The 61,733-nt window shown below is 44.3% G+C and overlaps 1 protein-coding gene, 1 non-coding gene and 1 pseudogene across 6 annotated transcripts; 1 reads left to right on the top strand and 2 right to left on the bottom strand.

Moving 5' to 3' along the window:
- Positions 1-24,310: 24,310 nt before the first annotated feature.
- Positions 24,311-25,392, bottom strand: LOC100278680 (uncharacterized; annotated as a pseudogene). The gene is given in 2 exon segments (NR_147977.1): positions 24,311-24,666; positions 24,782-25,392. The product of NR_147977.1 is annotated as an uncharacterized protein (transcript).
- Positions 25,393-33,168: 7,776 nt separating this feature from the next.
- On the bottom strand, positions 33,169-35,180 carry LOC103636080 (uncharacterized). Of its 4 annotated transcripts, none has more exons than XM_008658437.4 (4): positions 34,966-35,147; positions 34,532-34,697; positions 34,383-34,414; positions 33,206-33,540 (listed from the first exon to the last, which is right to left on the bottom strand). In XM_008658437.4, the coding sequence occupies exons 1-4, from the start codon at positions 34,990-34,992 to the stop codon at positions 33,523-33,525; spliced, it is 243 nt and encodes an 80-aa protein (XP_008656659.1). In that variant the 5' UTR covers positions 34,993-35,147; the 3' UTR covers positions 33,206-33,522. The 4 variants fall into 4 exon arrangements, with proteins under 4 accessions (XP_008656660.1, XP_008656659.1, XP_008656658.1 ...); XM_008658436.4 differs by having other exon boundaries at positions 34,363-34,414; XM_008658438.4 differs by lacking the exon at positions 34,383-34,414 and having other exon boundaries at positions 33,169-33,540; positions 34,966-35,180.
- Positions 35,181-46,827: 11,647 nt separating this feature from the next.
- TRNAP-UGG (transfer RNA proline (anticodon UGG)) lies at positions 46,828-46,901 on the top strand. The gene has a single exon. It is a non-coding gene; the product is annotated as a tRNA-Pro (tRNA).
- The last annotated feature ends 14,832 nt before the right edge of the window (positions 46,902-61,733 follow it).

A 61,733-nucleotide genomic window follows, 5' to 3' on the forward strand; every position in this document is an offset into this window, starting at 1 on the left:
TCGGTTCTCTTAGGCATCTTGCCACATACTAGGATGGTACTGTTTGAGGAAACGCCCATTCAAAGCCTTAGGCAAATCCTTGCCTTGTAATGTTTGTAGCAAATAGGCGTTGCCAGACATCACTTGTTTTACTTTATAAGGACCCTCCCAGCTTGGCGACCATTTCCCGAACTTCCGGTCTTTATTCCTTAGAGGCAGAATAGTCTTCCACACCAGGTCCCCTACTTGAAATGATTTTGCTTTGACCTTCTTGTTGTAGGCCCTGGCTACCATGATCTTGTCCTTTTCTATTGCTCTCAAAGCTATCATCCTCTTGTCGGTCACCTCATCAATATTATCCATCATTGAATTATAATAATCGGTAGCAGTTAGATCATTTTGCCTGGCGAACCTGACAGCATTCAAACTTATTTCCACAGGCAACACTGCTTCCTGCCCATAGACAAGCTCAAAAGGAGATACTGAGAGCACCTAGAGGGGGGGGGGTGAATAGGTGATCCTGTAAAAACTTCAAACTTATAGCCACAAAACTTGATTAGGTGTTAGCACAGTTTATGCCAAGTGGCTAGAGAGGAGTCAAAACACAATAACCACAAGAATCCAATCAAGCACAGAGTGACACAGTGGTTTTATTCCGTGGTTCGGCCAAGACCAACGCTTGCCTACTCCACGTTGTGGCGTCCCAACGGACGAGGGTTGCAATCAACCTCTCTCAAGCGGTCCAAAGACCCACTTGAATACCACGGTGTTTTGTTTTCCTTTCACTATCCCGTTTGCAAGGAATCTCCACAAATTGGAGTCTCTTGCCCTTACAAGTATATGATCACAAATGAAACACAGAGTAAGGGAGGAAGCAACACACACAAATCCACAGCAAAAGCGCACACACACGGCCAAGAATCGAGCTCACAAGACTATCTCAGAGTTCTCACTTAGAACAGAGCTCGAATCACTTAGAAACACAAACGAATGCGCAGAGACTTAGTGTGGATGATCAAGAATGCTCAAAGGTTGCTTGTGTGTCTCCTCCATGCGCCTAGGGGCTCCTTTTATAGCCCCAAGGCAGCTAGGAGCCGTTGAGAGCAAATCCGGAAGGCCATCCTTGCCTTCTGTCGTCGGGGGCACCGGACAGTCCGGTGCACACCGGACACTGTCCGGTGCCCGATTTGTTTCCTTAAACGGCGAAGACGACCGTTGCAGACCGTTGGCAGATCTGGCGCTGTTGGCGCACCGGACATGTCCGGTGCACACCGGACAGTCCGGTGCCGTCTTCTGACCGTTGGCTCGGCCACGTGTCCCGCGCGGATTGCGCGGCCGACCGTTGGCCCTGGCCGACCGTTGGCTCACCGGACAGTCCGGTGCACACCGGACAGTCCGGTGAATTTTAGCCGAAGTCGCCGGAGAAAAACCCGAGAGCGGCTGGTTTGCGCTACGCTGATCTGGCGCACCGGACACTGTCCGGTGCACACCGGACAGTCCGGTGCCCCAGCCCGAAGCAGCCTTTGGCTGTACACAGCCACTCTCCACTTCTTTTCTTTTCTTCTTTCTCCTGTTTCTAACACTTAGACAAGATGTAAGTACACAAAACTAATGTACTAAGGCTTAGAAACATACCTTTACTTGTGATTTACACTTTGTTCATCCATGAGCATATTTTCACATTTAGGCCCTTGTGTTTGCACTCAATCACCAAAATACTTAGAAATGGCCCAAGGGCACATTTCCCTTTCAATCTCCCCCTTTTTGGTGATTTATGCCAACACAATATAAAGCAACTAGAACAAGTGCAAAATCACTTTAAATAAAACTCAAATTGGTTTTATTCAATTTTGGCATATATGGATCATCCTTTGCCACCACTTGGTTTGTTTTTGCAAATCAAACTCAAATCTCTATCTCTAAGTCAAACACACATGTTGAAGTATAAAGAGAGTCATTCCAAAAGAGATTGATCAAAGATTTCAAAAACTCCCCCTTTTTCCCATAATCAACACTTCTCCCCACAAGAAGCCAACTTTTGAAAATAGAGACAATAAGAGACAATAAAAGCTTTTGACAAAACAAAAACTCTATTCTACTATTTTCAAAATCTCTCAAGTGGTTCAAGTGGTAGCTGATCCATTTATCACTTTGGCCTTTATTTTCTCCCCCTTTGGCATCAAGCACCAAAACGGGATCAATCTTGGCCCGTTAACCACATTGCCTCACCAAAGTCTTCAATTAAGAGCAAATGGCAATAAGATTTCATGAGATGAACTTGGAATTAGTTACCCTCTCATCGGAGTGCAGTGGAAGTCTTTCATGGTCCAAGTCCACCTTTTCCCTTTCAATCCTCCTTCGAGACTAAATTACCAAACTCAAGCACATGGTTAGTCTCAAAGGGTCAAGTTGTAACACATCTCCCCCTAAACATGTGCATCACTTTGCAACGGACTTGTGAGGTCCAGGGAGTGTTTGTACAACTTGAGCACCATAATAAGCAACATAATGCAAAAAGGAACATGATCAATAGCATAACTACATGTATGCTACAATTCAATCCAGGTTCCGCGAATCTAAGACATTTAGCTCACTACGCAACCTGCAAAAGGTCTTCTCATCTAGAGGCTTAGTGAAGATATCGGCTAGCTGGTTCTCGGTGCTAACATGAAACACTTCGATATCTCCCTTTTGCTGGTGGTCTCTCAAAAAGTGATGCCGGATGTCTATGTGCTTTGTGCGGCTGTGTTCAACAGGATTTTCCGCCATGCGGATAGCACTCTCATTATCACATAGGAGTGGGACTTTGCTCAGATTGTAGCCAAAGTCCCTGAGGGTTTGCCTCATCCAAAGTAGTTGCGCGCAACACTGTCCTGCGGCAACATACTCGGCCTCAGCGGTGGATAGGGCAACGGAAGTTTGTTTCTTAGAGTTCCATGACACCAGGGACCTTCCTAAGAATTGGCACGTCCCCGATGTACTCTTCCTATCGACCTTACATCCAGCATAGTCGGAGTCTGAGTATCCAACTAAGTCAAAGGTAGACCCCTTTGGATACCAGAGCCCGAAGCAAGGCGTAGCAACCAAATATCTAAGAATTCGCTTCACCGCCACTAAGTGACACTCCTTAGGATCGGATTGAAATCTAGCACACATGCATACGCTAAGCATAATATCCGGTCTACTAGCACATAAGTAAAGCAAAGAACCTATCATTGACCGGTATGCTTTTTGATCAACGGACTTACCTCCTTTGTTGAGGTCGGTGTGTCCGTCGGTCCCCATCGGAGTCTTTGCGGGCTTGGCGTCCTTCATCCCAAACCGCTTTAGCAGATCTTGCGTGTACTTCGTTTGGGAGATGAAGGTGCCGTCCTTGAGTTGCTTCACTTGGAACCCAAGGAAGTAGTTCAACTCGCCCATCATCGACATCTCGAATTTCTGCGTCATCACCCTGCTAAACTCTTCACAAGACTTTTGGTTAGTAGAACCAAATATTATGTCATCAACATAAATTTGGCACACAAACAAATCACCATCACATGTCTTGGTGAAAAGAGTTGGATCGGCCTTCCCAACCTTGAAAGCATTAGCAAGTAAAAAGTCTCTAAGGCATTCATACCATGCTCTTGGGGCTTGCTTAAGTCCATAGAGCGCCTTAGAGAGCTTACACACGTGGTCGGGGTACCGTTCATCCTCGAAGCCAGGGGGTTGCTCCACGTACACCTCCTCCTTGATTGGCCCGTTGAGAAAAGCGCTCTTCACATCCATTTGGTACAACCTGAAAGAATGGTGAGCGGCATATGCTAGCAAGATTCGAATTGACTCTAGCCTAGCCACAGGAGCAAAGGTCTCCTCGAAATCCAAACCTGCGACTTGGGCATAACCTTTTGCCACAAGTCGAGCCTTGTTCCTCGTCACCACCCCGTGCTCGTCCTGTTTGTTACGGAACACCCACTTGGTTCCCACAACATTTTGCTTCGGACGAGGCACCAGTGTCCAAACTTCATTGCGCTTGAAGTTGTTTAACTCCTCTTGCATGGCCAACACCCAGTCCGGATCTAGCAAGGCCTCTTCTACCCTGAAAGGCTCAATAGAAGAGACAAAGGAGTAATGCTCACAAAAATTAACTAATCGAGATCGAGTAGTTACTCCCTTGCTAATGTCACCCAGAATTTGGTCGACGGGATGATCCCTTTGAATCATCGCTCGAACTTGGGTTGGAGGTGCCGGTTGCACTTCTTCCTCCATCACTTGATTATCTTGTGCTCCCCCTTGATCAAGCGCCTCCACTTGAGGTACCTGTTCGTCATCTTTGGTTGGGGGATGCACCATAGTTGAGGAAGAAGGTTGATCTCGTTCATCTTGTTCCTGTGGCCGTACTTCTCCAATCGCCATGGTCCGTATAGCGGCCGTCGGAACATCTTCTTCATCTACATCATCACAATCAACAACTTGCTCTCTTGGAGAGCCATTAGTCTCATCAAATACAACGTCGCTAGAGACTTCAACCAAACCCGATGATTTGTTGAAGACTCTATACGCCTTTGTATTTGAGTCATAACCTAACAAAAACCCTTCTACAGCTTTGGGAGCAAACTTAGAATTTCTACCTTTCTTCACTAGAATGTAGCACTTGCTCCCAAATACACGAAAGTAAGATACATTGGGTTTGTTACCGGTTAGAAGCTCATACGACGTCTTCTTGAGGAGGCGATGAAGGTAGACCCTGTTGATGGCATGGCAAGCAGTGTTCACGGCTTCCGTCCAAAAGCACTCGGGGGTCTTGAATTCTCCTAGCATCGTCCTCGCCATGTCAATGAGCGTCCTGTTCTTCCTCTCTACCACACCATTTTGCTGTGGTGTGTAGGGAGCGGAGAGCTCGTGCTTGATCCCTTCTTCTTCAAGGAACTCCTCCACTTGAAGGTTCTTGAATTCGGACCCGTTGTCGCTCCTTATCTTCTTCACTTTGAGCTCAAACTCATTTTGAGCCCTCCTGAGGAAGCGCTTGAGGGTCCCTTGGGTTTCAGACTTATCCTGCAAAAAGAACACCCAAGTGAAGCGGGAAAAGTCATCAACAATAACTAGACCATACTTACTTCCCCCTATGCTTAGATAGGCGACGGGTCCGAAGAGGTCCATATGCAGCAGCTCCAGGGGTCTTGAAGTGGTCATCACATTCTTGCTGTGATGCGCTCCTCCCACCTGTTTCCCTGCTTGACAAGCTGCACAAGGTCTATCTTTTTCGAATTGAACATTGGTTAGACCTATCACGTGTTCTCCCTTTAGAAGCTTGTGAAGGTTCTTCATCCCCACATGTGCTAAGCGGCGATGCCACAGCCAGCCCATGCAAGTCTTAGCCATTAAGCATGCATCTAGCCCGGCCTCTTCTTTTGCAAAATCAACTAAATAAAGTTTGCCGTCTAATACACCCTTAAAAGCTAGTGAACCATCACTTCTTCTAAAGACAGACACATCTATATTTGTAAACAGACAGTTATATCCCATATTGCACAATTGACTAACAGATAGTAAATTATATCCTAGTGACTCTACTAAAAACACATTAGAGATAGAGTGCTCATTAGAAATTGCAATTTTACCTAACCCTTTTACCTTGCCTTGATTCCCATCACCGAATATGATTGAATCTTGGGAATCCTTATTCTTGACGTAGGAGGTGAACATCTTCTTCTCCCCCGTCATATGGTTTGTGCATCCGCTATCAATAATCCAGCTTGAACCCCCGGATGCATAAACCTGCAAGGCAAATTTAGGCTTGGGTCTTAGGTACCCAACTCATGTTGGGTCCTACAAGGTTAGTGCAAATATCCTTAGGGACCCAAATGCAAGTTTTGTCTCCCTTGCATTTTGCCCCTAACTTCCTAGCAACAATTTTCTTATCCTTTCTACAAATAGCAAAGGAAGCATTTAAAGCATAATAAATTGTAGAAGGTTCATTTGCTATTTTCCTAGGAGCATGAATAACATTCCTTCTAGGCACATGATGAATAGCATTTCTTTTAGGAACAACATTTCTCCTAGTAACATTTCTATCATACACATAAGAGGAACTAGGAGCAAACATGGTATGAGAATCATAAACATATGAATCATAAGCATCATGACTTACATTTCTAGTTTGTCTTCTATCATGATACAAAAATGCATGGTTCCTTTTAGCACTAGTAGCCATAGGGGCCTTCCCTTTCTCCTTGGCGGGAATGGGAGCCTTATGGCTTGTTAAGTTCTTAGCTTCTCTCTTGAAGCCAAGTCCATCCTTAATTGAGGGGTGTCTACCAATTGTGTAGGCATCCCTTGCAAATTTTAGCTTATCGAAATCATTCTTGCTAGTCTTAAGTTGAGCATTAAGACTAGCCAGTTCATCATTAAGCTTGGAAATTGAAACTAGGTGTTCACTACAAGCATTAATGTCAAAGTCTTTACACCTAGTACAAATTTCAACATGTTCTACACAAGAATTGGATTTGTTTGCTACTTCTAATTTAGCATTTAAATCATTGTTGACACCTTTCAAAGTAGAAATGGTTTCATGACAAGTAGATAGTTCAAAAGAAAGCATTTCATTTCTCTTAACTTCTAAAGCATAGTATTTTTGTGCCTCAACAAATTTATCATGCTCTTCATACAACAAATCCTCTTGCTTTTCTAAAAGTATATTCTTTTCATTCAAGGCATCAATTAATTCATTAATTTTGTCTATCTTAGATCTATCTAAGCCCTTGAACAAACATGAATAATCTACTTCATCCTCATCACTAGATTCGTCCTCACTTGAAGAAGCATAGGTAGAGTTGCGAGTACATACCTTCTTCTCTCTTGCCATAAGGCATGTGTGACGCTCGTTGGGGAAGAGGGTTGATTTGTTGAAGGCGGTGGCGGCGAGTCCTTCATTGTCGGAGTCGGACGAGGAGCAATCCGAGTCCCACTCCTTGCCTAGATGCGCCTCGCCCTTTGCCTTCTTGTAATGCTTCTTCTTTTCCCTCTTGTTCCCCTTTTCCTGGTCACTATCATTATCAGGACAGTTAGCAATAAAATGACCAAGCTTACCGCATTTGAAGCATGATCGCTTCCCCTTGGTCTTAGTCTTGCTCGGCTGTCCATTGCGACCCTTTAGCACCGTCTTGAATCTCTTGATAATGAGGGCCATTTCTTCTTCATTAAGACCGGCCGCCTCAATTTGCGCCACCTTGCTGGGTAGCGCCTCCTTGTTCCTTGTGGCTTTGAGAGCAAAAGGTTGCGGCTCGTTGATCGGTCCATTCAAGGCGTCGTCCACATACCTTGCCTCCTTGATCATCATTCGCCCGCTGACGAATTTTCCTAGTACTTCTTCGGGCGACATTTTGGTGTACCTGGGATTCTCACGAATATTATTCACCAAATGAGGATCAAGAACGGTAAAGGACCTGAGCATTAGTCGGACGACGTCGTGGTCCGTCCATCGCGTGCTCCCGTAGCTTCTTATCTTGTTGATAAGGGTCTTGAGCCGATTGTATGTTTGCGTTGGCTCCTCGCCCCTTATCATTGCGAACCGTCCAAGCTCGCCCTCCACCAACTCCATCTTGGTGAGTAAGGTGACGTCGTTCCCCTCATGAGAAATCTTGAGGGTGTCCCAGATTTGCTTGGCGTTATCCAAGCCGCTCACCTTATGGTATTCATTCCTGCACAAGGAAGCTAGAAGAACAGTAGTAGCTTGTGCATTCTTATGAATTTGTTCATTAATGAACATGGGACTATCCGAACTATCAAAATGCATTCCACTCTCTACAATCTCCCATATACTAGGATGGAGAGAGAATAGGTGACTACGCATTTTGTGGCTCCAAAATCCGTAGTCCTCCCCATCAAAGTGTGGGGGCTTGCCGAGTGGAATGGAAAGCAAATGTGAGTTTGAACTATGCGGAATACGAGAGTAGTCAAAAGAAAAGTTAGAATTAACCGGTTTCCTTTGTTTGTCGTAGTCGTCGTCCTTTTGGGAAGAAGAGGACTCATCGCTGTCGTAGTAGACGATCTCCTTGATGCGTCTTGTCTTCTTCTTCTTCCCATCTCTTCGCTTGTGGCCCGAGCCCGAGTCATTGGACTTGTCATCCCTTGGCTCGTTGACGAAGGACTCCTTCTCCTTGTCGTTGATCACAATTCCCTTCCCCTTAGGATCCATCTCTTCGGGCGGTTAGTCCCTTTCTTGAAGAGAACGGCTCTGATACCAATTGAGAGCACCTAGAGGGGGGGGGGGGGGTGAATAGGTGATCCTGTAAAAACTTCAAACTTATAGCCACAAAACTTGATTAGGTGTTAGCACAGTTTATGCCAAGTGGCTAGAGAGGAGTCAAAACACAATAACCACAAGAATCCAATCAAGCACAGAGTGACACAGTGGTTTTATTCCGTGGTTCGGCCAAGACCAACGCTTGCCTACTCCACGTTGTGGCGTCCCAACGGACGAGGGTTGCAATCAACCTCTCTCAAGCGGTCCAAAGACCCACTTGAATACCACGGTGTTTTGTTTTCCTTTCACTATCCCGTTTGCAAGGAATCTCCACAAATTGGAGTCTCTTGCCCTTACAAGTATATGATCACAAATGAAACACAGAGTAAGGGAGGAAGCAACACACACAAATCCACAGCAAAAGCGCACACACACGGCCAAGAATCGAGCTCACAAGACTATCTCAGAGTTCTCACTTAGAACAGAGCTCGAATCACTTAGAAACACAAACGAATGCGCAGAGACTTAGTGTGGATGATCAAGAATGCTCAAAGGTTGCTTGTGTGTCTCCTCCATGCGCCTAGGGGCTCCTTTTATAGCCCCAAGGCAGCTAGGAGCCGCTGAGAGCAAATCCGGAAGGCCATCCTTGCCTTCTGTCGTCGGGGGCACCGGACAGTCCGGTGCACACCGGACACTGTCCGGTGCCCGATTTGTTTCCTTAAACGGCGAAGACGACCGTTGCAGACCGTTGGCAGATCTGGCGCTGTTGGCGCACCGGACATGTCCGGTGCACACCGGACAGTCCGGTGCCGTCTTCTGACCGTTGGCTCGGCCACGTGTCCCGCGCGGATTGCGCGGCCGACCGTTGGCCCTGGCCGACCGTTGGCTCACCGGACAGTCCGGTGCACACCGGACAGTCCGGTGAATTTTAGCCGAAGTCGCCGGAGAAAAACCCGAGAGCGGCTGGTTTGCGCTGCGCTGATCTGGCGCACCGGACACTGTCCGGTGCACACCGGACAGTCCGGTGCCCCAGCCCGAAGCAGCCTTTGGCTGTACACAGCCACTCTCCACTTCTTTTCTTTTCTTCTTTCTCCTGTTTCTAACACTTAGACAAGATGTAAGTACACAAAACTAATGTACTAAGGCTTAGAAACATACCTTTACTTGTGATTTACACTTTGTTCATCCATGAGCATATTTTCACATTTAGGCCCTTGTGTTTGCACTCAATCACCAAAATACTTAGAAATGGCCCAAGGGCACATTTCCCTTTCAGATACTTTAGTAGCCCTATGTTTAGATATTCTATGAGCCCATAAAGCTTCAGACAAAATCTTATGCCAATGTTTAGGATTATCAGGTATTTTCTTTTTTATCAAATTAATCAATGTCCTATTGCTAGACTCGGCCTGTCCATTGGCCTGAGCATAATATGAAGATGAATTGAGCAGCTTAATTCTGTATAATTCAGCAAATTCACGTACCTCCTTCCACATAAAAGAAGTACCTTGATCTGTAGTTAAGGTCTGGGGAATGCCGAATCTATGAATAATATGCTCAGTTATAAACTCAATTACCTCCTTGTGTGTCATGTTCTTTAGAGCAACGGCTTCAGTCCATTTGGTGAAGTAGTCAGTGGCGACTAACAGAAACCCCCATTTGATGATGAAGGATGAATTTCCCCAATAAAGTCTAATCCCCATCCTCTGAACGGCCAAGGCTTGATGATAGGATGTAATTCGGCTGCAGAGACCAACTGTATGTCGCCGAATTTTTGACATACTTGGCAACCCTTGTAGTACTTGAAACAATCAGCTATCATACTAGGCCAATAAAAACCAGACCTTCGCAACGACCACTTCATCTTTGGAGCTGATTGATGAGTACCACAAATCCCTTCATGTACTTCGGCCATGGCTAATATAGCATCATATGGGCCCAAGCACTTAAGCAGTATGTCATTGACTGTTCGGCGGTAAAGTTCATCACTCATCAAAACATACTTGAAAGCTGTTCACCGAATGTTCTTATCTGTTTTGATATTAGGATTTCGTAAATAATTAAGTATAGGTGTCCTCCAATCGCTTGCATCGGCTTCATTGTCAGCCGAATCGATTAAGAGAAACATTTCTGGTAACCCCGGACGGTCCGGCGCCATTACGCGGACGGTCCGCGACCTGGGAATTTGGCTCTGCACTGGTTATCAGATTTTCGGTCTTGTGAAATTTCCCTCACTTTATCCGATAACCTGATGCATCTTGTGCCAAATCGTTAGCTCTATGATTCTCAACTCTAGAGATATGTCGAATACTGAATTCGTCAAAAGAATGAATTATGCTCCAACATTTCTCAAGGTAACTATTTAGAGTACCATCAAAACATTGATATTCTTCTAACACTTGTTGGACAACCAGCTGAGAATCACCAAATACCTTCACATGTTTTACTCCCATACCATTTAAAAGTTCTAAACCGAATAGGAGGGCCTCATATTCAGCTTGATTATTAGTGCAATAAGTTTTCAATCGGCTAGAGAAGTCAAAGGAGACATTACTTGGTGAAACAAGCACAATGTCAATTCCTTGACCTTCATTGCAAACCGATCCATCAAAATATAAAGTCCAAGGAGTAATAGTGAGGTATGACATGTCTAGTTCATGAATATCATTAACCCGATGTTCTACAATGAAATCCGCTATGACTTGGCCTTTCATAGATTTCAATGGTTCATAGGCCAAGTCATATTCTATGAGTGCATAAGCCCACTTACCAATTCTACCACTCATAATTGGGTTATGCAACATGTATTTGATCACATCGGCTTGACCAGAAACTGTGCAATGACTAGACAGTAAATAACATCTACATTTGGTGCATGCATAAAACAAGCATAAGCATAACTTTTCAATAAAAGTGTACCTTGTTTCAGCATCCACCAACCTTCGGCTTAGATATGTCACCACATGCTCCTTTTCCTCAGTTTCTTGTGTCAGAACAGCCCCAATGACCTTATCCTCAGCTGCAATGTATAATCGGAATGATACTCCTGCTTGTGGTGCTTTTAATACGGGAGCCGAAGATAAGTATTTTTTGATGAGATCAAATGCTTCCTGCTACTCTGCCCCCCAAGCGAATTCGGCATCATTCTTAAGCCGAAGAATAGGGGTGAACGCGTCAATCTTCCCGGCTAGGTTAAAAATAAAACTTCGTAAATAATTCACCTTGCCGAGAAACTTATGCACTTCGACCTTACAAGTCGGAGGTCCCACATTCCGAATAGACTTGATTCGGTCAGGGTCGATTTCTATACCATGTTCATGGATGACAAATCCTAAAAACTTACCAGTCGACACTCCAAAAGCACATTTACGTGGGTTCATTTTCAAACCATACCGACGCATTTTATCAAAGGCTTTGCGCAAATCAGCTATATGAGGACTAAACTCAGCCGATTTGGCTACAATATCATCAATGTAGACTTCCACAGTGTTTCCTAACAACTCATGGAAGATCAGATTCATAGCCCTCTAATAAGTAGCACCAGCATTTTTAAGACCGAATGTCATGACAACCCATTCAAATAAACCAATGAAGCCTAGACATATAAAGGCTGTTTTAGACGTATCCTCTTCGGCCATGAAAATCTGGTTATATCCGGCATTACCATCAAGAAAGCTAATAATTCTATTTCCTGATGCATTATTGATTAATGTGTCGGCTATGGGCATGGGATATTCATCTTTAGGAGTTGCTATATTTAAATTGCGAAAATCAATGCATACCCTAAGCTTACCTGACTCCTTCTACACCGGCACAATATTGGAGACCCACTCTGCGTATCTGCAAGGTCTAATAAAATTAGCTTCTAGCAGCCGGTGGATTTCGTCCTTGATTCGTGGGAGAAGATCTGGACGAAATGTTCTAGCTTTTTGCTTGAAAGGTCTGAAACCAGACTTAATAGGCAGCCGATGTTCGACAATCTCTCGGCTTAGTCCAGACATTTCAGTGTAATTCCAAGCAAAACAATCTGAATATTCCTTCAATAGACCGATCATCTCATTTCTAGAATCGGTCTCCAGGGTCTTGTTTACAAAAGTCGGCCTTGGAGTTTTACCATCTCCTATGTCAATCTCCTCCAAAGGATCGGCCGATGTAAACCCCTGTCCTAGTTTATCAAGATCTCTGAATTCCTCTATCATGTCCCTCACAGAGGAATCAGATGATCTTTGTGTGATGGCGGACTTTCCAGTCTCGGGGGCCGGATCATCCGTAATACTGTCTTTTCGCTGTGGTAGATGTTCGGTCTTAAAGTCCGAACAGTTTTGTGAAAGACCGGACCATCCGGCTTTGAGAGCCGAATTGTCCGTGACCAACGACTCATGAACTTTGTGTGTATTCATCATTTAAACTTTATTTAGGATTCACCCGATTCTCCATCGGCTCTAGCATTACAGGAATGAAACCTTTCTTATCTATACTTATGAATTGATAATCAAAAAAATCTACTCATGTGAGACATGTAGCAGTCTCATAAGTCCAGAGTACAGGGGCATCGGCCACAGCGATGCAGGCCGATACATCAGCATGTACTTGTTCTATGTCATCGCCTACCCATTGTATTAGCATTTGATGTAATGTAGAAGGCATACATTGATTGGCGTGAATCCAATCTCTGCCTAGAATTAAACTGTAATTTCCTTCTACATCAGCGACGAAGAATGCAGCAGCAAGGGTCTTAGTCCCGATGGTTAATTCAACGGACGTGACTCCCCTGACTTTGATCGAACTATCAGTTCCAACACCGCTGAGGGTCATGTTGGTCTTGACAAGTTCGTCATCTTGTTTACCTAATTTTCTGTATAATGAATAAGGCATTAGATTTACAGCCGCCCCTCCGTCTACCAACATCTTAGCTATCGGTATCCCATCAATGTGACCGCGCACGAAGAGCGGCTTTAAATGTTTTACCGATTCCTTTGGTTTAGTAAAGGCGGCTTCTTTAGGACCAAAATAAAACTGGGCAACAACAGGTTCATCGTCGCCGATAATAGTACAATCGACGGAAAATGTAATAATATTTACATCCATACCTGGGCGTTCTGGAGAAGTCTCGTAGTCGACCAGGTCTTCTCCTGGCAGGTCGTCCTCCTCCATTGATGTTGTCGTGTCGTTGAAGGCTTCCTGGTGAACGGCGGACAGTCCGCGCGCGCGGGGCCGGACGGTCCGCGCCTGGTGCAGGTTGTCCAGAGGCTTCCTGGTGAACGGCGGACGGTCCGTGCGCGGGGGTCGGACGGTCCGCGCCTGGTGCAGGTTGTCTTTCTATTTTTGTGGCCGTTTGTTTTTTCTCAACGGCCTTCGGTCTCCATTTCTTTTGCGGTGGCGGGTATAGTGGATGTGTGTCATTAAATGTCTTTTCCGCCTCCTTCTCCTGGCTCTACTTTGCTCTTAGGCGCTGTAATTTTCTCTTTTGGGATCGTGTCAATCCTGCTGGGCACCATCGAGGCATGGAGTATTTTGGATCGGCTGTTTTGATGGTAGCCGTATCCTTTTCGGTTGTGTTGGCCGATTCGTCGAAAATCATCGGCCCTTTATTGTCTCCCTGTATGACAACATCTGCAGTGCCTATTTTGATGATATCCTTTTTTGTTGTTCTTTGAGTTGCTATAGGCATATGCCCCCCTATCGGATTGGTCGGCCTAGGAGGTCGAGTAGTCCGGCAATCTTGTTGGGCTTGTGCCTGGTGACCGGATTCAGCAGCGCTCAATCGGTCTTGCACTGGCGGTGCCAGCCTATCAAAAACGGATGTTTGGGGTGCCCCCCAGACGGGGTATTGTGGCATCCCAAATGGATATGGTGGCATGCCCCACATTTGATTTGGGACATATGGTGGAGGTAAGTATGTGTATGGATATGGCATAGATGGATAAGGGGGTGGAGGTGTCCATGTCGGCATGTTAGGTCTCAATTGTACAATAGGACCTTTCATTTCTTCCGATTGGTGAGGTGGTCCAATCGGCCTGACCTGACGTTGCTCATGAATGGGTGAGCAGGGTCGCTTTGTTGGACGGTCGCTGGGGCCGGCCTTCTTTTTCACGTATTTAGACAACAATTGATCGAAAGTCGGGCCAGGCTTGATCAGTCGACCAGCTGCTTTAAATGTATTTGTTTTCCACGTACCTATCTCTGGTCGTCGTGGTTTGAAGGTATGTGGTTGTTGCGAGTCCTGAGCATGGCCGGACCGTCCGCCGGAGCTCTCCGGACCGTCCGCGCCTACGTGCCGGACCGTCCGGGATACGCAGCACAGGTTCCTGCATCTGTCTCCCTGTCTGCGCTTGCCCCCCAGTACTGGAGGCTGTGATGGTCACCTTTAGGGTCTCCCCTCCATCAGGAGTCTTCTCGGCTACCACTTTCCTGCAAGAAATTTTACGATCCCCATCGGCCTCTTTAGCATTGCCGATGATTGTCTCTTTGCCTTTGTCTTTATCGGCTGTGTTTGGCCGAACTAGGACTTTCTTGCCCTCGAAGTCAATCATGTTCATAGGAAAGGGCTCTGTATCCACCTGCATTTCCTGAAATTTCAATCGTCCCTCGTTAATGGCCGATTGAATCTGTCGCCGAAATACATTACAATCATTAGTGGCATGAGAAAATGAGTTATGTCACTTGCAGTATGCACGACGTTTTAGCTCGTCGGCAGATGGAACAGTGTGATTTATTTTAATGTTGCCATTTTTGAGTAATTCATTAAATATTTTATCACACTTGCCAACATTAAACGTAAACTTTACATCCTCCTGCCGTTTCTTTTGAATCGGCTGTAGGGAAGCACAAGCCGAAGATTTGGCCTGCTTTGGCCAAACCATTTCAGCAGCATATATTTCTGTTGACTCGTCCTCTGAGCTACTTTGATCGCACTCTATTATATGTACGTTATGACGAATTGCTTTAGCAGTTTCTTTGCTTCGGCTTTCACAAGCCGAAGCTCTCTGGTGTAATTGTGCTAGTGTAAAAAATAGGATGTCTTCTAATCTTTCTTTTAAATAATATCGTAGACCATTAAAGGCTAATCCTGCTAGCTGTTTCTCTGCTAAATGAATTTGGAAGCATCGGTTTCTTGTATCTCGGAATCTCCGGATGTAATCATTAACCGACTCATCTTTTGCTTGTCGTAATGACACGAAATCTACCAAATCCAACTCATAGTCACCGGAGAAAAAATGATCATGAAACTTTTGTTCTAGATCCCCCCACGATGAAATGGAATTAGGAGGTAAAGTGGCGTACCACGCAAACGCAGTTCCTGTTAAAGATAATGAAAATAAACGTATGCGAAATGCCTCTGTGTCGGCCAACTCTCCTAATTGTGCTAAAAATTGGACTATGTGTTCACGTGTGTTCTTTCCTTGATCACCCGAAAATTTTGCGAATTCGGGTATCCTGGTTCCCTGTGGGTATGGATGGTGATCAAATCGGCTGTCATAAGGTTTCCGATATGATTGCCCCCCAGGGACCATGCTTACTCCGAGCTTATCTCGGAACGCCCCGGCAATTTCTTCCCTTACTATATCAATGGCAGTCGGTGCGAGACCACCGGCTCTCTGGTCAAACATAGGTGGGGTTGGTTGGATATTAGCATATTGTCTTTTCCCCCATTGGTTTGAACTACGTGGTGCATTGCCACTTGCCCTATATGGTTCATATGTTTGATCGTTCCTTTCCGGCCTTCTCGGTGGGGCCGGAAAGTTTTCCTGGGCTCTAGATCTCGAATTAATGGGTTGATGCATTGTATAGTGAGATGGGAAGTGCTGCTCGGACGAGTGAGGATTCAGGTAACAATCCTCCTCAAAAAGGTCATGTGCGGACTGTCCGGACATTGGCCCGGACCGTCCGTGATTATGTGCGGACCGTCCGTCGTTGTACGCGGATGGTCCGACTGGGTAGTTTAGATTATGTGTCGTGTGTGGTGGTTCGGGCGCATATCTAGGTAACTCATTAAAAATCGGCCCGACTGTTGTTGGTCCGGACGGTCCGCGCTCACGTGCGAACGGTCCGGGCATGTGCAGATCGGCTGATTTGCTGCCGATTTGCGGTTGCTCAGGGTATGTGTCCATCGGCATCCCATAAAGGGGTTGTGACTGGTCGTGACAACCTGTAGCCGATGTGTTACGCGTGTTACCTCCTAACTCCACCTCGTGCGAAGGAAAATTTGTGATACTAGATTTATGAAATGCACGTACTAGTCTCTTAAGATCGCTTTGCATACCCCCTATGATGTTCTGCATTTGTTCACGCTGATCTTCTACATAATTTCTAAGAGATTGCAGATCGTTGGTATTACTTACATTGGGGATATCTGGCGTGGGTTGGAGCGAAGCCGGATCCGTCGCCCGATGTCGGACGACCTTGTTCCTGTCCACTTTGAAGTTGGCCAAGAACTTTGCTTTCGCCTCCTGGATCATCCGCTCCTTGTGCTCCTCGAACTGGAGCTGCTCGTCAGCCGGCAAGGTTTCCCAAGTCGGCTATATGATGTTGCTTGGAGAAATATCAGAGCTATCCCTTGAACCGGCCATTGAGGGCCGATTTGATGAGCTTAGATATGTGTGTCCCCAGCGGAGTCGCCAAAAAGTATGTTGACGCTTTTCCGGAGCGTCAAACACTCAACAAGAACCGTGGCGGTGCCCTCTGCACAGGGGCGGACGGTCCGCGCGCAGGGCCGGACGGTCCGCGGCCTGGTGCGAGGCGCGGTGGTACTCTCTGCGCAGGGGTGGACTGTCCGTGGCCTGGGGCCGGACGGTCCGCGGCCTGGTGCGCGGCTAGGGCTTCTCTGCCTGACGGTCGGACGGTCCGCGCCCTGGGGGGCGGACGGTCCGCGCGTACGCAGAGGCGGCAGAAGTCGCCGGCGGCGCCTGGATCTCGCTCCCGGGAGGGACCCCGTCGGGGAGGAGAGATCCTAGGTGGTGTCTAGGCTCGGGCCGGCCGACCTAGACTCCTCTAATCGACGTAGAGCCGAAGAGAGACGAAGAATTTGGGGATTGGATAGCTAAACCTAAACTAGACTAGAACTACTCCTAGGATAAAATGTAAATTGTATTGATTGAAGGTTCGATTCGTTGCTTCAAATCGGCCGTAGACCTCTCTATTTATAGAGGAGGAGGGTTGGACCCGTTACAAACAAATTTCCGAGTGAATCCCGCGAATCTAGCTAACAACCGTAGCACAAAACTCGGAACCCTAAACTGCTCTGCGCACGCGCGGACCGTCCGGCCCCCAGGCGCGGACCGTCCGCCCTGCTCAATATGGGCTCCAACACAATGCAAGCAAATACTCCCTCAATCCCAAATTAAAATTTGTTATAGATAACTAATAGATTCATACAACACTTTGATGTATGCGTTTTATATGTGTCGAGATTCATAGTCACTCATTTGAATATAGACATAAATCAAGAGCTAAAACGAATACTATTTTGGGACGGGGGAAGTACAACAATAACAACAAAGCCTTTTTAGTTCCAAGCAAGTTAGGGTAGACTGGAGTTGAAACCCAACATAAGCCACAAATCAAGGTTTAGGCATGTGCATAGTTGTTTTCCATTCGCTACTATTCAAGGCTAAATCTTTGGCTATATACATACTTTAATCATTTTACTGCTTTTTTCTATGTCAACTTCAGTCTTCCCCTGCCCCTTCCCATTACTATCATAGCTTAGGATAATAGGATTCTTCCCCTGCCCCTTCCTATTACTATCACAGCTTAGGATAATAGGATCCTCTACGCACTTATGCCTCTGAAGGTCTCCATTGAAAATGTCCACATTACCTCGATCAATGTTAAACAAACTTTTCTTCAATTGGTGCTACTGCTACACCTAGCCTACCATGTATATCATCGTTCCGGACTCGATCATTTGTAATTTTGTATGGCCACAAATCCAATGCAAACAAGCAAATAGCAACAAAACACTTTGTGTTGATTAACATCTAGGTTGCCTGTTATAGCAACATAATCCTTTGAAATGATCAGATATTAGATGAGAACCAATTAATCTTTTTGGACCCTGAGTCAAATAAAGCAAGGCTGTGCTTTAACAGGTAATTTTCCACAAAACATAACCCATACCTTGAAAACATAACAAATTCTAGGAATGACCGTGTAGGCAAAACCCAACTTTGCATCACAGACCATGTGTCTCCATCATTAGGCATATGTAACAGAGAATCCAGGTCATGATCAAGGTGTACACCATACATCCTTTGGAAGGCCTCCAAAACAGCTAACCTTTGAAGTACAAGTGCAGATTAGATTAGTTCCAATGTAACAGAACAATGACCATTATGACAATACCACTGAAAAGCATACAACACAAAGCTGATTACATTAGTTAACGTAACAGATCTTGTAGTTCTGTAACAATGGTAAACTGAAATAGGCACTGAAGAACCTGGAGTACAAAAACCTTAAATGACTACTCCCTTCATTCCAAACAGCAACTTGTTTTAGCTTCGCCCAAAGTCAAACTTCTCAAGCTTTGACCAAGTTTATAGAAAAAATACACAAACATACAACATCGAATAAGATTCACCAGAGACACCGTGAAATATATTTCGATAGTGCATCCATTTGATATTGTAGATGTTGATACAGTTTTTCTATAAACTTGTCCAAAGTGAGATAAGTTTAACTTAGGACAAAACTAAAACAACTTAATTATAAGTTATAATTTGAAAGCCCAATGTATAAGAAAAGAACATAAAGTCCTTTAAATGGTCGCTTAGTAATAGTGTGTTTGATTTGAGGAATGAGGTAGTCTATCGTCTTCTCACTCCTCACTTTCTTGTTTGATTTGTGGAATGGAATGAGTTGATCCATCAGTATTTATTTCATCATAGGCTAATAATTAGTAATAATATGAGGAATGAGTTCATTCCACCAAATTTGTGGAATGAACTCATGATGCACCACCTCATCTAGAATGGATTGATTCTTCAAACCAAACACTCTCTAAATGTTTGGTGATTCTTCAAAGAATTGACTATGATGCAACATTAACAACAAGGTGTTTTGTTCCCATGCAAAGTTGGGGTAGTCTAGAAATGAAATCAACAAGGGACTAAAAACAAACAAATAAAAAATTGACACAATTTTCTCATACATTTGCAGAGTTGAAAATTGATTCAACGTATGAAACACATTTATCTGGCTAACCTGCAGTTCCCAGCATTGATCGCATCACAGAAGGACCAAAAATCTTTATATGTGTGGTTTCTTGGATCTTGATCCATCCGAACCCAAAAATAGAAGGAATCTCCATGCTTTTGAGATTGAACAGCTTCTAAGATTGCAAATTCGGCATTGTTTGATAAGTTTGCCTGTTGAGGGAAACAGCTACTCAGTACAAATAAGGTGTTAATTGTTCTGGAAGACAATGTGGATAGTTCTCACGGCATTCAATGCACATGTTTCTTACAAAGGAACACTTTCCTAATCATGTTTTCAATCCGATTCATGAAATCCATGGTACCCAACAAAAAAGATTTTTTTAAAAAAGAAAGGGCTCCATAGCATATATGGGCATGACTGGTTTGTTGGTCTTTGTTCGTTTCTTAGATTGTTTTCAGTGATTAGTGCTGTACTGTTAGTCCCTCTTTAGGGGTCCTCTTCTTATTATAATGATACTCTGCTCTCCTGTGTGTTCGAGGAAAAGAAAAGGAAAACAAACATACTTGGCCATTACCTTTCTTGCTGTACCTCTCCAGGACTGAAACCCTATCCAAGAATTTTTGTGTATTCGGTCAATTCTGTTGGCAAGAGCAAAGAAAGCTCCAAATTCACCAAGAATATCTCTGTAGTAAACATTGTTGAGAAGTGGAAGACGAGAAGAAGCATCAATATCATCTGCTCCTGGTCTTCGACCTTTTGAAGACTAATGAAAAAAGAGAAGTAAATTATCAACATTATCCATCAACATATTTGCAAAGTTACACCATATGTTGTTCTTGTTAGTGCCACATCCATTCCACTAGTAGAGTAATTATGCTCGTTTTAGTCTTAGCAACTATTTTGCCCAAACATAACCAGCTATCAGTAACTATGTCAAATTAAGTAAAGGTAAAATATCTAGCGCAAATCAAATGTTGGATGCTAAATCATGAATTCACCAAGTGGATTCTCGGATGTAGTTTGGATGGATCAAGTTTTGAAAGGGATAGTGGACACCATATAAGAGCGATGGATTCCACCACCAATGATTCAGAAATCAGGTGGCATTCTACCTTCCTGACTGACTAGAAATCTGTACCATTCAAATACTTTTTCCAAATTATAGGTCGTTTTGGCTTTGCTATGTATCTAAACATAGTGTATATCTAGGTGCATAAAGCTATGTGCCTACAAAAGCCAAAACAACCTATAATTTGGGATGGAGGGAGTATCATCCAATGACACACATGGGAGTTTACACATCATCACCTAACATACATCAAAAGAACTTGAATTTACAAAATTATTGCTATATTCATAGATCATTCATCAAAGGCTTATCTAACCAAAAAATATTAAACCAGAATTTGAAGAATCCCTTAGCATTTAGTGGAATGTATTACTCGAAATATTTTAAGGACCAGTTCAAATCTCTAAATTTGCAAAAAGTTTGATATCATATGTGTTTATATAGCTCATATCCTCAATGTTAGAATTATCTGTCAAATGAGTTTACATAATCAGAATTGTCTAAACGCATCTTTGGAACATTCAAGCAGACAACTATTTACTGTGCTTAGTGGTAACAACAGCTTACCAGGCCAACTCCACGATAAAGAGAGCTCTGGTGCAGAAATGGCCAGGTCCCCTCCCCGAAAAAAGGCTCATATATACAAAGTGGCTGACCTGTCCGCTCAAGCTCCTTGTCATCTCTTTCATGCAATTCATTTTTTAACCTATCTACCCTTTTCACATTTCTGTACACCTCCTCCCATGTTCCATGAGGTTGGTCATTCCTGTCCTTCAACTACATAACAACCGACTCTAGTTACTTACTTCAAAGTATTTTTTTTAAAAAAAAGAAAGAGAAACAAATAATGAATGACTATGCAAACTATTGCTGCATATGCAACATTGGCATTTTACCTCGTCTTCCTCCATTTTTCTTTTGATGTCCATAACCTCATTTGCTCTCTGTTCTTCCCAGGCAATTGCAGAGAATGTGTCACTGATCTTTGTTGTACTCAAAGAAGAGTTCTCCATTTGGTTTCTATGCCACTCCTGCTCTAGTTTCTTGAGTATCTTGTAGCTAGACAAACTCGTATTCATATGGTGTAAATGCTTCACATCCTCAAATAGGTGCCATTTCCACTCCTTTTTCAGAGCTAAAGGTATCTCATCAACAGTTAAAGGGTGTAATGCATCAGTGGGGAACTTGACAACATTTTCCAATAGCACAGCATAGCCTTCAATGGTCTCAGAAGCCATAAGATTCTTGGCATGGGCCTTCCCAGCTGAAGCAATTTTTTGCCCTGAAATAGACACTTTACCGTTCGACACTGCTTGAAGAAGAACTTGAGCTAACATGCCAACATTCTTTCTTGGAAAAAGAAGTCCGTTTACTCCATCATCGATCTACACCATATGACAACCATGTTAGTTTAACTAGAATACTATATGCAGTCATCAGTATTTGAACCTAGAGATGAATCACAATCTAATATGAGGTGCAATCATGAACATACATGTTTTCTAATAATTCCAAGGTCTGGAGCTATAACCAGCTTCTCAAGACTCATAGCTTCGACTAGCACACTGGGGAATAATTGCTCCTCAAGACAAGAATAATATATAACAAGGTCAGCTGTACGAAGGAGGATGTCCTTATCTTCAGCAGCAACATGCTCCGCTGCACCTCTTGGGAAGCCAACACTTAGAGCAACAGACTATCATGAACCCGAAAACTAATACAAAGTTAGATACAATTTAAAGCAATCAGACTGTAAATAACAATTCACATGACCAGACAGGGATGAAGACAAAATATATAACCTCAAGGGCCATCCTATGCTTCTCAGTTATGTTCCCAGTGAAGATCTTTACTTTCAATTCAGATTGTGCGCTATTCTCAGAGTGATATCTCCGTAACAAAGGACTTACTGCTTGCAAGACAAGTGCCTCTTCCATCAAATTATCACCATATGAAAACGGAGTACCAACAATAGCAATCAAAAAATCTTTGGGACTCAAGCCCAAACTGATCCTCACATCTTCATGGTAACTAAATGCTTCTGAGGGGGGGCCTGGAATCACGAAATAGTTACCAGAATCAAATGCAGCATACATCACCTGCAGGGAAATATTTAATTATATTTTCAGGTCAAAGGATCTTCATCCATATGACGATAACTCAATTATTGTTGAAATCGCAATCAGATTAGAAGTAAATACCGGTAATATATAGTTTGGGAAAACTATAACATTTGCCCTGCTGAATACATCTTTCCAAGCATTTATGAGCTGAATCATTCCACTTGCATTATATTCTTTAGCACGATGGGCAAGAGAATGTTCATGAACAGTCCAAATTACAGGTATGGATTTGAAAGGCTCGTGCAGAAGACTGTAAGAGGCACAGATACATGGTCCAAATCAAACATCTGACTTTGTGAAAGTATTCTATAAATTTCGAACAGAACAAACTATGGTCGTAAAATTCTAGTTACCTTGAGAATACTGGTCTTGCCTCAATAGAATTAACAAGTATGCCATCATAGCTGCAGAAATAATGCAAATAAACCTGATGAGGAAATAATTAGAAAGTGAGGCTGAGGCCACATATTATAAGTAAAAGCAGGATGGGACACATATAATACAACAAACAAGAAGAAAACAACAGGGGAGATAACTTTTGAAACTTACTCTAACCAATCTACTGAAATAGGTAAGTTTGTGTCCTCAGGTAGTATGCTCACTGGTACTCCAATGGCTCTCCAGATATTTCCACATGGGCCATCCTCAAGTGAGAAAACCTGGATTGACAATTTATAAAGCAAATGCAAGGCAGCAGTTCAGAGGAAGTAATTTGGATGTACGTAATAATTACTAAGAAAACATATATATAGGAAACCTTAACTCAGATACTACATACTAGCATATAGTAATAGTATGGAAAATTAGCAACACTAGCATATCACCAAAAACAAGTACAGATGGTCAAGTTGGAAAGAGCAAAAACAAAAAAGGTGATGCAGCATAAGTTGAGTCATTGGTCAAACTTAGCAGCTTACTGTAAAAGGACAATACTCCAGGTACCATTATCCAAAAACTGTGTGTATATATCAAGAAGTTAATACAAACAAAGCAACATGCCTGCATCTTGGTTAAGTACACTAAATATGTTGAATCTTATTTTGATGGGTCTCATTACATTTCTTGGGAATATGGAAGTCTAGAAATGCTGCTAGTTCAAAACCTCTGGCCTCTGCAGATAAAAACATAAAAAAAGGTGATACTGATACAGCATAAGTTGAGTCATTGGTAAAACTTAGCAGCTTACTGTAAAAGGGCAATACTCCAGGTATCATTATCCAAAAACTGTGTGCGTATATCAAGAAGTTAATACAAACAAAGCAACATGCCTGCATCTTGGTTAAGTACATTAGATATGCTGAATCTTATTTTGATGAGTCTCATTACGTTTCTTCGGAATATGTAGGTCTAGAAATGCTGCTAGTTCACAACCTCTGCAGATAACCTTTTATGCACACGAAAAGTGTAAAAGTACCAGTTCCTTAAACATTTTAATTAGCACAAAAGACTATACACCAAAGAGGCAAATCTGACTAATCTGGATACCAATATGCTTCCAAGTTCTGACAGAAACTTAGTAGTAGAAGAAGCAAATTCAGCGAAAAGGATTGCGTCTCCAATTTAGCCCATGATTTTTCTCCATACCACAGAAACTGCACTGACACAAACCTAGCAAAATACAGTCCGCATTACAGTACTTTCAACACTGAGGACACCAAACTGCAGAGCATTTAACTGCCACGAGTCAACTGAAGTAACCTCGCAGTTAACTTTGTGTATCTTCCTTCTACTCCTTAGAAAGTAGAAACTAGAACATAGAGACCAACAACAAGGCTCATGCATTACTGAATAGGTGCATACATCAGACATGACAAGACAACCCAACTTGCTCCAAAATATTGACGATTAATGACAACAGCCTAGTTTAGCCATGAACAATCTGCTAGAAGCAAAATGTCACAAAACAAACACAAGGGCGCGTGTTCCACTCAAATCAGTACTACCTCCACGAACTTGTCTGACGACCAACAAGTAAACTTCTAGCCTATGGTTCGCGAGACAGCATTTCAGGTTCAGGGACGCACCTTCATTTCGTAGCCCATGGCCTCCAGAACCGAAGCGACGCTGACCATCTGAAGCTGCATTGCGCTGGGATACAGGTCACCAAACACCTGCAGAAAGTTCGAACGCGAGCAGCGAGAAAAATCAGAAAGCACATGGCGAAAAGCCCATCCCCAGCCCATACAAATCCTCCCCAACGCCACGCCAGCAATCCTCAGTACTCACCATGGCAAGCCGCGGCTTCCGTGCCCCGAGCCTCGTTACGGGCGTCCCGAGCTCCGCCAAGCTCTTGGCCTCCTCCCTCCGCTCACTCGCCCATTTCTCCCTCAGCCTGGTCGGCTGGAACTGGGACGCCATGCCCGCCTCCCACATGACGAGGCCGCTGCGGCCCTCAATCCCGCCTCCGCCTCCGACGCGTCCCTCTCCCGCGCGGCGCGAGGGGAGCGTCAGCCTGGGCCGCTCGAAGACGCCCAACTCCGGGAGAAACGCGACGAAGACGATGACGACGAAGAAGAAGGCGGTGGCGCCGACTATCCACTGGAGATAGTCCACCTTCTCGGACAGCAGGAAGCGCGCGAGCCTGGATCTCGCCCGCACCTTCCGCGCGCCGCCGACGAAGCCAGCCCGCAGCGCTGGGCCCGGAACGCGCTTGTACCTCCCCGCCGCCGCCGCCGCTCCTCCCTTGTCGAGGGAGCCCATGGCGAAGCTGAGCCGCGCGGCCGCTCCTAGGGTTCCAAGGCCATCATCGATTGGTCGTGTACTAGGCGAGAGCAATGGATTGGCAGTGATGCGACTGTGCTAAGACTCGTGAGCGTCTAGTATACTAGTCTACAAGTATTTCCGCCGCGAGGCCTTGCGTTTCGTTGAGCTGGGGAGGAGAGAGAGGAAGGGCCAAGGACCAGAGAAGGAGAGAGGGGCCGAGGACGATGGAGGCACGGAGCAGGGCACGCGCGCGCGCGGGGGAGCGTCGGATGGAGGTCGGACGGTCCAAGACGGCGCTCCCACGCGCGGAGCATGGGGCCGCGTGTTTCGAGAAGCGGGTCGGTGGGTGGGGATGGGTTCACGCCGTTTCGGGCTCCGTAATAAGCCGCGTAGGCAAATCCTGTTACTGTCTGCGAATTTTGTCGTGGCAGGTGGGTCCGGAGCATATTGGGACCCAAGAGGCATCCTGCGGGTAAGTCAAGTGCTCGGTGGCGTTGGTTTGTGCATAGAAGGGGAAGGAACCTTTGTTTGGGTATCTCGAGTCAAATGACATGTTTTTTCTCGAGTACTCCACTGTTGTCCCGCAAGCCAAGGACGGGTAAATCCGTAAATGAACATTTGCCCGTGCGCATTTTCTTGTGGACACCAAATTTGCTGCTCGAATATTTTACTACACTCTTTGTTTGTTAGGGACCTTACTTGTAAGACTCCGGTTCGGTTTTTAAAAATATAAGATACAGTTAAGAGATTTATTATATAACTCTAAGTCTATAACTATAAATATAATTAAAATATAGTGTGTTTAGAGAGTCGTGTAGAGACCGATTTTTACAAAAAGTTCACTTAACCTCTTAGAGATTTGTCAAGATACATCATATATTAATTAGGTTGTACATGTATTTATTACGTTGTTATTTTATTTTATTTTTCCTATGAAACAATGCCTAGCCTTAGTGCCTGTTTGTTTCGGCTTTTCGCAGCTTCTGGCCACTAAAAGCTGATGCGGGCCGCCAAACACTCAGTTTTTCAGCCAGCTTCTATAAAATTCGTTTGATTAAAAATCATTCAAAATCAACATAAACATATAATCGGTTAAGTCGTCGTAATAGTAGTAATCTGTCACTCTATAGATCCTGAGCCCCATAGACAACTTTATCTTCCTCCGCACGTAATCCTAATAATACTTAGATTCTCTACACAGACAGATTCTCCCCACAGCTAGATTCTCGGAAAAGCTGGTCAGAAAAAAACTGAACCAAATAGGCCCTTAGTCTTCACGGCTTAAGGCTTAAGAGTATCTCCAACAAACTGGTTCATCAAGCCAAATTTTGTTTATTCAACAGTAAAAAAAACTCTCCAACATACTAGCAATCTAATTCGTAAAGCTATCAGACTCTATAAATTGACTTTCTCACTAACCAAACTTAGCTAGCCACCTGACTGGTCAAACTAGATAGATAGTCTATTGAAGTGAGATGCTACATTTAAAATGTAATCTCTATCAAAAGATAAATAAATAGCTAAATAAAAAACTAAAAATAAAGAGTCTTTTGAAGATTGCTCTAACACTAGCGATGATGATTTACGAGAACACATGAAGTGGTAGTAGGGTTTTGCGGACAGAAGGTGGCTATATAGTATCTCCTGAGTACGCGCGGCAGCTTTGATTGATTCGTACTGGACCAGGTCTGCGGTCCGCCTGTCTCTTTGCTACACGAACGAAAACGTTCCTCTGGCCGGATTATAAAAGTTCCAGCTGCATCTGAAGGTGCGGTGCCGCCGTGCGCCGTGAGCGGCGAAAAGGTAGCTGTAGAATGTAGTAACCTTCCACCATGTCCGTTTAATAATGAATTCCGTAGCCCTACCAGCCAAGATAAGCAGAACGATGGAACCGTACAAAGAGCGTGGTATTTATGTGCTGCTCCATACTTAAAAAAAAGTCCATACAACATGCCCACGAACTATCTGCATGCCGACCTAAAACATGAATATGCCTTTAGGCTTTAGCCTTGCGGAGTTGTGGATCCGTGGATGAGTTTGAGTACTCGTGCACCGAGACTGTCGCCATCCTCCAGATCCGCTCGCGTTTAGATGCTGTCAAGGAAGTTGTGGAGGGTGGGGGAGATCCCGTCACAATCAGGTCGCTTTACGACCAAGCAAGCCAACAGTTCCATCATTAGAGAACGTGCAACCTGCACCAAGTTTCTCTTCCTTCATGGGTCACTGTGTCACATGCAACAATTCTGAATCTCCAAAGCAGGCGACATGTAAAGGTGTCCCATTACCAATTACTGGTCCGTCCTAAAATATTTATCGACCGCTAATTTATTTTTAAACTAAAATGTGATAAATAAAAAGAATGGAGAAAGTATAATAGCAAGGAAATCTATTGTCACCGCGAATACGAATGAACAGCTCAGCTAGTAACCGTGCTATCCCATCCAGTACAGTAGCTCGCTGTCCAACTCAAGACCAAGCCCCACACACACACAGGCCGCGCGAATCAACATCATATGGTCCTAGCACTGCAATCATATTATGATTGATCTAAGACACCACGGAGGTTGACCCACAAAGCTGCCGACGCTCCACTCTCTCCCACCCATCCGCAGGCCTCAATCATAATGCCAAAGAAAACAACAATATTCTTTATATTCTGCCTCAAAAAAGATTTTCTTTTCTATATTTTATTTCTCTCTATCGACATTCTCTATATCTCCTCCTCTACATGTTAAATATTGCTCCAGATACTTAATATGTTGTATAAAGTATAAAAATGGATAGAGAAGAAAAATAACTATCTATATCTAGAGAACGTAGAAGTGTCCTCTATATTTAGAGGACATTTTTAAAAACATAGTTAGAGTGAGGCTTAGACCTCAACTTGTCGGTACAACATAAAACATGAAATGATGAAAAGAACACCAAATTTCATCAATGCTTATGATATGCTGTTCAAATCTCATGGAGACTACGCTTATAATTTATATAGGCATCATAAATTTGGGTTCTACAAACGCTCTAAGGCATCACCAATTATACTACAACAATATTAGATCTAAGGCATCACCAAGTATACAACAACAATATTATATTAGACAAGAGTGATGTGATTTTCACTAGTAATAGTTTTTTTTTGTAAAAATCAGCAGCGACATAAAGGCAATGTGATATCAGTTACCAGTTGATCTGATCAATACATGAATTATTATGGTCGGTGTAAAAATAAGAGTTTCAAAGGAACTTTATATAAATGTAAACGGATAAAGTGGAGTGTGGTGCACTCTATGAAGCACCACACTAGAAGATTCCTACATCGTAACATGGTATCGAGAGCTAGGGTTAGCTCTGGTGAAGACGGTGGCAGTTTTGTCAGTCAAAATAGAAAACCCACGTAAATTAGCTAGTTTCCGTCGGCAGGGAGGTAACCGACGAAAATCACTTAATTTTCGTTGGCCGCATCAGACGGCGATAGAAATCAATAATTTTCATCAGCTACTATTATGCGACTGATGTAATTTAAGTGATTCCAACTATTTCAGCATCGTTTCATTCTTCCTCATCACACGCTCCACTCTCTCGCACTTTGCATGCACCAAAGCTCCTTGCCACCCTGTCGTGTCGTGTCGCATGGACTGTCGACGGCCCTGCCTATGTCGTCGCTTCACATTGTCGATGTTCGTCCACGTCATCTTGCACCATGCCACCCGTCTATATCGACACAACCGCCTTGTATTAAGTAGATCATCGTTCTCGTCTCTTATACGCAGATGCCCTGCATTAAGTAGATCACCATCCCTCTCGTCTCTGTCGAGGAGGAAAGTAAGTTTAATTTTCTTCATCCATCCACAAAATTAAAAATTATTAAGCTTATAAATGTTGATTATTGTATGATTAATTTATTAAAAATTATACATTTTTAGTATATTAGTTTGGTAAACCTAGTTACGATGGAATATTTGTTGGTTAGTTTGTTATGGCTACTAGATTTTATATTTCACTTATCAAGACCTCATAAGTAATGATAAGACTATCACTATTAACCTTAACATGAGTATAGTCTTCTTTTAAAGAGCTAAATCAAGTGTTGAGCTCCCTATGTATCCTATCTAGTTTATTGTTTTTCTTTGATCTATGGAGAGTTGGTCAGTCGGTCCGCTTCGCAGAATCGCTCGACAGAGACTTGGTCGGCGGGTGGGTTGTTTTTTAAGAGGCCATGTGCCTATTTCGAGTACCCAATTCCCGAGTACTCGACAAAACTAAATGCTTTAAATGAATTTCTCAAATGTAAATGCGTAAGTAAATAATTAGAAAACACCTCAATGTTTGCTGAGGTATAAGAGAGTCGACTCTTTTCACTAGTCCTCATTGGAGTACTCGTGCAAGGGTGTTGAAAGGGAATTAGGCTTACACCTATTTCCTAAATAATTTTGGTGGTTGAATTGCCCAACACAAATAATTGGACTAACTAGTTTGCTCTAGTCTATAAGTTATACAGGTGCCAAAGGTTCACAAAAATCCAATAAAAAGACAAAGAAAAGGGTTCAACAAAAAGAGCAAGGGATAACCGAAGTATGCCCTGGTCTGGCGCACCGGACTGTCCGGTATGCCACCGGACAGTGTCTGGTGCACCAGGGGACTCCAAGTTGAACACTTCACCTTCGGGAATTCGTAGAGGCGCTTCGCTATAATTCACCGGACTGTCCGGTGTACCACCGGACTGTGTCCGGTGCCCCAAGGGAGAGCAACTCTGAACTCGCCAGCTTCGGATTTTCGCTCCGCTAAAATTCACCGGACATGTCCGGTGCACACCGGACTGTCCGGTGAGCCAGCGGAGCAACGACTACTTCGCGCGCAACGGTCGACTGCAACACATTAAATGTGCGCCTGCGCGTGCAGAGGGGCAGTGCACGCGCGGGTGGCACACTGGACAGTCTACAGGACTTGTCCGGTGCGCCACCGGACAGCCAGGCGGGCCCACAAGACAGAGCTCCAACGGTCGAACCCTAACGGCCGGGTGACGTGGCTGGCGCACCGTACACTGTCCGGTGGCGCACCGGACTGTCCGGTGTGCCATGCGATAGCATCCTCCACCAAACGGCTAGTTTGGTGGTGTAGCATCCCAAAAATTCAAATCTTGAAAATTTCTCAAACTCCCTCTAAATTCAAAATGGATTCAAATTTCGTTTCAAAATGTTTGTTTGTAAGTTGATATCAACAAATAAATTGTAGTGGTCTATACTCTCTCCAAAATCCTCCCCAAAATATCCTACAAATATTTCCCCAGTGATCCCCCTCAAATTCTTTCCAGAAATACTGCCCAGATATTTCCCGAGTAATCCCCTTGAAGTTCTTTCGAGAAATATTGCCTAAATATTCCACCAATATATCTCCAAGTATTTTCCTCTTGAGAAATACCTTCAGAATCATTTTTCAAGTCCCTATAAATATTTTCTCCATAACTTTCCTCATGCTCATACGTATATGTATGCCTCCAGTGTCATACGGTGAGCTCTACAAGCTAATCTCACTTATACAAGACAAATACATGCTAATCTCCCACTAATCCTCCCACTAATCCTCTCATCCCTCCCCCTAATCCCCCACCATGGCTATAAATATAGGGGCAAGGGCCTCCTCTCATCCCACCCCAAGCCATTTCATGGCAACTCTCTCCCCCCCACACACACCCACTCTATGTTCCACACAAGCACACACTAGCACAAGGATCGTTCGATCGTTCTTCGATCGTTCGTCCCCTGTTCTTAGTTTGTTCGTTCGTTAGTCCGATCGTTCGATCGTTCGTCCGATCGTTCGATCGTTCGTCCGATCATTCATGGTTCGTTCGTCCGTTCGTCCGATCGTTCGATCGTTCGTTCGTTCGTTCGTCCAAATAATCTTTTTCCTACCGTTATGCTGCCGAAATTCCGATCGTTCGTTCGTTCGATCATTCGATCGTTCATCGTTCGTTCATAGTTCCTATTCATCGTTCATCGTTCGTTCATAGTCCCTATTCATCGTTCTTCCAGATAATCCTTGTCATGCTGTTATGCTGCCGAAATTCCGATTGTTCGTTCGTCCGATCATTCGATCGTTCGTCCGTTCGTTCATAGTTCCTATTCATCGTTCATTGTTCGTTCATAGTTCCTATTCATCGTTCGTTCGCACGACTATTCACCATCACTATTCACCGTTACTATTCACTGACACTATTCACCATCGTTACTATTTATTATCGTTACTACTCGTCGGTGATATATAGTAACTTTTTCGACGTCACTATTCATCATTACTATTCATCGTTACTATTCATCGATTAGCCGATCACCCCAAATTTCAACTACTCATACATCATGCTGTCCAGTCCACCTAAGACCAGCTAGACCCATATTCCAGTCATACGAACTCCGATGACTGTGATTTTCCTTACAGTGGGAACTTCCCATCTGGTCACCCATCACAGGTTTCTCCAAGTTGAGCACGCTTAACTTTGAGATTCCTTCGAACCAGGCTCCCAAACTCAGATTCCAATAATTCTCATTTCTAAATTTTTACCAAACTATTCCCTATCCAACCATGTCATCCCTTAAGCATGGCCCATATTCCAGAAAACTCCCAAAATACTCTTGTCCCATATTCTGCCTATAACTCTCCTGTTAATACTAAGTCAGACGATTCATTCGTCACTATTCTCACCAACAGTGAACTTCACTGTGCTACACCATATACACCCAGCTATAAATACACCCAGCTACCCTCTCCCTCTCCACACACACTCAACACCCTCAGCCAAGGCAAACACCCCACCCACTCAGTTACTCCGCTCTGCCGGCTACACGCATAGTGTCGCTTCGCCTCCAGTCCACCCTCCTGGTAAGCACCTCCGCTCCACCACCAGTAATATCACAACACCACATGACACAGATTCTACTCAAGACTCTACCCATCCATATATCGCTATTCTAACCACTATACTAAATATTTGTTGGTATACTTGCTGGTTTGTATGTTTGCTTGTTCATGTTGCATAGTTATCGAAGCGTTCGTGCCGTCTCGTGGAGGCCAGATCCGCAAGTCTACGCTAGGCGGTGGAGCCAGAAGCCAGTTTCGCGAGCTCCCCTTCCCCCTTCGCCGAATAAGCACGGCAAGCTCACTGGATCCCTTTGATGCACAAATTACCTATGATTTTTCAAACACAACCCTCAGCCTGCTATTTTATGCATGATATGATTTTGAGACAAGTTATTATGGCCACCCAGCCGCTTGCCACAATCAATCCCTGATATATATGTTCCAAATGATTTGAGAACAGGTGTGAGTTTTCAAAAGAAAATGGTTTTCAAAATATGTGTGATGAAGGGTTTTCACCCTTATCACCTTGTGAGTGGGATAATCAGGGACCACTAGTAGAGATCTTATCATCGATGACGTTCGTATTGCGTCACAGAATCTGTATATATCGTCACAGATAAAGATTTGTGACGAATTTGTGACGAGTTCGATTTGGTCATAGGGGTCGCGTCACATTTGTTGTGTTGTGACGGACTAACCATTTTCGTCATCGATGTGTATACATTCTGTGACGAAATACGCGTTGTCATGTAAGTGAATTCATTCTATGACGATCAGGTTTGGTCATAGAGGAAGGCACTTTTCCGTCATAATTCGTCGTCTGCCCGAGCAACCTGACGGCGTTGTTAACGTCGTTTGGTTTCTGTGACGGTACAATATCGTCATAGATAGAGCCGTGGTTTGGTCATTAACAGCCGTTTGAAAGGTCCCGATGGCGTATGACGTGGCAGCTGACGTCAGCGCTGATGTGGCAGCTGACGTCAGCGCTGATGTGGCAGCTGACGTCAGTGCTGACGTGGCATATGTTTTATTATATGCCACCAGTTTGGTCACAGATGTGCAGAGAATAATTTTATTGAAAATTGCAAAAGATACTAGAACAGAGGAATGAGCACACAATTCCATATTCCGTAGATGAATACAACTAGTATTCCAGTGATCATACAAACTAAGTGGACAACACTAAACTCAGTTCACAGCATCACCACTTGACTTCACATTTCAGTTGATTTTGCACAAACATAACAACATATAATAAAAAGTTGACACCCACGAGCAACTAGAGTTTTTGGGTACCCTCATGTCAAAGAACAGGCCAAAAACAGCAGCTCTGACTAGCAGCCCTCATGTCAGCAGGTCTTGAAGGCGTCCACCGCATCTAGTTCTTCAGTCTGATCTAAGCTGGGTTCTTCTCAGTTTCTCTTCTGCTTCTGTTTCGTGGATAAACAATCACAGCAAAGTTTGCTCAGATTAAATGCAATAGAAGTTGTTGAGTGCAAAAGTGCAGGTAGTAGTACAAGGTAATATTTACTTACATATGCATGTAAGTGTGCCACATAGCAGCGAGTAAGGTTCTATGAGCTAAGTGATGGGCCACAGGGGCGGATCTAGGATTTTTTGGTCAATGGTGTCACCGAGAAACTATGAGTATAAAAGGGTTCTAGTTTCTAATTAGTGTAACGACTTATATTTTAACGGCACATTAAAATAAAAGGTTATAAGATACAAACCATTTAAATTCTTTCATAGTAATATAAAATAGCCAATAGTCAATAGCTAAATAGCATAGACATCAATATAAGGCAGTGTAAAAAGATAAAGATGAAGTAATCTGAAAATAAAAATTTAATGTGTCATTGTGTCATATATTGAAGTACTGATATGAAATAATTTGATAATTAACAATAATACTATTCTTTCAAATAAATCATAGATATTGAAGTACTGATAGGAAGATCATAAGCAAGATCATTCAATTCATCTGAACTAAAATCATCTGGATAGAGCTTATCTAATTCCATTAAGCTTTCTGCTTTGAAGTCACCAAAACAATTGTTGGGGCTAAGAGCAGCCATGTAAGTAAGCAAATTAGAATTTGTTTCACTAAAACAATCACTGAACTCTATAAGTAGCAAGTCAACAAATTAGATGTAAAAACAATCAGAGGAACTGCGTAGCGTAGACATTGGTCCCTTTTTTTCCAGGAAGAACACTCATCCTACAAATAAAAACTACAAAAATACTCCTCACACCAAGGCAGGTCGTGCATCACCATCAATTCGAGCAAGGTGCCAGCGCCATCACCTTCAATCCATCATACAAGTACTTTAATAAATTGATAGAAAAAACAAAGAACACTCTTTTCCGCAGTACCCATTACCATACACGTCTTGGGACTTGGGCGAAGTAGAAGCTTGTTACCTGCTCTCGGCTTGGCAATGGCTGAACGACAGCTCCTTGTTGCAGTATTGTTGCCGGTGAGGTCGTCGACGCGGACCATGGTGCTGGCTTCGCTGTAGAACTGGTGGACGACATCGGGGGTTTGTTGCAGCAGGTTGTAGTAGTTCCGCAGGAAGTAAGTCCCCACCTGCCAAGCCACGGATTAATCAACTCATCGCACGGGAACCACCGGAACCCATAGCCAGGCCGCATAATCAACTCATCGCACGCGAAAACCACCGGAACCCATACCCAGGCCGCGTGGGGCAGATTAATCCCTGAGCTAACGACGATGAGCCGCCGCGGAGGGTGGCGGGCGGGATTAAGGGGATAGGATTTTGCTTCGCGTGAGGGTAAAGGGAGATCCTTCCCCAGTCTACACCACTAACCCCATGGGGGATGGATAGGGGGAGTACCTGAGTTGCCGCCGCCGCCGAAGCCATGGGTGAGAGAGAGGGGACACCAGCGAGCAGAAGATGAGAACAGAGCACGAGAGAACCCTAGATCTGAAGACGAAGAACGGCGAGACGTCGTTTTCTAATGATCTGCTGACCCTGCGATGCCACTGTGTTACGCAGCAGCCACAGGCCCATAGCCGACGGATCAAGAGTGGAGGGACTCGATTGGTGCTGGGAACGTATCCGGATACTTTGCGTAAATTCTATTTTGTGTTCACACTAGGGCTGGGCAAAAAACCCGTAACCCGAAACCCGAACCTGAAATACCCGAACCCGAACCCGAAATACCCGAAACCCGAATTTTGTTCGGGAATTTCGGGTAGCAACTTGCAAAACCCGAATTTATTTCGGGTAATTCGGGTATCACAATCGGGTACCCGAAATACCCGAATTACCCGAACTTTCTTGTGTCATGTACTAATGTCATGCTTAATTATTAATTTATACATCTATAATTATGTGTAAGTGCGCATAACTTGTAATTGTAGATTGCTTGTGTTTTATATGTCCACATATATCATTATTCAAACTATATTTTTATACTAATTTAATAGGGTGTATGTGTTTTTACAAAGCCGACACAATAGTTCGGGTAGTTCGGGAATACCCGGACCCGAACCCGAAATTCCGGGTACCCGAATTTTCGGGTATTGCAAAACCCGTTGTAATTTCGGGTATCGATTCTCAAAACCCGAAATTTTTAAAACCCGAATTACCCGACCCGAAATTTTCGGGTAACCCGAACGCCCACCCCTAGTTCACACCCATAAATAGTTTCTCACACTCGTTTATAAGACCGTCTTCAACCAGTGGCGGAGCTCTATAAAATTAACGTCCCGGGTCACTCTAAGGTTATTTTAAACAACCTCTAATATATTGTGCGGCTAAATATACCGCTAAAACAAAATATAGCACAAACATAGACTAAGATAGTATTTACTTCAATTCAGCATCTAAAAATACAATAAACTTGGTAAAAAATTTTAAAAATACCTAATTAGAGATCTTAATAGCCAGATTACCAAGGTCTTCACAATTTGCAAAATCAGAATTACCCCTCACATCAATAATACCTAATTAGAGATCTTAATATGCTCTTCTGACAGCATCCCTAATGTTTGCATCAATTTGCTCAATTGGCATGCGAAGACCAGGATCGGCTATAACTTGATCGACATTATTGATATTGCTATCTCTTAAACCCACTGATTCATTTGCATTGCTACCTTCTGTCTCTAATGATGCTTGTCCCTCCTCAACACCTAATGTTTCTGATTCTATAACAGGTTCTTCTTGGGAAGGTTGGTTTGGTATTGATGAATTAGTTCGTATCAAAGGTGTAGGAGCCAGACAATAAAATGATCTCAATGTTTTTGTCCTCTTCATTCTTTGATTCTGAATTTTGAGAAACATTTAACAATCTAGTATTTAGCTTGTTATTTACTAGTTAAAATAAGGGCAACATGGCTCGCTCTTCCGCTTTAACGGTACACATTTGGTTGTTGGGATGAGTAGAGCCCGGTTCAAGACCATATACAGGTTGAGTATATGTATCCCAAAGTCATGATCATATCCTTCGACATCCTCCTCTATACCCTCAACTTATGTATCTGCCGACTCCCCATGATGAATCCACCTCGTGTATGTAGCTGACATTCCATAAATGTGTATATGAGTTTCTACTTCACTCTGAGGTCGCAGCCTTTGATTAAGACAATTCACGCACGGACAACGAATGTGTGTGTCTTCTGGGTATCTTTCACTAACAAAATTCATGAACTCTTCAACTCCTTTCACATATGCAGGTGTGAATTGTTTCCCATAAACCCATCTTCTATCCATCTATTTTGACAATAAATTAAAACTTGCATTAACTCCATAACTATGATTAAATTGAACAAAATTGAAAACCACATCAAACACATGCATATATGAAATAAAATTCAAACGCACATGGAACCTTATTGTCAAAAACACAACACATCAAACCTTGTCTTTTCTCCTCGCCCTGCCGCTGTTCTGTCCACGCCCGCCGTAGCTCTGCGCACGATGTCGCTGCTTTGCCGCGCCCGAAGTTTCTCTGCCTCGCTGTTTTCACGACGACGCCGTTCTTCCAACTGACCAATGGATCAATGGATCAGGCAACAAGATCGCTCGTTCGCTGCGACGCTACCCAGTTGCCGATCAAGCGGACGACAGACGTCGGCGTCGTTGTGTGCCGTAACCTGAGGGTCGACCGCAGAAGCGCAGATCGCAGAAGGCAGAAGCAGAACAGGCGAACAACCATGCAGATCGCAGAATGGCGGCTGGAAAAACCTGTTAACAGAACGACAGATGGGAACACCCGTTAACAGAACGATACTTTCTTTATTTACAAGAACAAGTGAGTAGTCTGGTGGTAACACCGATTCGAAGAAAGGCGCAGGTCTCTGGTTCGAAGCTCCACGGGTGCAAGTTTTTTTGCCAAATAAACAAATACCGCTTCCCGTTGGTGGGCCGGGGCCGCGTCGCCAGGCGGGGGCTGTGTACCAAAAAACTGCGGCCCATGTAGGCCAAGGATCCCACGCCGTCAAGTGGTGTGTACACGTGGGGCGTTTTTTACTGAAACTCATCTGTGACCAATTTATTTCATCATTACGTCAGCCGATCAAGGCAAATTAGCGATGACGATATCAAATCTAATCTGTGACGAACTTGTTGCGTCCAAACTTTGTGTCTATGACGTTCCTTTCATATTCGTCATTAATATTCAAGTCTAATCTTCGACACTTGTAATTATTGACGAAGATGTAAATTTGGTCATAGAAATGTATCAATCTGTGACTGAAGTCACCAGCGTCACTAGAAAATCGTCACTGATGATCACATTCTTACTAGTGGACTCCCTGGTTTAGGGGAGGGCCTAAGGTGTTGACTCAGCTGGTTTAGGCGTGAGCAGAAGGATTGTCCCCTCATATAAGGACTGATTTGTCATCTTCACTACCTGTACTCTTTAATAGTACAACCACTCGAGACTGTGTGGGCAGTCACTCAATCTGAACTCGTACGGTCCAACCCTAGGGTTATGAAGGCTAGGGAGCACCGGGAGGATAAGGAGGGGGAAAGTTTTGTCTGGTTTGGACATGGTGGTGGCCTGACTCCTTCCGGATAACTGTTAAGGTTAGGGCGTGTGGGGAAAGAAAGAGAGTCGGATTCGGGTCTCATTGGCCATGGGATCGCAGAGCCGAACTAGTGGGTAAAGTGTACCCCTCTGCGCAGAGTTCAAACCTATTCGAATAGTCTGTGTCCACAGGAATGGACGAGTCTGGTATGGTATGGCAATTAATGTTTTGTTTTAAAAAAAGATGCATTTAAGAAAAGTGGTTTTTAAAAGGTTTGGCGGTTGAGCCGTGAGCTATGGTGGACGGGAAGTCCAGTAGCTGTTTTCGAGAATGAAAACCAGTGGGAAACTGCTGAGATACCTGGATGGTTTAGTCCAGGGGATTTTGTTATAATACTGAAAAACTTCCTGCTCCTTTTGGAGAGGATGCGCTTTGCAAAAATACAAAATGTTTTTCAAAACAACTCTGCATAAAATATTGTTGTTCTGCAAAATATCCTGAGCTCCACATATTCCATGCATTATATCTGTTTTCCCCATTCCGCGGGTGAAGGTGGGCTGCTGAGTACGTTTGTACTCACCCTTTCTTATTTGTTGTTTTTCAGAAAAAGGAGATCGGGTAAGAGTTACGACTGTTCCCAACCTTGCCTGTGGCTGTTGAACCGCTGATTTGCTTCACTGCGTATATCGGGCTGCTTCAGCCCCACTCTGATGATATGTCCCGAGTTGTGGACCAACTCCTAAAGTTGATCGCCACCTTTATAGGTTTGTCTCGTTAAAGCAGATCTGGAATCATCTGATGTATAAATGTGTTTACTAGCCTCTTAGGACTAGTAATTGTATCACATTTGAGTCCCAGAGGATCAGGACGCTTCAGGTGGTTGGGGTTATAAATACCCCAACCACCCCACATTCAAGTCATCCAAGTTTTCACCCTCCAACTACTTACAAGAGCTCTAGCATTCTATACAAGACACACCAAAGAGATCAAATCCTCTCCCAACTCCACACAAAGCGTTAGTGTTTAGAGAGAGTGATTTGGTGTGTTCATTTGTGCTCTTGCGCTTGGATCGCTTCTTTTCTTTCTCATTCTTTCTTGAGATCAAACTCACTTATAATTGAGGCAAGAGACACCAATCGTGTGGTGGTCCTTGCGGGAACTTCGTGTTCCATTTGTTTGAGAAGAAGAAGCTCACTCGGTCTGAGGGGTCGTTTGAGAGAGGGAAAGGGTTGAAAGAGACCCGGTCTTTGTGACCACCTCGATGGGGAGTAGGTTCGCAAGAACCGAACCTCGGTAAAACAAATCCGTGTGTCACACTCTTTATTCGCTTGCGATTTATTTTGCGCCCTCTCTCTCGGACTCATTATTATTTCTAACGCTAACCCGACTTGTAGTTGTGATTAATTTTGTAAATTTCAGTTTCGCCCTATTCACCCCCCCTCTAGGCGACTTTCAATTGGTATCAGAGCCCGGTGCTTCATTAGAGCCTAACCGCTCGAAGTGATGTCGGGAGATCACGCCAAGAAGGAGATGGAAACCGGCGACAAGCCCACTACAAGCCATGGGAAGGCTTCATCGGAAGAGTCCCGCAACAAAAAGAAAGGGAAGGAAAAGAAATCCTCTTCCCACAAGTCGCATCGGAGTGGCGACAAGAAAAAGAAATGAGGAAGGTGGTCTACTACGAGACCGATACTTCATCGCCTTCCACCTCCGGCTCCGACGCGCCGTCCGTCACTTCTAAGCACCATGAGCGCAAGAAGTTTAGTAAGACCCCCCTACGCTATCCTTGCATTCCTAAACATACACCTTTACTTTCCGTCCCATTAGGCAAACCACCAACTTTTGATGGCGAAGATTATGCTAGGTGGAGTGATATGATGCGATATCACCTAACCTCACTTCAGAAAAGTATATGGGATATTGTTGAGTTTGGTGTACAGGTACCATCCATAGGAGATGAAGATTATGATGAGGACGAAGTGGCCCAAATCCAACACTTCAACTCCCAAGCCACAACTATACTCCTCGCTTCTCTAAGTCGAGAGGAGTATAATAAGGTGCAAGGGTTGAAGAGTGCTAAGGAGATTTGGGATGTGCTAAAGACCGCGCACGAAGGAGACGAGGTGACCAAGATCACCAAACGGGAAACGATCGAGGGGGAGCTCGGTCGCTTCCGTCTTCGCTAAGGGGAGGAGCCACAAGACATGTACAACCGGCTCAAAACCTTGGTGAACCAAGTGCGCAACCTTGGGAGCAAAAAATGGGATGACCACGAAGTGGTTAAGGTTATTCTTAGATCACTTGTTTTCCTTAACCCTACTCAAGTTCAATTGATTCATGGAAATCCTAGATATACACTAATGACTCCCGAGGAAGTAATCGGGAATTTTGTGAGCTTCGAATTGATGATCAAAGGCTCAAAGAAGATCAACGAGCTTGACGTCCCCTCCACGTCCGAAGCACAACCGGTCGCATTCAAGGCGACGGAAGAAAAGAAGGAGGAATCTACTCCAAGTCGAACACCCATCGACGCCTCCAAGCTCGACAACGAGGAAATGACGCTCATCATCAAGAGCTTCCGCCAAATCCTCAAGCAAAGGAGGGGGAAAGATTACAAGCCCCGCTCCAAGAAAGTGTGCTACAAATGTGGTAAGCCCGGTCACTTTATAGCAAAATGTCCTATTTCTAGTGACAGTGACAGGGGCGACGACAAGAAGGGAAGAAGAAAGGAGAAGAAGAAATACTACAAGAAGAAGGGTGGCGACGCCCATGTATGCCGCGAGTGGGACTCGGACGAGAGCTCCTCCGACGAGGATGCCGCCAACATCGCCATCAATAAGGGCCTTCTCTTCCCCAACGTCGGCCACAAGTGCCTCATGGCAAAGGACGGCAAAAAGAAGAAGGTTAAATCCAAATCCTCCACTAAATATGAGTCCTCTAGTGATGATAATGCTAGTGATGAGGAGGATAATTTACGTACCCTTTTTGCCAACCTAAACATGCAACAAAAGGAAAAGTTAAATGAATTAATTAGTGCCATCCATGAGAAGGATGACCTCCTGGACACCCAAGAGGACTTCCTAATCAAGGAAAACAAAAAGCATGTTAAGGTTAAAAATGCTTATGCTCTAGAAGTTGAAAAATGTGAGAAATTAACTAGTAAGCTAAGCACTTGCCATGATGTTATCAACAACCTTAGAAATGAAAATGCTAGTTTAATTGCTAAGGTTGATTCAAATGCTTGTAACATTTCAATTCCCAATCTTAAAAATGATAATGTTGATTTACTTGCTAAGATTGAAGAATTAAATGTTACTCTTGCTAGCCTTAGAAATGAAAATGAAAAATTGCTTGCTAAGGCTAAAAAACTAGATGTTTGCATTGTTACTGAAAGGGAATTAGGCTTACACCTAGTTCCTAAATAATTTTGGTGGTTGAATTGCCCAACACAAATAATTGGACTAACTAGTTTACTCTAGTGTATAAGTTATACAGGTGTAAAAGGCTCACACTTAGCCAATAAAAAGATCAAATATTGGATTCAACAAAGGAGAAAAGGGACAACCGAAGGCACCTCTGGTCTGGGGCACCGGACTGTCCGGTGTACACCGGACAGTGTCCGGTGCACCAGAGGACTCCAACTCGAACTCGCCACCTTCGGGAATTTCCAGAGGCACTCCGCTATAATTCACCGGACTGTCCGGTGTACACCGGACAGTGTCCGGTGCTCCAAGGAAGAGCGGCCTCAGGAACTCGCCTGCCTCGGGAAATCAGAACGGCTGCTCCGCTATAATTCACCGGACATGTCCGGTGTACACCGGACTGTCCGGTGCATCTGCGGAGCAACGACTCTTCGCGCCAACGGTCACCTGCAGGCGCATTCAATGCGCGCCAGAAGCGCGCAGAAGTCAGGCACGCCCATACTGGCGCACCGGACATTGAACAGTACATGTCCGGTGTGCACCGGACATCCAGGTGGGCCCAGAAGTCAGAACTCCAATGGTCAGAATCCATCGGCTTTGGTGACGTGGCTGGCGCACCGGACATGTCCGGTGTGCACCGGACTGTCCGGTGCACCATACGACAGACAACCTCCACCAACGGTCATGTTTGGTGGTTGGGGCTATAAATACCCCAACCACCCCACCATTCATTGCATCCAAGTTTTCCAGCTTTCAACCACTATACAAGAGCTAGCATTCATTGCAAAGCACACCAAAAGAGATCAAATCCTCTCCCAACTCCACACAAAGCCTTAGTGACTAGAGAGAGTGATTTGTAGTGTTCATTTGAGCTCTTGCGCTTGGATCGCTTCTTTTCTTTCGCATTCTTTCTTGTGATCAAACACTCACTTGTAATCGAGGCAAGAGACACCAATTGTGTGGTGGTCCTTGCGGGAAGTTTGATTCCCAAGTGATTTGAGAAGAGAAGCTCACTCGGTCCGAGGGACCGTTTGAGAGAGGGAAAGGGTTGAAAGAGACCCGTCTTTGTGACCACCTCAACGGGGAGTAGGTTTACGAGAACCGAACCTCGGTAAAACAAATCCACGTGTCACACTCTGCATTTGCTTGCGATTTGTTTTCCACCCTCTCTCGCGGACTCGTTTCTATTTCTAACGCTAACCCGGCTTGTAGTTGTGTTTATATTTGTAAATTTCAGTTTCGCCCTATTCACCCCCCCTCTAGGCGACTATCAATTGGTATCAGAGCCCGGTGCTTCATTAGAGCCTAACCGCTCGAAGTGATGTCAGGAGATCACGCCAAGAAGGAGATGGAGACCGGCGAAAAGCCCACTACAAGCCACGGGAGCACTTCATCGGAAGAGTCCCGCACCAAGAGGAAGGAGAAGAAGAAGGACTCCTCCAAAGGGAAGGAGAAGAAATCTTCTTCACACAAAGAGAAGAAGGAGAAGTCTTCCTCCCACAAGCCGCAACGGAGTGGGGACAAGAAAAAGAGGATGAGGAAAGTGGTCTACTACGAGACCGATTCTTCATCAACCTCCACCTCCGGCTCCGATGCGGCATCCATCACTTCTAAGCGCCAAGAGCGTAAGAAGTATAGTAAGATTCCCCTACGCTACCCTCGCATTTCTAAACATACACCTTTACTTTCCGTCCCATTAGGCAAACCACCAACTTTTGATGGTGAAGATTACGCTAGGTGGAGTGATTTAATGCGATTTCATCTAACCTCACTCCACAAAAGTATATGGGATGTTGTTGAGTTTGGTGCACAGGTACCATCCGTAGGGGATGAAGACTATGATGAGGATGAGGTGGCCCAAATCGAGCACTTCAACTCTCAAGCAACAACAATACTCCTCGCCTCTCTAAGTAGAGAGGAGTATAACAAAGTGCAAGGGTTAAAGAGCGCCAAGGAGGTTTGGGATGTGCTCAAAACCGCACACGAAGGAGATGAGCTCACAAAGATCACCAAGCGGGAGACGATCGAGGGGGAGCTCGGTCGATTCCGGCTTCGCAAAGGGGAGGAGCCACAAAACATGTACAACCGGCTCAAGACCTTGGTGAATCAAGTGCGCAACCTCGGGAGCAAAAAGTGGGATGACCACGAGGTGGTTAAGGTTATTCTAACATCTCTTATTTTCCTTAACCCTACTCAAGTTCAATTAATCCGTGGCAACCCAAGATATACACTAATGACCCCCGAGGAAGAAATCGGGAATTTTGTAAGTTTTGAGTGCATGATCGAAGGCTCGAGGAAAATCAACGAGCTTGATGATCCCTCCACATCCGAAGCTCAACCCGTCGCATTCAAGGCGGCGGAGGAAAAGAAGGAGGAGTCTACACCAAGTAGACAACCAATCGACGCCTCCAAGCTCGACAATGAGGAAATGGCGCTCGTCATCAAGAGCTTCCGCCAAATCCTCAAACAAAGGAGAGGGAAAGACTACAAGTCCCGCTCCAAGAAGGTTTGCTACAAGTGTGGTAAGCCCGGTCACTTTATTGCCAAATGTCCACTATCAAGTGACAGTGACAGGGATAACAACAAGAAGGGCAAGAGGAGAGAAAAGAAGAGGTACCACAAGAAGAGGGGCGGCGATGCCCACGTGTGCCGCGAATGGGACTCCGACGAGAGCTCCATCGACTCCTCTGACGACGAGGACGCCGCCAACATCGCCGTCACCAAGGGACTCCTCTTCCCCAACGTCAGCCACAAGTGCCTCATGGCAAAGGACGGCAAAAAGAAGAAGGTTAAATCTAAATCCTCCACTAGATATGAGTCCTCTAGTGATGATAATGCTAGTGATGAGGAAGATAATTTGCGTACCCTTTTTGCCAACCTTAACATGGAACAAAAGGAAAAATTAAATGAATTAATTAGTGCTATTCATGAAAAGGATGACCTTTTGGTTTCTCAAGAGGACTTCCTGATTAAGGAAAATAAGAAACATGTTAAGGTTAAAAATGCTTATGCTCTAGAAATTGAGAAATGTGAAAAACTATCTAGTTAGCTAAGCACTTGCCATGAGACAATAGACAACCTTAGAAATGATAATGCTAATTTGTTAGCTAAGGTTGATTCTCATGTTTGTAATGGTTCATTTGCCAATTCTAGAAATAATGATGATGATTTACTTGCTAGGATTGAAGAATTGACTATTTCTCTTGCTAGTCTTAAGATTGAAAATGAAAAATTGCTTGCTAAGGCTAAAGATTTTGATGTTTGCAATGCTACTATTTCCGACCTTAGAACTAAGAATGACATGTTACATGCTAAGGTTGTAGAATTAAAATCTTGCGAACCCGCTACATCTATCGTTGAGCATGTATCTATCTGTACTAGATGTAGAGATGTTGATATTAATGCTATTCATGATCACATGTCTTTAATTAAACAACAAAATGATCATATAGCAAAATTAGATGCTAAAATTGCCGAGCATAACTTAGAAAATGAAAAATTTAAATTTGCTAGAAGTATGCTCTATAGTGGGAGACGCACTGGCATCAAGGATGGCATTGGCTTCCAAAAGGGAGACAAACTCAAACTTAATGCCCCTCCTAAAAGATTGTCTAACTTTGTTAAGGGCAAGGCTCTCATGCCTCAGGATAACGAGGGTTACATTTTATACCCTACCGGTTATCCCGAGGACAAAATTAGGAGAATTCATTCTAGGAAGTCTCACTCTGGCCCTAACCATGCTTTTATGTATAAGGGTGAGACATCTAGCTCTAGGCAACCAACTCGTGCTAAGTTGCCTAAGAAGAAAACTCCTAGTGCATCAAATGAACACAGCATTTCATTTAAAACTTTTGATGCATCTTATGTGTTGACTAACAAATCCGGCAAAGTAGTTGCCAAATATGTTGGGGGCAAACACAAGGGGTCAAAGACTTGTGTTTGGGTACCCAAAGTTCTTGTATCTAATGCCAAAGGACCCAAAACCATTTGGGTACCTAAAGTCAAGAACTAAACTTGTTTTGTAGGTTTATGCATCCGGGGGCTCAAGTTGGATCATCGACAGCGGGTGCACAAACCACATGACAGGGGAGAAGAAAATGTTCTCCTCCTACGAGAAAAACCAAGATCCTCAACGAGCTATCACATTTGGGGATGGAAATCAAGGCTTGGTCAAAGGTCTTGGTAAAATAGCTATATCTCCTGACCATTCTATTTCCAATGTTTTTCTTGTAGATTCATTAGATTACAATTTGCTTTCCGTATCTCAATTATGCAAAATGGGCTACAACTGTCTCTTTACTGATGTAGGTGTCACTGTCTTTAGAAGAAGTGATGATTCAATAGCATTTAAGGGTGTGTTAGAGGGTCAGCTATACTTAGTAGATTTTGATAGAGCTGAACTCGACACATGCTTAATTGCTAAGACTAACATGGGTTGGCTCTGGCACCGCCGACTAGCCCATGTTGGGATGAAGAATCTTCATAAGCTTCTAAAGGGAGAGCACATTTTAGGACTAACAAATGTTCATTTTGAGAAAGACAGGATTTGTAGCGCATGCCAAGCAGGAAAGCAAGTTGGTGCTCATCATCCACACAAGAACATCATGACGACCGACAGGCCGCTTGAGCTACTCCACATGGATCTATTCGGCCCGATTGCTTACATAAGCATCGGCGGGAGGAAGTATTGTCTTGTAATAGTGGATGATTATTCTCGCTTCACTTGGGTGTTCTTTTTGCAGGAAAAATCTCAAACCCAAGAGACCTTAAAGGGATTCTTGAGACGGGCTCAAAATGAGTTCGGCTTAAGGATCAAGAAAATAAGAATCGATAACGGGACGGAGACGTCTGTAATGCATTGTATGTCCCAGAATAGGTCCCATTCTTCTACCCTTTCCGGGTAGTCGATGGCTATTCACAGCTACTACCTTAACACCAAAGAAGAGTTCGACCCAATGCTTTATTTCTGTCTTAGTGAATCCCGATTCGACATTAAAAGTATATTGATTCTTTCCCCATAAACGAAGACTCTTTTCTGTAAATACTGCGTATTTGATTCCATTATTTATATACTTCGACTTTCATGTGCTAGAACTTTAGCTCGTAAACATAAAAGTACGGTACGAACTTTTATGCAACGATTGGGTTCGGTATTTTTAGAAGAATTTTTTACGGAAGAAGAGCAAGTTTTTTCTTTGATGTTCACCAAAACAATTCACTTTTCTTTCCATGGATCACACAGTGAGCATATTTGGTATTTGGATATTATCCGTATCAATGACCTAACAATTTGGAAAAGGGATGTAGCGCAGCTTGGTAGCGCGTTTGTTTTGGGTACAAAATGTCACAGGTTCAAATCCTGTCATCCCTACCTATTAATTCTCTCTTCGTTATGGGCAGTAGTGGGGAGATCGATACATAGAAAAATGAAATCGAAAATATTCGGAGATGGCAAATATTCGGAGATGACTATGAAAACACCTCTCCGAATCCTCGAATTGAAAGAGAGACTGAGAGGGATCAAGAATCCTAATTCTCGCTATTTGGAATGGATCCAATTCTATTGAGTCTGACCCGTAGTGATCATTTCTCTTTAGCAAAGAATGACACAGGAATATATTTATGCATTTGCTCATGATTATGGATTAAATGGTTCCGAACCCGTGGAAATTTTTGGTTGTAATAACAAGAAATTTAGTTCAAGAACTCTCAGATTGAAGGCTTCCTTGAGGAGGAGGGCATCAAGCATGAGTTCTCTTCTCCCTACACCCCTCAACAAAATGGTGTAGTAGAGAGGAAGAATCGAACTCTATTGGACACGGCTAGAACCATGCTTGATGAGTACAAGACTTCGGATCGGTTTTGGGCGGAGGCGGTCAACACCGCTTGCTACGCCATCAACCGGTTGTATCTACACCGAATCCTCAAGAAGACATCATACGAACTCCTAACCGGTAAAAAGCCCAATATTTCATATTTTAGAGTCTTTGGTAGCAAATGCTTTATTCTTGTTAAAAGAGGTAGAAAATCTAAATTTGCTCCTAAGACTGTAGAAGGCTTTTTACTAGGATATGATTCAAACACAAAGGCATATAGAGTCTTTAACAAGTCCTCCGGACAAGTTGAAGTTTCTTGTGACGTTGTGTTTGATGAGACTAACGGCTCTCAAGTAGAGCAAGTTGATCTTGATGAGATAGGTAATGAAGAGGCTCCGTGCATCACGCTAAGGAACATGTCCATTGGGGATGTGTGTCCTAAGGAATCCAAAGAGCCTCCAAATACACAAGATCAACCATCCTCCTCCATGCAAGCATCTCCACCGACTCAAAATGAGGATGAAGCTCAAGTTGATGAAGTAGAAGATCAAGCAAATGAGTCACCTCAAGATGATGGCAATGATCAAGGGGGAGATACAAATGAGGAAGACAAGGAGGATGAAGAACCAAGGCCGCCACACCCAAGAGTCCACCAAGCAATCCAACGAGATCACCCCGTCGACACCATCCTCGGCGACATTCATAAGGGGGTAACTACTAGATCTCGTGTTGCACATTTTTGTGAGCATTACTCTTTTGTTTCCTCTATTGAGCCACACAGGGTGGAGGAAGCACTTCTAGATTCGGATTGGGTGGTGGCGATGCAAGAGGAGCTCAACAACTTCACTAGGAATGAGGTATGGCATTTGGTTCCACGTCCTAATCAAAATGTTGTAGGAACCAAATGGGTCTTCCGCAACAAGCAAGATGAGCATGGTGTGGTGACAAGGAACAAAGCTCGACTTGTGGCCAAAGGATACTCCCAAGTCGAAGGTTTGGATTTCGGTGAAACCTATGCACCCATAGCTAGGCTTGAGTCAATTCGCATATTATTGGCCTATGCTACTTACCATAGCTTTAAGCTTTATCAAATGGACGTGAAAAGTGCCTTCCTCAATGGACCAATCAAGGAAGAGGTCTATGTTGAGCAACCTCCCGGCTTTGAAGACAGTGAGTACCCTAACCATGTCTATAAGCTCTCTAAGGCGCTTTATGGGCTCAAGCAAGCCCCAAGAGCATGGTATGAATGCCTTAGAGATTTCCTTATTGCTAATGGCTTCAAAGTTGGAAAGGCCGATCCTACTTTATTCACTAAAACTCTTGAAAATGACTTGTTTGTATGCCAAATTTATGTTGATGATATTATATTTGGGACTACTAACGAATCTACATGTGAAGAGTTTAGTAGGATCATGACACAAAAGTTCGAGATGTCTATGATGGGGGAGTTGAAGTATTTCTTAGGGTTTCAAGTAAAGCAACTCCAAGAGGGCACCTTCCTAAGCCAAACCAAGTACACTCAAGATATTCCAAGCAAGTTTGGAATGAAGGATGCCAAACCCATCAAGACACCCATGGGAACTAATGGGCATCTCGACCTCGACACGGGAGGTAAGTCCGTGGATCAAAAGGTATACCGGTCAATGATAGGTTCTTTGCTATATTTATGTGCATCTCGACCGGATATTATGCTTTCCGTATGCATGTGTGCAAGATTCCAAGCCGACCCTAAGGAAGCTCACCTTACGGCCGTAAAACGAATCTTGAAATATTTGGCTTATACTCCTAAGTTTGGGCTTTGGTATCCTAGGGGATCCACATTTGATTTGATTGGTTATTCGGATGCCGATTGGGCGGGGTGTAAAATCAATAGGAAGAGCACATCGGGGACTTGCCAGTTCTTGGGAAGGTGCTTGGTGTCTTGGGCTTCAAAGAAGCAAAATTCGGTTGCTCTTTCCACCGCCGAAGCCGAGTACATTGTCGCAGGCCATTGTTGCGCGCAATTGCTTTGGATGAGGCAAACCCTGCAGGACTACGGTTACAAATTAACTAAAGTCTCTCTGCTATGTGATAATGAGAGTGCAATCAAGATAGCGGATAATCCCGTCGAACATAGCCGCACTAAACACATAGCCATTCGGTATCATTTTCTTAGGGATCACCAACAAAAGGGAGATATCGAGATTTCATATATTAACACTAAAGATCAATTAGCCGATATCTTTACCAAGCCTCTTGATGAACAAACTTTTAACAAACTTAGGCATGAGCTAAATATTCTTGATTCTAGGAACTTCTTTTGTTAATTTGCACACATAGCTCATTTATATACCTTTGTTCATGTCTCTTTCATATGCTATGACTAATGTGTTTTCAAGTCTATTTCAAACCAAGTCATAGGTGTATTGAAAGGAAATTGGAGTCTTCGGCAAAGACAAAGGCTTCCACTACGTAACTCATCCTTCGCCGTCGCTCCACGCCACTCTCCATCTTTGGGGGAGAGAGCAAAAGAACTTCGTCTTTGGTACAATCTTAACTCATTTATTTATGACCAAAGGGGAAGAAAAGTACTTCAAGTGCTCTAATGATTCCGTTTTTGGCAATTCATGCCAAAGGGGGAGAAAGTATGAGCCCAAAGCAAAAGGACCGCACCACCACCAAAAGAGTATTTTCATTTGGTATCCTATTGTGTTAAAAAAGGGGAAGAAAGTAGTATTTCAAAAATGATATATCAAAACCCTCTTGAACACTAAGAGGAGGATCTCATTTAGGGGGAGTTTTGTTTAGTCAAAGGAAAAGCATTTGAAACAGGGGGAGAAAATTTCAAATCTTAAAAATGCTTTGCTGAATCTTATTCATTTACCTTTGACTATTTGCAAAAGAACTTTGAAAAAGATTTACAAAAGAGTTTGCAAAAACAAAACATGTGGTGCAAGCGTGGTCCAAAATGTCAAAAATAAAGAAACGATCCATGCATATCTTGTAAGTATTCATATTGGCTCAATTCCAAGCAACCTTTGCACTTACATTATGCAAACTAGATCAATTATGCACTTCTATACTTGCTTTGGTTTGTGTTGGCATCAATCACCAAAAAGGGGGAGATTGAAAGGGAATTAGGCTTACACCTAGTTCCTAAATAATTTTGGTGGTTGAATTGCCCAACACAAATAATTGGACTAACTAGTTTACTCTAGTGTATAAGTTATACAGGTGTAAAAGGCTCACACTTAGCCAATAAAAAGATCAAATATTGGATTCAACAAAGGAGAAAAGGGACAACCGAAGGCACCTCTGGTCTGGGGCACCGGACTGTCCGGTGTACACCAGACTGTCCGGTGTACACCGGACAGTGTCCGGTGCACCAGAGGACTCCAACTCGAACTCGCCACCTTCGGGAATTTCTAGAGGCACTCCGCTATAATTCACCGGACTGTCCGGTGTACATCGGACAGTGTCCGGTGCTCCAAGGAAGAGCGGCCTCAGGAACTCGCCTGCCTCGGGAAATCAGAACGGCTGCTCCGCTATAATTCACCGGACATGTCCGGTGTACACCGGACTGTCCTGTGCATCTGCGGAGCAACGGCTCTTCGCGCCAACGGTCACCTGCAGGCGCATTCAATGCGCGCCAGAAGCGCGCAGAAGTAAGGCACGCCCATACTGGCGCACCGGACATTGAACAGTACATGTCCGGTGTGCACCGGACATCCAGGCGGGCCAGAAGTCAGAACACCAACGGTCGGAATCCATCGGCTTTGATGACGTGGCTGGCGCACCGGACATGTCCGGTGTGCACCAGACTGTCCGGTGCACCATACGACAGACAGCCTCCACCAACGGTCATGTTTGGTGGTTGGGGCTATAAATACCCCAACCACCCCACCATTCATTGCATCCAAGTTTTCCAGCTTTCAACCACTATACAAGAGCTAGCATTCATTGCAAAGCACACCAAAAGAGATCAAATCCTCTCTCAACTCCACACAAAGCCTTAGTGACTAGAGAGAGTGATTTGTAGTGTTCATTTGAGCTCTTGCGCTTGGATCGCTTCTTTTCTTTCGCATTCTTTCTTGTGATCAAACACTCACTTGTAATCGAGGCAAGAGACACCAATTGTGTGGTGGTCCTTGCGGGAAGTTTGATTCCCAAGTGATTTGAGAAGAGAAGCTCACTCGGTCCGAGGGACCGTTTGAGAGAGGGAAAGGGTTGAAAGAGACCCGGTCTTTGTTACCACCTCAACGGGGAGTAGGTTTGCGAGAACCGAACCTCGGTAAAACAAATCCACGTGTCACACTCTTCATTTGCTTGCGATTTGTTTTCCACCCTCTCTCGTGGACTCATTTCTATTTCTAACGCTAACCCGACTTGTAGTTGTGTTTATATTTGTAAATTTCAGTTTCGCCCTATTCACCCCCCCTCTAGGCGACTATCAGTTACAATTTTCGATCTTAAAGATAAAAATGATATATTGCGTGCTAAGATTGTTGAACTTAATTCTTGCAAACCCTCTACATCTACCACTAAGCATGTCACTATTTGCACTAGATGTAGAGATGTTGATGTTGATGTTATTCATGATCATATGGTAATAATTAAGCAACAAAATGATCATATAGCAAAATTAGATGCTAAAATTGTCGAGCATGAACTTGAAAATGAAAAATTTAAATTTGCTCATAGTATGCTTTATAGTGGGAGACGCCCTGGCATTAAGGATGTCATTGGCTTCCAAAAGGGGGACAATGTCAAAATTAATGCCCCTCATAAAAGATTGTCTAATTTTGTTAAGGGCAAGGCTCCCATGCCTCAGGATAACGAGGGTTACATTTTATACCCTGTCGGTTATCCTGAGAGCAAAATTAGGAGAATTCATTCTAGGAAGTCTCACTCTGGCCCTAATCATGCTTTTATGTATAAGTGAAAGTGCATTCATCCCTTTTGTGAGTTTTGGTGATTTGGATAACAACACATTTAAAGATCTAACGAGTTTGCTAAGTGTTGAACAGGAAATTCAGTATGATGAACATACTTAAATAGTGTATAATGATCAGTGAACAAAGGTTCAACACGAGGTTAAATAACCAATGAGACAATGCAAATGGTTATAATATGATCTCTATATTGGTTTGAATATATGGACAAGACCTGAGAAATCACTACATACATATGACCAGAATAGAGGACAAAGTGATTTAGAGGATTGGTCAAGCCAAAGAGAATAAGATATGAGGAATCGTGAATTGGCTTGACCATATTACTTGTGGCGGAACTGCCCGAATTATTCCAACTTAAGTGCCCCAGTCCTGCCTTGGAGGCTAGACCACACTTAAATGGGAATAACCCGTCAATCCCTCGGATCTAGTCCGACACGGCCACTGACAGGATCAAGTACCACAATCTCACTCGATGGTGAGTCACAGAGCAAATACAATAAAGCATAATACCATGCATGGAAGAGTATTAAATTATTACATCACCATTGTCACCATCGGAGTTTTCGCAAAAGTAACCATCATTGTTTGGAAGTGCAGCGGAAACAAACTAACGGTAAATAAATGGAGAGATGGGGAAGCCCGTCCCATCACTCCTCATGCTCCTCCTCAGCCGAGGCAGGGTCCCACTCAACAGTCCAACCCGGTGGCAAGGTGGACGGCCAAGTCACTCCAGCAACCATGTCCTCCCGAGAACCTGTAAAAATTATGCCACAAGCAAGGCTGAGTATACTAATACTCAGCTAGACTTACCCGGTGTGAGGAGTCTACTCCTCTACCTCTAGACATGCAGCTGTTTGGCTGTGGGGTTTGGTTGCCAAAAGCACTAGCTGAGTTTCTAAATCAAGATTTTAACTTAGTCAAAATTAAGTGTGACTCTCTTAAGGCTAAAAGTGGACTATCTACTCATACATGGTAGCAAGCATTATTAAAAATCAACATCTTATCTCAACTCCTCATACTTCCACTTATTACTCAATGCAGTACAATGGATCAAGCAGTCTCATTAGCTGCGAGAAGCAGACGATTTGAATCGAGTTTTTATCCTTGCAAGGTAAACCTAAACACACGACATGTAGGGGCACTCCGTCCCCACACATATCAACCGTCCCCATCGATTCCCTGGCAACAGAAAGGGGCTCACCGCCTTGGCGTACAATGCCTCACTGACCCCGACTGGCCGTCGTGCAGTGACCGCACTTGTACCCACCATAACCGGAATGGGAGACCTCGTCTCAGGTCGCGTGAGGAGGGCAATCTGCGGGCAGGTTCACTCAGGTACTAGGCTTACCGATTTACCATATTTCTCGGTATGTGTTTAGTACGTTCAAACGCTTGACACAGGTATCCGCACGTTAATCCTTATTCCATTTTCCACCTCGTAACAACCAATCCCCATGGATTGTTGTTCACCAACTAGTATCATGACAGTGTGAAAGTGGGTACAATCAATTCCCTGATCTCGCGCGAGTGCTAGAAAAATCACTCGTCTTCTACCGAGATCCTACTTAATCAAGCAGCTACTCGACCTAGCATACTAGTATTCATCTCAATAGGATTCCTGAGATCATGCAACTAGGGTTTCAAACAATTCCTATACTTAAGTGCACAGTACAAGCCTACAAACATTAAGTGCAGTAAAATAGCATATATAAACGGTTATGCATAAACCGGGGCTTGCCTTCAAAAGCAGTGGCAGGCAGGTCCTCTGGTGCAGGCTCTGGTGCTGGATCGGGGGCAACCTCCTGGGCAGCTCCTTGCTCCGGCACGAGGATGTACTCTCCGTCCGCAAGATTACAGTCTATCGAAATGCAATGAACATGTATGTCATGATTATGCAAGATTTAAGAACATAAGCTAAAAGAAACTAAGTCAAGAATTAACTTAGGGTTTCCTGGGTATGCGGGGCTTCTAGTGGTATATATATATATATAGATATCCTTTAGATTTGGCTTTAGGATAGCATAGTGGAATTTGTATTGCCTTAATACATTTTAGTGGACAAGTTATCAAGGTCTTATAAGGACATTAATTTCCATTACTTAACTTCCTCTCTTTAGTGTTTATTTATGAATTCAAGTGGGGTTTGAACTACCAAGGTGAATTAACTATTTTCAATAATTCCACAAAAATTACAGTGGCCTGCCCTTGGTCAATAGGGTCTGTCTTAGGAATATGAGATTAAAATAGAAAGGTTAGGTTGTATACCAAAATAACCAAAAGTGGGGTAATTAAGCTACTTTGTACTACAAGTCCTTTATTAAAGTGGATTCTGACCTAAGGGTTATTTTTGTTGGCTTCTAATAGTGATAAAAAGTTCTTGTACCAAAAATGACAGAGAGCAACATGATGGTTTATTTATGATGGATTTTTGAAGTTTGGTGCAACAAGGGTGATTAGAACTAACTTGTTGTTTGAAAAATATCGAACAACAGATTTCAGATTTTTCTTAAGTTCTTACTATCAACACATTAGTTATCCTAAGGTTTGGGGAGGTTTCACCTTAGGGTTATTTTTGTAGGGTTTTTCTAAGTTTCACTTGTTTTATCAAAATAAAAGAGATCTTAATTATTTTACACTAAAACAGGGTATGATATATTTTTCCAGTGAACTACATTGACTAAGTATCTCAACAAAAATAGGGGTGCCCTCTGATTCAACATTTGTGCCACTTTTCCTATTTTTCTTAAACTTAAGCACATTATGGAATAAGGGGTAAAACTAATTTAAATGGAGTAGACAGAGGGGTTTAACATTTTTAAACAGGTTAGTAGGTAAATAAAAACTTCTCCAAATTTTTCTAACCCTAGTCAAATGCCCTAACTATTTTTCTTACTATTATTTAGCTTTTGGCCAAAGTTAACATTAAATCAGATCTTTTAAGTTTTCCACAGCACCAAGGGGTTTTATATTTTTCCTACATAGGTTACATGATTTAGAGTCTGGCAAAATTAGTTTGACCAAATTTGGATAAACCAAACAGAAGTTATGGGTTTTTAAAGTTCCTGTTTGAATTTAAATTAGGTTTTAATTAAGTTTTTCTGGAAAAACCGTTTGCACCGAGACCCCTGGGTTTAAAACAATTCAAACCTCGCAGATCCACCCCTAAGGCACTATTCACTTGAGTCTCTGGCTTTGCACTTAACCCCCTGGGGTTTCTCTTCCTCACACCCGCGGTCCCTCCCCTAATCCAAACAGTAGCCGTAGGAAGGAAAGGACGGCACGGCTTACCGGCGGCGAGGGAGGCCCGGCGAGGTGGTCAGTGATGTTCAGGAGGTCGCGACGGTCACGGCGATGTGCGGGTTGGCGTCAGCGGTGGTCGGAGCTGCTCGGTCCACGTGCGCAGGCGGCGGAGGTCGACGGTGATGTCTGCTCCGGCCAAAACATGGCGGCAGGGTTCAATCAAAGGGTACGAGGAGCTTCACGGGATGACACAGAGGCCATACGCGCGAGGAATCGGAAAATGGCGAAGGGGTTTACCCGGTCCACGTGCGCCGGCGGGTTCGTGAACTCCGGTGAGCGTGATTCGGCTACTCCGGTGACGCGGTCCCCCGGGTAAAGCTTGAGCAAGGTTCACGGCTTCACCAGGAAACTTTCTGGGGGCTTGGATCGAATGGAGGATGGCTGGAGAGGGGTCGGCCACGGTGGTTGCTCTCGGGCGGCACTGGCGGTTCGCGAGGTCGCCGGAGGCAACGGCTGGCTCAGGCAAGTCCGGCGAAGTACGGACGAGGCAACGGGGACAGTAGTCAAGCACTGGGACGGGCTTTATAGCCTTGGCGCGGGCGTGGTCATGGGTGGCCGCGGGCGCGTGGGGGTTCGCGCACCGGCGTGCTCTGAGCGCGCCCCCGGGTGCCAGCATGCGTCGAACACGTGGATGGTTGCGTCTGCCAAGGTTCAACGGCCGGTTTGAGCGCCATGGCGTGCATATCTTGGCAAGGTCACTGTGTACGGTCACTTCTCTGCTCCAAATCCTATCTTTTTGTTGTGGGTTCCAAGTCGAGATTTGGTCTGGACAGAGAGATAGAGAGGGGAGAAGTTTGCTGTGTCAGCCGGGTCCAAACCGAGACAAAAGGGGTGTCAAGTCGTGTCTAGCGCCCTAGGGTAGGTGTCATCTCTTTCCAGGGTGTTCTAGGGTTAGTTTGGCGCCTTTTTGTCAATTGGGTCGACAGGTTTTGAAAAGGGGATCAAGGTGAACATGAGAGATCTTTGCTTAGGGGTTGGTTCTTGACTTAGGCAAAAATCTGAATTTTTCTCTTGTGTTCAACCTTTGGTGATCTTTTTAGGACTTTTCTGCAAACTTTTTGTGGGTACCCTCTTACTATGAATTGTAGGTTATTAAGTCTATTACAACTTTTACATTTGGCCCCAACTATGATCATGATGTTTTCATGATCTTTTGATCATGGCTTTACTTAGGGTCATAATTGCCTATGGGGGGGGTTTTGCTCTAGGGTTTTGGAGAGATCCCCACTTAGATGTGCATGATAAGCTAGGGCATGACATCCAAGGTGGATTACACTTGCCTAGGATCTAGAGTTCCAAGTTTGGTATACTTTGCTCAAATCAGTCTTCATGTGATAATGGGTAAAAAGGGGGTAACCCTGGGATGGACATCCTGAGTAACACCTGGGGTGTTACAGCCTTCCCCCCTTAAAGGAAATCTCGTCCCGAGATTTAGGTAGAGTCCCTTGGAGGGTGCTTGAAGGTGTGCTGATGCTGCTTTTCCTTTACTCCTTAAGTTTCTCTTATTAACTGCTCTTCGAATGTCATTCTCTTTGCAACTTCAGAAGGAAGCCCTTCTTAAGTTAAATCCACAACTTAGACTATCCTTGTTATCTAGGTTTTTCTCATAATTGATTTCAAAGGGCAGGTGGGGGGTGGGGTTTTGGGGTTACATACCGACTCTTTTGGGTAGAAAGTCGGGGAAGCGAGAGCGTAGAAAATCCTCAGTCTCCCATGTAGCTTCTTCTGCTGAATGGTGACTCCACTGAACCTTATACATTCTTACTGTCCTTGCTCGAGTTGATCTCTCCTTTTGATCTAATACCTTGACGGGGTACTCTTGGTAGGACAAATCTGGTTCTATCTCAATGTCTAGTTCTGGTAGTACTTCAGTGGGTAGACGAACACATTTGCGCAACTGGGATACATGGAACACATTATGAACTGCTGACATGTGAGGTGGCAATTCCAATTGGTAAGCTACGGGTCCACAACTTGCCTTGATCTCATAGGGTCCAATGTAGCGAGCAGCTAACTTGCCCTTGATCCCGAATCTCTGAACACCCTTGGTGGGTGATACCTTAAGGTAGACATGATCTCCCACTTCAAACTGTAGGGGCTTCCGCCTCTTGTCATGATAACTCCTTTGTCTAGCCTGAGCAGCTTCCAAGTTCTTGGTAATAACCTTGACTTTTGCCTCTGCCTCGAGTACTAAGTCTGGTCCAAAAATTTCCCTTTCTCCTGCTTGAGACCAATTTAGTGGGGTCCTACACCTTCTTCCATACAAAGCCTCAAAAGGTGCCATCTTCAGACTGGACTGATAGCTGTTATTGTAAGAAAACTCTGCCAAGGACAGACACTTGTCCCAATCCTTTCCGTAGTGGAGTGTACATGCTCGCAACATGTCTTCCAATATTTGATTCACCCTTTCGGTCTGGCCATCTGTTTGAGGGTGATATGCTGAGCTTCGGATTACTTGGGTCCCAAGTGATTCTTGTAGTTTCTCCCAAAAGCGTGCCACAAACAGTGCTCCTCTGTCAGATATAATGGTCTTTGGAATACCATGTAGTCTTACTATCTGATCGACATAAATTTCCGCATACTTCTCTGTCTTGTGGGTGGTGTGTACTGGCAAGAAATGAGCAGTCTTGGTCAATCTGTCCACGATAACCCAAATAGAATCATGGTGCCTGGAGGTATTGGGCAATCCCACTATGAAGTCCATGCAAATGTCCTCCCATTTCCAAGATGGTATGGGAAGGGGTTGCAAAGGGCCTGCTGCCTTCAAGTGACTGGCTTTAATCCTCTGACAAGTATCACATTCCGATATGTACTTGGCAATTTCCCTTTTCATTCTAGTCCACCAATATAGAGATCTGAGATCATGGTACATCTTGTTGCTACCAGGGTGCATAGAGAATTTGGAAAGATGAGCTTCATCCAGTATCTTCTTTCTAAGCTCAGGGTCCTTAGGAACAACCAATCGATCTCCAAACCATAGAATTCCCTTGCTGTCCTGTCGGAAACACTTGTATTTTTCTGCCTTTTGCTTGATCATGTCTTTGATAACCTGAACACCCTTATCCTCAACCTGTGCCCTGACTATCTGCTCTTGTAATGTGGGCTCCACTGAGATGTAGCTTAGGTCACCTGCAGGAACAACTTCCAAGTTCAATCTGCACAACTCATCACACAGGGTGACCACTCCTACATCCATGTTCAAACAATTGCACTGGGCCTTTCTGCTCAAGGCATCTGCCACAACATTGGCTTTACCAGGATGGTAATGCACCTCCAAATCATAATCTTTGATTAACTCCAACCATCTCCTTTGCCTCATGTTCAGATCTGCCTGAGTGAAGATGTATTTGAGACTCTTGTGATCAGTGTAGATGTTACAGTGAGCTCCCATCAAGTAGTGTCTCCATATCTTAAGAGCATGAACTACAGCTGCCAATTCTAGATCATGTGTTGGGTAGTTCTGCTCATGGGGCCTGAGTGCCCGGGAAGCATAAGCAATCACTCTGTTCTCTTGCATCAAGACACATCCCAAACCAGTACCAGAAGCATCACAGTAAACTTCAAATGGCTTGGTATTGTCGGGTTGAGCTAGCACTGGGGCTGTTGTCAAATGCTGCCTCAAGGTATGGAAGGCATCCTCACACTTTTGGCTCCATCAAATTTGACTCCTTTCTTTAACAGTTCAGTCATTGGTTTGGCAATTCTGGAGAAATCCGGAATAAATCGTCGATAATACCCTGCCAATCCCAGAAAACTCCGAATTTGCTTCACTGTAGTCGGGGGTTTCCAATCCATTACCTCTTGCACCTTCTCAGGATCAACTGATATCCCATCCTGAGAAATTGTATGACCCAAAAATTTGATCTCCTTCAGCCAAAATTCGCATTTAGACAACTTAGCATACAATTGGTGGTCACGCAGTCTCTGAAGTACAGTATGCAAGTGTTTGGTGTGCTCGGCTTCATTCTTGGAATAAACCAGAATATCATCAATGAAAACGACCACGAACTTGTCCAATTCTGGCATAAACACCGAGTTCATCAGGTACATAAAATAAGCCGGGGCATTGGTCAGCCCAAAAGACATCACCAGAAACTCATACAGTCCATATCTGGTAGAGAAAGCCGTCTTGGGAATATCACTAGCATGGATCTTTATCTGATGGTAACCTGAGCGAAGGTCTATCTTGGAGAATACCTTGGCTCCTACTAACTGATCAAACAGAACATCAATGCGGGGCAGTGGGTATTTGTTCTTAATAGTCACCGCATTGAGAGGACGGTAGTCAACACACATCCTCAAACTCTCATCCTTTTTCTTCACAAATAAAGCTGGACATCCCCATGGTGAAGTACTTGGACGAATAAACCCCTTGTTCAGCAATTCTTGTAACTGCTTCTTCAATTCTGCCAATTCCGCGGGAGGCATCCTATAGGGTCTTTTGGAGATAGGAGCAGTCCCGGGTTGCAACTCAATTGCGAACTCGATATCCCGGTCAGGTGGCATCCCTGGCAATTCGTCTGGGAAAACATCTGGGTAGTCGCAGACCACTGGGATCTTCTCCACCGGGGATTCTATCATAACAAAGGCACAAGATCGGGTACAACCTTGGTTGGGTAAATACAAAACAGTCTCACCATAAGCAGGGGAATGGATTTCAATGGCTCTGGCTGCAATGTCCAAAACTGCCTGATGCCTGGTCAACCAGTCAGCTCCCAAAATAATATCCACGCTATCCAACCCTAAGATGAGAAGGGTGGTTCTAATCACCAGACTACCAAATTTTATAGGCACTTGCCTGTTGATTTGATAAGTGGCAACCCTGCCTCCTGGTGTTGAAATGGTAATGCCCCCATCGGTATGGTGAAAGGGCAACTGGCATTTGGCACTAAACTTGGCACTGATAAAACTATGCGATGCACCCGAATCAAATAAAATAATAGCAGGATAATTCAAAACTGTAAAGATACCAGTCATGACGGGTGCTCCCTCTGGAATGTCAGCCATGGTGGTGAAGTTCAGCCTGCCTTGCCTCACTTGCACCTTCTGTCGCTTGCCTTGGTTCTGATTAGCATTCTGCCCCTGCCTCTGCTGGTTCCTGGGGCAATTCTTGGCATAATGCCCCGTGTTGCCACAAGTGAAACACCTGTTGTCATTTGCCTGGCGATACTGCTGCTGCGGCTGATTATTCCTCTGAGCTGGAAACTGGTTGCGGTTGGGTGCCTGCTGCTGCTGCTGCTGCTGAGGTCGGATTACCCATCGCCCTTGCTGCTGCTGGGGTCCCCTGCCCTGGGTGTCGGACACAATCCGGAAACGCTGTGGCTGAGCTGAGGGTCCTGCCACAGGGGTCTTCCTCTTCTTCTCTGCCTGTCGAGCTGAAATGCAGTCCTCCTGGGAGATAGCCATGTTGACCAACTCATTGTAGCTGTTGGCCCTAACGGTGTTGAGACGATCCCGGAGCTTAGTGCTGAGCCCCCTTCTGAATCTGTCTCGCTTCTTCTCATCCGTATCTGCATGGTATCCAGCATACTGGCATAAATCATTGAAGGCTTGGGCATACTGCAACACTGTCCTGTTGCCCTGAGTGAGTGCCAAGAACTCATTAAGCTTCCTGTCCATGATCCCGGCTGGGATATGGTGGCCTCTGAAAGCTGCCTTAAACTCCCTCCACTCTAACTCTCGGTCCTCTGGCTGCATAGCAAGAAAATGATCCCACCAAGTCCTTGCAGGCCCGCGAAGTTGCTGGGTGGCGAACCTAACTTTGGTGACCTCTGAACACACTCCATGAAGCAGTGGGAATTTGGATTCTACCACCCTCAACCACACATCTGCATCAAGTGGGTCCTCCGCCCTGGTAAACAATGGTGGCTGAGTGCTGAGGAACTCCTGGTAGGTAGCAGCGACGGGGTGACGCTGATGGTCTCCACCATAATGCTGAGGTGGTGGCTGACGCTGAGCCAGCTGCCTCAGGATCTCATTCTGCTGAGCCATAAGCTCCTGCAGAGTGGGAGGTGGTGGCGGCGGTGGAGGAACGCGCTCGTTCTGGCCACGACGCTGCCTCCCGGCCATCTGAAAAACCACATACACACTTAATACCACAGTTCCAATTTCAAGATTTTATCACGGGGAAAAGTTAAAACAGCATGATAGACT

The sequence above is a fragment of the Zea mays genome, chromosome 8 (genome assembly GCF_902167145.1).
Source record: "Zea mays cultivar B73 chromosome 8, Zm-B73-REFERENCE-NAM-5.0, whole genome shotgun sequence".
NCBI lineage: Eukaryota > Viridiplantae > Streptophyta > Magnoliopsida > Poales > Poaceae > Zea > Zea mays.

What these genes read in the sequence shown, in the direction of transcription:
- LOC103636080 (XM_008658435.4), bottom strand. Translation starts at nt 34,992, where the DNA reads ATGGCTTCGGCGGCGGCGGCAACTCAG. An exon ending in CGGCGGCGGCGGCAACTCAG is followed by an intron (nt 34,698 to 34,965) that starts GTACTCCCCCTA and finishes GTGGCTTGGCAG; the next exon opens with GTGGGGACTTACTTCCTGCG. An exon ending in CATTGCCAAGCCGAGAGCAG is followed by an intron (nt 34,415 to 34,531) that starts GTAACAAGCTTC and finishes GATGGATTGAAG; the next exon opens with GTGATGGCGCTGGCACCTTG.